At 38.6% G+C, this 71,824-nt stretch overlaps 4 protein-coding genes and 1 long non-coding RNA gene across 15 annotated transcripts in view; 2 read left to right on the top strand and 3 right to left on the bottom strand.

Annotated features, from left to right (window-relative positions):
• Window positions 1-2,852: 2,852 nt before the first annotated feature.
• Window positions 2,853-5,102, bottom strand: LOC103700839 (Serine/threonine-protein kinase WNK (With No Lysine)-like protein). Of its 5 annotated transcripts, none has more exons than XM_088716119.2 (7): window positions 4,839-5,089; window positions 4,672-4,725; window positions 4,405-4,590; window positions 4,181-4,289; window positions 3,991-4,032; window positions 3,851-3,907; window positions 2,853-3,487 (listed from the first exon to the last, which is right to left on the bottom strand). In XM_088716119.2, the coding sequence occupies exons 1-7, from the start codon at window positions 4,973-4,975 to the stop codon at window positions 3,017-3,019; spliced, it is 1,056 nt and encodes a 351-aa protein (XP_088572245.1). In that variant the 5' UTR covers window positions 4,976-5,089; the 3' UTR covers window positions 2,853-3,016. The 5 variants fall into 5 exon arrangements, with proteins under 5 accessions (XP_088572245.1, XP_088572246.1, XP_088572243.1 ...); XM_088716120.1 differs by having other exon boundaries at window positions 4,181-4,286; window positions 4,839-5,088; XM_088716117.1 differs by having other exon boundaries at window positions 4,672-5,102.
• A 7,090-nt stretch (window positions 5,103-12,192) lies between these two features.
• Window positions 12,193-31,969, bottom strand: LOC148714765 (uncharacterized). 7 transcript variants are annotated; one of them, XR_015975364.1, is made up of 8 exons: window positions 31,649-31,969; window positions 22,653-22,848; window positions 21,844-21,917; window positions 17,623-17,917; window positions 13,279-17,464; window positions 13,023-13,109; window positions 12,731-12,917; window positions 12,193-12,649 (listed from the first exon to the last, which is right to left on the bottom strand). It is a non-coding gene; the product is annotated as an uncharacterized LOC148714765 (long non-coding RNA). The 7 variants fall into 7 exon arrangements; XR_015975362.1 differs by having other exon boundaries at window positions 17,839-17,917; XR_015975361.1 differs by having other exon boundaries at window positions 13,274-17,917.
• Window positions 31,970-37,706: 5,737 nt separating this feature from the next.
• On the bottom strand, window positions 37,707-38,847 carry LOC148714764 (uncharacterized). The gene is made up of 2 exons (XM_088716116.1): window positions 37,997-38,847; window positions 37,707-37,889 (listed from the first exon to the last, which is right to left on the bottom strand). Exons 1-2 carry the CDS (start codon window positions 38,598-38,600, stop codon window positions 37,855-37,857), a joined length of 639 nt encoding a protein of 212 aa, XP_088572242.1. The 5' UTR covers window positions 38,601-38,847; the 3' UTR covers window positions 37,707-37,854.
• A 3,769-nt stretch (window positions 38,848-42,616) lies between these two features.
• On the top strand, window positions 42,617-53,733 carry LOC148714763 (protease Do-like 9). Its single transcript, XM_088716115.1, has 9 exons — window positions 42,617-43,421; window positions 47,245-47,444; window positions 47,640-47,820; window positions 49,200-49,391; window positions 50,997-51,229; window positions 52,300-52,401; window positions 52,561-52,611; window positions 52,825-52,929; window positions 53,272-53,733. Exons 1-9 carry the CDS (start codon window positions 42,836-42,838, stop codon window positions 53,368-53,370), a joined length of 1,749 nt encoding a protein of 582 aa, XP_088572241.1. The 5' UTR covers window positions 42,617-42,835; the 3' UTR covers window positions 53,371-53,733.
• Window positions 53,734-61,325: 7,592 nt separating this feature from the next.
• Window positions 61,326-71,824, top strand: part of LOC148714762 (rac-like GTP-binding protein 3) — a 12,986-nt gene continuing 2,487 nt past the window's right edge. The window contains exons 1-7 of the mRNA XM_088716114.1: window positions 61,326-61,789; window positions 61,936-62,023; window positions 62,157-62,266; window positions 62,362-62,425; window positions 65,720-65,784; window positions 65,893-65,958; window positions 66,194-66,297. Coding sequence (XP_088572240.1) covers window positions 61,685-61,789; window positions 61,936-62,023; window positions 62,157-62,266; window positions 62,362-62,425; window positions 65,720-65,784; window positions 65,893-65,958; window positions 66,194-66,297 — 602 coding nt within the window. The 5' untranslated portion in view covers window positions 61,326-61,684. The remainder of the gene's footprint in view (window positions 61,790-61,935; window positions 62,024-62,156; window positions 62,267-62,361; window positions 62,426-65,719; window positions 65,785-65,892; window positions 65,959-66,193; window positions 66,298-71,824) is intronic.

Here is a 71,824-nt window from a genome sequence, read left to right as displayed (position 1 = left end):
TTGGGTCAGATTTGAAGAAGGAATCTTCTCAGAAAAAGGAGGGGGGTGCGGTGGGGGATGGGGGGAGGATATGATGTGGGAAGAAGCAAGGAATTAAGATTTTAGCAAATTTTCACTGGCCCACGAGTGATTCATCTTTAGTTTTATGAGCAAATAAACAACAGGGATTGTCTTGGAAGCAAGCCATCTGCAGCATGCGTACTCTCTATTTATTTGAGCTCTCAGGCGATGATATGCTTTAATGTTTTAGTTTAGATATCATTTTTCTGTGACTCTGTTTATATCCAATTCTTTGCTTTTAATGTCAGGAATTTGATGATATTTACTGTCTGATGTTCTGCTAAAAGCTTTTCTTTCTCTTTGAGAAAAGATGTTCTTTTCCTCTCTCAAAAAAAAAAAGAAAAAAAGAAAAGATGTTTTTTTAAAAGCTGCGAATGGTCATCATAATAATGAGTTAGATAAAGCAGGAGAAAACTAGATGTTAAATAAAATGTTAGAAAGGATAAAGACCACGTAAACCAAAGTAGTCATATGGTAGCAGTCATATTTTGAGCTGAATGCAAGACATTAGTATTATTATGAGCTGTGGTAACTGATTAGTTCGCATCCTTACTTTGAACTGAAAAGCTAGTCCTCCAAATGCCATTATTTCTCAGAATATATGGAGCAGCACACCCCATATAGATGGTAAAGAAGATGACACTATTAAGGAGATTTATCTTTCCCAATAAAAATGACGATTCTTTAATGGGCAATCTTGTTCAGCTTTGCGGGTGCATATTTTTGCCACTTTATAAGTGCTTCCAGCCTTACAGATTCTTATCCCATCATTCCTCTGTATCCATGAATGTGAATCCTACCCCAATCTCGATCTGAATTGGTACCATGGTGTTGGATATTTTAAGAGGGAAATTTTAACATCCGGCCACTCATTTGACTGCAATTTTGCAGTCGGTCCCATACAGACAGTCACACCTGTTTCTACTACCCATAGTTAGGACTGTTTTACGCACACATATTGGGAATTAAAAGTAAAATGACCATCAAAATCAAGAGCTGGGAACAAAATCTCTGGTTAACAAGGTCTAAATGTCGAAGAGCGGTGCAGGGCTGCTTCGAGGTGGAAATTGAATTTCCATTACGAACCTATCCTGCAATATGAAGTGCGGTGGATCTCCATATGCATGTCCTTCACCACTCACAAACAGCACATTGCCCTAGTAATCATACCTTGGAGGTGCATTTTTAAGAAACTGGTTTTGGATAATTATAACTTAAGATGGGGATATCTTTCTCTTTAAAAAGAATAAAAGAAAAAGGAAAGAAGAAAGAAAAAAAAGGTTGATCACAGAGTGCCATTCAAATTGCAGTCTCCTACGTATTGCAGACTGGGCTTGTAGTTGGTGGAAAACTCAGTTTCCACTACCGCAGTGGACCCAAACCGCACCCAAAAATTAAAATGCAGTCAGTCCAAGGGCTAAACCTCAACTTTACCTTCTTATTTTTCTCTTTCTTTTTCCACTCGCATCAGCTAGTTCACCTATCTAATAACAAATTAATAATGCTACCTTAAGTCAAATTACGTTATCGTCTAATTCTCATGCTACCAGCTTTTCCTTCACAGGTGAACTACAAGATGTAGATCGGACTCAAACATTCATGGTGGAACTCTAGTGGTATCATGTCATGAGTCCAGTTTGGTCGACAAGGAAGCAAGATCTGAAACGGTCGGCGATCGTAGTGCAGCATAGAAATTCTATATATATCAGTAGTAGAATGGTTCTAATATTTGGTTGGCTATCACAGATTTTTGCTACATAATATATAGCTGATCTAACCTGTGGTTCTGGGCAGCAGAAGCTTCGGTTAGCTGATGTTTGCTCGAGAGGCAGATGGTTTTGTTTACTCTGATTTAGTCCCCATCATATTCTATTGGCTTCAGAGAAAGTAGGTGCGACCCAATAGATCTTGCATTAGATCACTGGACTTTTACATGAACACCCGTACATGCACACAGTCATGCATATTAGAAAACAGTCGCGAGCGATTCTATACGCTTCTCAATGACAAGATGATGTATCAAAGAAAGAAAAACAAAAACCTCCCAAGAGGATGGTTGGTGCATTAATTGGCCAGTGTGCCGCCATTCATCTAGATGAGTTCTCTGAACTGTCTATTTCTCTTAGTCGTCATCCAAGTCTTCTTTCTATTAAATTGGAGTTGGCCATGGAGTAGAACAGTAAATTGAAAAGACTTGCTGAAAGAATGGAACAAGTTTCGCGACTATCGACCTGATATCAATTGACCCTTAAATAATGTATCAAACTGTATGGCAAGATAAATTTAAATAAGGGTCTGCATGAGATATGAATGGCTAGTTCGAGATTATGCAACCAGAGATAAATCTTTGAAGACTCTAAAGTCTATTTGGAGTTTAAACATGGAAAGAATATAGCATGTTACGAGAAAAGGATGTGTTTGTGTGGGTTTATTATGAGCAAGGAAATTATGTTTAGCCTAGCGCATACTTTTGAGGAAATCAAATTTCGAAGTCCTCTTCTGGACTATACCAAATTGTAGCCAATTATTATCCAATTCAGACGATCTGATCGCTACTCTTGTCAGCGTAATGATATGAGGTACAGGAATCACCAAGCACTTTGGACGTTTTATCATTGAGAAAATACTGCAGAAATGATTCAAAGGTACTTCTCTTCTCGAGTGCCTTGGTCATAAATCCGTGATAAGGGTGCCAGAATCATACGACAAGGATCGTGCTTATGTGTTTTTGGCACGGTCGTTATCCCCTTAGCACAAGATTTCCCATGGCGCTGAGAAGAGGTGCAAAACCATTTGATGAGATTAGATTTCCGCCGTTGTATTAAACTGACTCGGCCTAGTGAACAGCAAAGCTTACAAAAGATGATTTGGAGTCGCATAGAACAAGGAAAGCTCTCAATAGTTCGCCTCGAACACTAGCTACCTACTCTCGGTATCTCTCTCTCTCTCTCTTTGCTCAAAACCCCTCACTGCGTTTAGTGGCGTCGATGAAGTAGGAAATGGAGCTGCTGCTCTCCCCACCCATTTCCGTGCCTCTCTCGCTCCCATACTCCTCGTCGGTCTCTTCCTTGGCCACCCTCTCCATGCCCATCACTGCCATGGGAGGCCTCTGAGCTGCTGACATGAGCCCTGGCGGCATCTCGTAGTACCCCGTCGAGGACCCGGGCGCTGCGGGCCCGACCGAGGGGAGCTTGGCGAGGAGCGCTTCCAGGCTGCTCATCGACGGCGTGATCCTTCCCTGCTGGCTGAAGTGGTCATACATCTCCACGGGGGGTGCGATTGCCGGCCCGTGCATCGGCGCGTTGCACCCGTCCATCCTCATCGGGAAGGCCGTCGATGAAGGGTGCGGTAGGAGGACGCCTGGGATGCTCTCCAGGTAGCTGAACTTCTTGCGGAGTAGAACCACATAGCTCAAGTCCTCCATCACCTTCATCACCATGGAAGAGATAGAGATAACAAAGGATTTGAGCCGTGACAATTGACGGCATGCACTGTACTACTCTAGCAACCGGAAGCTTAAGAAAATGTTAATTACTACTGCTCCAGCATTAATTTGGCGTTGTGGTTGGAGCGACGGCGCTCTACGCGTCCATGCACAGCATCAGCATACACGTGTGCATGCACACATGTGATGCTTGTCATGCATGGGGATGTGGATGTGTGTGGTGGGAGGTGGGGGATGAGAGCATCTATCAGCTTTCATTTCATGAAAGAGACCTCAAGACTGCAGAGCTTGCCTTCAGAAAAATGGGGGGAGGAGGGAGGGAGGGAGAGAGAGAGAGAGAGAGACCTTGTTAACAGCTCCTAATTGTACAACACCTTCTCTGACTGCAATCAGAGCAATTGTCTGCACAAATGAGAGGCAAATTAGTCCGGAACTTTTAGTATAAGGGAGATGGTGAGATTAAGGATGGTGCTGATGAGCTGGACCTTGATGCCAGACTGGAACTGAGCTTCCCAAGTCCTCGGATACTGAGACAAAGATCACAAGAGGATGAAATATTTTTTGGTGATCAATTAGCTAGCTAGGCCCCAAATAAGTTATGTCGAGACCGGAAAAAAGCATGCAGCTCATGTGGGCGGGTGAAAAGTGGTGCACAATATATAGAAGGCCACTTACAGAATCAGCAGGATTGTTCCATGAGGACAGCAAATTTATTTCATTATCTTGGTGCTCCTTGAACACCCACTTATGGCTGTAATCTGCGGCCACTTTGCCGATCAAGCTGCTAGCAGAATGAACCAAAAATACCGGATCAATATCAATTTTTTTTCAGATTACAAGGAAGCAGAGGAAGGGCCTGAAAAGATTAGATGGAACAAACTTATTTACTTCCTACTGACCCTTCTCCATAGTTGTAGATCTCATGCGACATCTTGAAGAAGAGCTCAGGTTGGAGGCCCTTCATCTTCTGTGGCTCACAGTCTCCATAGGCTGATGAGGCCCCTGGGCAACCCGTCGAATCGATCATCGCTTGCTCGCATGAGGAAGCAGCAAAATTGCAGAAACCATCTTCCCATACCAGTATCCTAAAACGCGTTATAAGCCACATGAGAGAAAGAGAGAAAGAGAGAGAGAGTTTCTATATAAATAAGAAATCTAATTCATACCAATTCCTCCTGTTTCCTCTGGTTCTGTCATAAGGCCCTCCTTGGAAATCCCATCTGCCAACAGTGAAAGAGAAACATTGAGAAGTATAGTACAACATAAAGCTATGAACTGAATTGCGGCCTGGAAGAGAGTGAATGCACTCCTTTTTCTCTGGGTTTCTGCTCACTTGGGTGGCGGGTAGTTCCTGGGCAAGATCCTCCAGAACACGGCATAGACCCACTGGGAGCTGTCTTGGATGCACAAGCTCCTCAGGGTGTGCTGCAGAAGATGGGTAACAGCCAAGGGGTTGAGTTGTTCCTCCATTAAAAGACCTTTCAGATGGGACTCCCCCTTTCTCTATTCCTTGTAGGAGAAAGAAAAAATCCCCACCTTCCTCTATCCTCCTATTTGCAAGGCCACCACCAAAGGGAGCCATACCCATAATATATATCCCCCCCACACACACCCTCTTCTGATCACAGGTTTAATCATGAGTTAATTTTACCAATGCGATCCGGACTACTTTTTCTTCTCGGTCTCCAACGGTCTCCATCTCTCTATCCCCACCCACCCCCACCTTTAAGACTGTTCGTCACTAGACTTCTTTACCCTCTCCCTCATCTGAGAAATATGCCGAGTCTGAGCACGGCCAAGCCAACTTGTCCTGAGACCACAAAATGAGAACCCCGCACACCACGTAGGCCGCACTTCATTTTACTGCCTTTTAAAATTCTGTCACGAACGAATTTGTACTCATCCGCCTTATACTTTAAAGGTAAGATATTAGCTACCTTGAGAAGCCAGAAGAAAGTAGAGTGATTAACAGAAGGAATTTTTATATCGCAAAGATGAGACAAACCGGAAACAAACAAGCTTATTCGAGTTCAAACAAGTTGTTCGCATGGCATGAATCTTTAGTACACGAATACAACACTGGCTTGCTTGCAGAAAAGCTATTTTGCATTATTATTACGTAGGTTTACGAGCATAACAAAGTTAAAAAGCAACCGATTTTTTGGCACATTATTAGTTAATTTGCCTAGTTTTTGCTATTATCAACAATCCATATGCCAGATTCACAATGTTAAAGATACAAGTTGACATTTCCAACAATCCATATTTTCTTTTAACTTATCTGAAAGAAATCTTGTATAAAGATGCTAGAACACAGGCAGCCGTTTGGTGACACATTTTGTTTGCTTCAGCATAACCATAGTGATCTAGCTCATTGAATTGTCTCGTTTTTTATTCATTTAAAGATAGGTTATTATTTGGCACGGAAGATGTCAACCTCATCATAAGGAAACGGCAGTCAATTGACATATTTAAGGGAGTATAGGGCATCATTTAAAGGTATAAATAAAGTCTATATCTAATCTAATGTCTCAATTTATGGTATAAGTACCTCATTTCCTGACGCCCTAACACTTTTCTCACATGCATAGGCAGTGAAGTCCCCCCCCACCCACCCACCCCCAAAACCCCAGCTCTCTTTCCCATTCGCTCAGTTAATCAAGGTGAAAAAAAAGAAGAAACAGGCGGAGACGCTAAATAGAACTTAATTCTCAACATGGAGGTTACTTGGTATGCTTCCTCAGAGGTGGGCTCCGTTTAATTTAGCTCACTGTTTTGCGTTGGCATCTCTTTCATTCTCTTTAATTAATTACTTGTAGTCATTTAGGTTACTTATCTTCTTTCTTTGTTGTTTGATTGCATTCTGTTGCTCCATGGAACCCCTTTCGTTTTGAAAAGAAGAAAGAAAAAGAAATACTCCAGAGGATTATTTCGGTCCGTTAATTTGTTTGCAATCCTCTCTCCAAATTCTGGTTAAGATCGTAAAAACAGTTTAAAAAAATCCTTCAGCGCAATCTATTAGTTGTGCTATGATGATCATATGATGTTGCTTAATGTCTTCAGAAATTTTTCTAAGCTTCAAAGTGGATTGATGAAACACTTAACTATGATCTTAGAACCTGCTGAAATAACAATGCCAGTGTAACATCAAAACTATAAACATATAGCAGATGCAGTATTTTTTCAAATAAAAGGGATACAATATAAAAATCCTAGAACATATATATCGTTTCATTAAGAACAGATTATTTAATCTAGTAGTTTGTGTCCATCTCCATCTATTTGACTAAGAATGATCTCAATTAAGTGGTCTCCGGTCAAAGCCAGTGGAGGTCCTGAAATGAAGCAAGATGGACATAAACCTGCCTCTAATCTCTACAGAAGTCATCAAAGAAAATCTCTACAAAAAGTAAGTCCTTCCGAAACCTGAACATTTTTCTTTCTTTTCCCCTTGTTTTCGTTTGAGGTTCATATATAATACTATTCTCTTTAAGGGGATTCTCACAATCACAAATCTCATATTCAAGAACTTATTTTCTCATCCATATTTGTCATATTCAAGGAGCTTTTTAATTTATCATCTCCTTCAAATTTTTAATTTATTACCTTTTCTCTCCAGTGATTTTCTTCTTTTTTTTAGTGTGGTAACTGCTGCGCAATCATCCAATAACCAACAGCAACCTGTGCATGCTTAGAAAATATTTGAGTTGTCATGCTGTAATCACTAAGAATAAAAATGAGAGTATGACCATGAGTTCAATCATCCGGAGATTACTCAAACTATATATAGGGCCAAAGATTTTATTAAATTTAAAGTTACGTACGAACCATTTAGTGATGTGTTTGTTCCATCATCACTGGTATATATACCTACCCTAGTGCCTCAAGTCTCATGCAAATTATAACTAACATGCGAATTTTATAGCTCATTTTTAAGGATAAACTTTTATTTCTCCAACAAAAAAGAAGAAATAAAAAAGGATCCACTTCTATTGTGCTTCTTATTGAGGCTATGCTGTACGTGCTACACCAGCATGTCTCCTGATCGCCAATATGTTCCCTGCTCATTCCCCGTCCCGCATGGCATTGATGCAGCACGTACGCATGCAGCTGTAACGACTGCATCAACCTGCTGCGAGAAACACCAAAGCCCTCCTGCCATGTTGGACAGCCAAGGAAGTGTGTAATATATGTAGTGATTTGGTATAGCATTATGGCCAAACTGTGCCTCACTTAAGCTATGGTTTATGTCTCATGTTTGGATTTGCAAAGATGATCTGTTGCCTGGTATTCCGTATACCTCGAAAATTTATATAACAACCACTCATACCATGGCAATAGCTCGGCTGGGGTCAAGCATCAACCTTCGGACAAAGGGGAGGAGTTCGATACCAGTTGGGTTCGGCCCTCGACGACTCTATATATATATAGTTACAGGTTCCTCTACCGACAACTTTCTGAATATATACTAAGATTGTCTTGGTAAGTTTGCTTCGTACTCATAGGAAGAAACTATTGGTCGTTGTCCCAAAACCTTGCTCACGATTTTGTAGTATCAGAAACACTCTGTGCATGGTTTATTTCTTATTTTAAGAAGATTGTGTTAGACTGGCAAAATGTTGGTGCAACGGGTGCATTATATTCAAATTATATTGCATCGTCATTCTTAGGGGAAATAATATATATATATATATAAGAATAAATATTATATTCTATGAAAATGATATTGAAAGGTCAGATCATTGTTAATGTACCCACTGTACAAGGCCATGGTAGCTTCTGTAACTCTCGTTGTATGCACTGTCTTCCGGGTGGGGTACCCTAAATCAGTGTATCAGAGCTATTGATAGCGTCATAGCGACCGTCCTTTCAAACTTCACTCGATGTGGAGCAACAAATCTTCCTGATCGATCGCATTATGTACATCGACAGCAATAAGATCATGCAGACGTAGCCGATGTGCATATGTTGCTCGCTTTAAAGCGTATAACTTTTAGGATGCGATCCATTGGATCATGGCATGTGAAACAGTGCGACCATGGACCAAACTCAATCCCTCCCCAATGTACTTCTGGCTCGATGGGTGGGTGAAGAGAGAGCGAAGAAAGATACCTCTGAGCCATTGGAAATGGAGCAGTGTACCCTGTCCCCTGAGATTGCATCATGACCAAGGAGTGGCTTCAGAGATATCATAACACAGCTTTCAAATCTCTTCCCTTGCTGACATGGAAAGCAAAACCAGCCGGTCCCTTGACTTCTTTGACCCACACCATCATCGCTCATAACCCCTCCAGTCTAAACCACATCATTCCATGGCCTTGACCCTTCATGGAACTTAATAAAGAGGCCTTGGTACAGTCCCAAAGAGCTAATCAATGAGTGCCCATGTAGCCAAAGCTACCATTCATCCAAAAGCACAGCCAGCTTTGGTCATGACAAGGACACGCACACACACCTATCCTAATAATTTTTCACTGTCCCCTTTTGTGGGTGTAGAGAGAGAGAGAGAAAGGGAGAGAGAATATGCATGCCTTCTTTCTATATACAAAGTTTCATATGTGCATGGCTACAACCTCTGTGAGAATGACATAAGCAACAGGGGAGCATGTTGGGTAGCATGGGGTATGGATCTGTGCCGGGGTGCTTGGGCTTGGAGCGAAGGGATCATATCGATTTTTGTTTTTGTTTTTTGCTATCCATTTCATATGAAATTTGGAGGACGGTGGGAAGAAATTAATGGTGAGGAAAGGCATGCCAGTGGGAGTCTGGTCAAAATCACGGCTGGGCACCCCCATCCTTCTTTTCTTTTTCTTTCGGGGAGCATCCTTTTCTTTTTCGTAGCGCCAACTGCAGTCTCTCTGATCATCCTATTCTCCCCACCTCAAACGTCAACAAAAAAACAAAAAAAACAAGATACGCAAGATAGAGATCACATTGCATGGGCTCATAAGTTCATGTTGGCTCCTGAAACAAATATATCCAGACGCTGGAAAACACCACCATACAATCCGCACTCTAAATATTCCTCCTTAATTTTTCCCATGTAAGAATTAATCTACAACTGCGCTTATTAATTTGCTGGACATGGAGAAAGTTTTATTGGCATGCTCCATATATCTCAAAGGAGCACTTATTCAGGTAGACAGAGGTAAAGTCTAGCTTTCTTGATGCGAGGGTGCCTTAACTTTAGTGCAACCTGTGTCCAAATGTCCCCTGTTTGCATAAAATATTTTTCGTTTGGTCATGGTATGGCAGATTGATGCCTACAAATTATTTATCCGAAAAATAATTATAGAAAGAAAATAAATTTTCCTATATTTGGTTGATGGAAAAAAAATTACCAGAAAAGATGGCATCAAAGAAAGATTATTATGTTTAGTTGGAGATAAATCTTACATAAAAATACTGTTAAAATTTTAACAATATTTTAAAATAAATAATTCAGATAATAATTTTTTTCGCAGTCCATTTATTGGTCATTGATGGCCCACTTACATAAACATTATCAATATTGATTATTTCAAATATTAAAATATATTTACATGAGTTAATAAATATTTTTAAATTAATTATATATATTAGAAAATATATTTCTTATTCTAAATAAATTTTAGAATATTTTAGTATATAAATAAATATATTAATTATTTAAAAAAATCCTATATCAAATTTATTAATAATTAATAAATATTTGTTAACTATTTATTAATGATTAATTTTTGTTAATAAATATATTAATATAATAATATAATCTATATAAATATAATTAGTATTAATTATATTAATTGTGTTAATGTAGTTAATAAAAATTTTATATAATATAAGTAAGGCTATTTTAATCAAGAAATAATATTTTCAGATTGCCACCACTTGGTAATCCAGCATGAGAATGGTGGTATTTATTTAAAAAAAATAGACATGCAACCCATCGTTTATTTTACCATCTCTTTCATCTATTTGTCGTGCCAAACATGATAATCTAATATGGAATTTATTTTTCCTGCCACATTATTCCAACCAAATGGGCCCTAATAAAATATCAGGGATTCAACATTTCCAACGAGGTGCCATTGTTTTGTTTTCCTTTCCTCGGTGAATTGCCTGCTTTCATGCTGTGCATCACAAGAATAAGTGCACAAAAGCAGCAATTCTTGCAATTGTTATTCCTGCAATGCAAGCAGGGGTCAATGCTGATGAAAACCAATTTGACCATGTTGGAAACCTGGGATGTCCCATGTTGAAAAATGGTGCACCAAAAAGAGTTGGGAAAATTATAAGATTACATGTGATGTGCAATATATTGATCCTTGTCATATACAAAGATGGGGCATTTTGTATTTTTCTACCATGTAGGTCTTGTCGATAGGTACTTTGAGTGGCTAAGCTCTATGCCATGAGCCACCCACTTGCTAATGTTGGCCAAGGATGGAGGATGGAAGTAAATGGAGTGTATGAGGATTGAAGCCATGTCTCTACTGCCAGAGACATGATCAGACTGATGTTATTAAAAAAAAAAAAGGTGGGTTTTTTGGGGGAAATACAGTATGAAAGGGGGGGCAAAAAGCAAGCATTGGATATTTATCTTTTTTTTTTATTTTATTTGTCACAGGGGAAGTTGGTCTGGTCAATGCTCCTTCAAAGCAGTGCTGCCAATTCCTACTTCTCCACTGAGAAAGACTCCAAAGTCATCACGTGAAGCCTTTTTCTAGTCACCATCTTGGCCCCTAAAAGCTTTATGTACTCCCCCAGCGAAAAGATGGTGGCATCCTTTCCCTGCCTTTCTGCAGTAAAACAGGGCTTGCTTTAGGAGCTTCATGGCTCTCCTCACACCACCCCCCACCCCCTAACTTTTCTCTTCTCTACCTTCCTTTCCCCAATGGACGTATAAACAAAAGTCTGATAATTTTCAGTTTCTTCCCTAGCTGCAAGAACCACTAAGAAATTGCTTATAAAGAGAAAAAGAGACAAACTTTCTTCGGACCACCATAGAAAAGAAAAGAAAGAAAATCTAAACTGTTATCCATTATATAGGTTTGACCACTCGAACTAAAAGTTTTTAATTAAGTTTAATCGTTCAGCTCTATTGGTTTTGATTCTTAGCTACTATATTGAGTGGATTAAATTTGTTTGATTCCGTCTCCAGCGAGTCGTCAGCCCTCACAACTTTGCGGCTTGTTGTTAATGCTGACAACGTACTGTCATGCCGACGTGGTCATATTATTCACCTCAAGTTGAAGAACGTATTGCACAGCTTCTTGCAACATTTATTTGGTAATTTGATGTCGAAGTCAGTTCTTCAACTTACCCTGCAATCATTTATTACACTGCTGCAAACTCTCCTTCGGTGCGAGCAGGCCCTGAATGGTTTTGTTGCCAAGCATTGCCGATAAGATTTGTCAAACGGGCAAATTTGTTTCTCATTTTCTACTTGTCTTTGTCAGAAGAACCTCGTGTTCTACACTAAACAATGCCGAAGAAGCAAATTTAGTACTTGGGTTGGAGAGTAAAGTAGGTTTTCTCACACCATCACCTTTATATACCAAGAAAGAAATTTAGACCATCTATCAGCTGTGATGGCACTCAGGATGCGATTGTACTGGCAAACATCTCCACCGTCGACTCTTTTTCGAGAGAGCTGCAAAAAGTACCATAATTATTTAGACTTACCAGTATTTGAATACCGCACCACCGATCTAATTCTCATCGTGCATGCTTGCACGCAACAAGATGTGCATTCACACATGACACATGCCAGATGCTAGCATAGAAGGATCAAAACAAAAGAAAAGGAAGCACAACAAAAATTGGTGAAACCCGTTTAAGATATTATCTTACAGACAAAGGCTAGACATGCTATTGAAGTACGAATTGTACATTTAAAGAGCGTCATGGTGATGTATGCTTTCAAAGGACTATGGCTACAGTGCAGGACCAAATTATAGCCTGCCAAGCATAATGTGAGCATATAGTCTACCCCAAGATATAGGCTCCTATGCATGCCCCTTAGGTCGATATGGATTCTTAGGAGTGGTTGCTGGCTCTAAGAACTTGTCAACAGTCATTGTAGACAGCTTCTCCTTTCGCATTTACTTGCCACTATGTCTTGCTCCTGTGGATCTTGATGGGGACTTGTTTGTAATCTTCCTGCCATCAATTAAATGCCATGGAGAAAAAGGTAAAGGAAAGCAAAACCAAGTAAATGCTGAATATTTGAACAGGGTTAACCTCCTTGGAAAAGACCGAGCACTGCCGAGCAGCAACTAGCGTGTCACATATTGGATCTCATAGTCATGGCTGCAGCTCCAACCAGGCCGCGCAGGCCCCGATCTAGCGTTGGATGTTGTTGGAACGATGCCTGTTGCCCAAAACCAACCAACCAACCAACCAACCAAAGTGGTACTTAAGTCTGATCCTGCCAACTTTGTTAGGTCAGTGGCTGTAGTGCTTTGTTAGCTTATCCATTAGAGGATGTATGGTTCGATGATTGGACGAAGCAGAGGTTTAGAATGGTAATTACCAGGGTTTTGGTAGCCATCATTGCACGAGAAATAATGGGAGAGCTTTTTATTATGATACCATCTTTTCCCTGGGCATTGAAAGGGACCTGCATCATTAGAAAGATGGATGGGTATCCTAGCTTTAGCTGCAGAACATGTGATCAGCACCATGGTACCCCTCCCTCCAATGTAATGCGACTGTATTCCCTTCGAATGGAAGGAAAAAACAACAGGTCAAATTAATGTAACAATAGGACTTCTACAGTTCTACCTTACCCATGGTAATTGGCAAGAGGTTTGATTAAGTTTCAGTCCAGCCGAGTTTAGAGTTCGCCATACAGCATCTTCATCATCCGACATGAATCCAAAAGTACTTGCAATGCTGATGATCCACCGTTGTTATAAGCAGATGACTGCACCATATATGCAGCTGAAACTTGCCCCTGGTTGGGCAGTGAAGTTTGCTATTAAGGAAGTAGAGATGATGCCTTGATCGACGGTCTTCGAGGTGTGCAATTCAGAGCATATCAATAAAACACACTACACTCGCAAAGCTTCCAAATAGGAGAATCCAAATTCATCTACTCACAAGCCTACTTACTATATATAACAACCCAGGACCTCATCCATAATGGTTAACCGGAAGGTATTATTTGGGTTTCTTGATCTTATATAAATACCTAAAATCTACCCAGCAAATAACCAATGTGTGACTAAACCTGCACGGGTCCTCACACTATATGCTCGAATTCTCTCGCAGTGCATGTACCCATGCATACTGCATGCACTTGGGGAGCTTGTCATATGCTCGAGGTGGCAAATTAGCAGTTGTGGCAATTTGCTGGAACTAGGTTTGCAAGGAATCAGAGTTCAAGCTGGCTGTATGATCTAATTAGGTTGGGAAAGGTGAGTGTCGCCCACCCAACAAAAGAGGACCAGCAAATCGATCAAAGGGTGTGGCCCCTCGCAGTACTGTTTCTTTACACAACTACCACCAAGTCCATCATCACGGACGTCGTCAATCTAGTTATCCAGTATTGTGCGAGGAACACTGTCGACTCATGACAACAATAGATCCTTTGGGATTTCACCACTTTACAGAAGGGATGGCACATGGGAGGAGGAGATTATTGTGGCATCAAGGATGGATTTCAGTGGTCTACTCCTCCCTCCTGCTCTTTGATTGATGGATTCCTCCACCAAACAACAAGCAGGTGGAGTACCTGCTTTGGTAGAATGAAAGGAAGCAACGAGATCCCTAAAAGGAAGTGAATAACGGCCATCACATCACCAAGTGGCAATGGTGGATCATCTCCTGCAGCTTGTCAGAGATGATGTAGAAAATTGGCAGCCTAATGGACGATGGAATCTGAGGAGTTAGTGATGGCTTTCAATTATTGGGCACACTAACAACTCTAAAAGCCTTGTCAAGTGGACCCAAAAGACTATTGGATATCCATCCAACGCAGACGAGGAAGGCGCTCGCAGAAGGCATGGTTGAAACTTGGAAAGACAATTAGTAGGATTAGACTTTTTCTTGCTTGGTTAGGAAGGCAACGTTAGGTGTATCCAAGGTTCGTAACGATGTCATGTTCCATTTCAAAACAAGCTCCAAGTCCGGCACTGTTGACATGAATTGCAGTAACTGGTGGCAGATCTTTTTTTTTTTGTTTGTTTTTTTGTGGATGGCGATGCCAATCCAGAACGGCAGGGAAGCTAATAAGAATGTTTGAGAGAGAATTCGAGGGAATGGAAATGTCTTAAAATATTTTCTTCTATATATATTATATAAGGGAAAACATGAAGTTTAAACTTTAGATCAAGTTACAACCTGATCTGAAGTCTAGAGCCAAAGGCAATTTGACTGAAGGAACCTGTCTGGAGCACAGGTTATTACAAGGCTCACCGTACGAGAAAATGTAGTTTAATTTTCTGTCGTCCAAAATCTTAGAAGAAAATGCCCATCATCTAAAAGGCCAAGTGATGCATCATGTGGCTGAGCACTTCAAAAATCTTGTTGGGAGCAAATAAGAGGGACTGTTCCGGAAAGCCTAATTGGAGCAAGTACGGGCTGTCAAACAAATCTTAGACGATTTTTCCTGAACCAGGCGGCCTGAAAGCCCCCGACCCTGATGGTCTCAACACATCCTCCTATCATCAATTTTCAGAGGACACTGGAAGAAGACAGATCATACTTGTAAAGAGCTTGAGTCATAGGCATTTTGCTCATAGAGTCTGTCGCACCCTCCCATTCCAGAAAGCAAAGGTTTTTGACTCCATAAGTGATTCCTGGCTTAATAGTTTGACAGAGAGAATCATCTAGGGAGCACCCAGATAAGTTGGCTGACTCTAAGAGTGTAGACTAATCTTAGGTTGTTTGGTGAAGGCTTAAAAGATCTTTTTATAACCCCCCCACCAAACAAAAAATTAAAAAACAAAGATTATTTTTTCATTGAGCTCAACTTAGAAAAAGAGTTTGAAAGATCTACATTGCGATGTTCTACTAGAAATGCGCTTAAAGCTAGAGTTTTGCAGTAAACAGTATCTAATTTGATGAATTTAGGAATCAAATATGGCTAAACTTGCATTATTGTTATTGAGGAATCTTGTTTTCCCTCAAATCACAAGGGCATCAAGCAAGCATTTTCTTCCTAGTTCAAATGATCGTTTTGGATTGTGTGCCGAAAAGAACCCCTCCGACATACTGCATGAGTGCACGTCGAACCGCATGATATCACTCTCCTGTCGCTGTTTTGAAATTAAAAGACATCTTTTTTTCATAGTTCTTTCCAAACTTCAGCTTCCTTCTCTATGTTGGTTACCACTTTGGAGTCCTACTAATTGCCATCATACTCACCGACCACATGAACTGGAAGAATAATTCCTTATCCAAAGGAATACAAGGTTCTCTGGACCACATGTATTGACAGGATAATACTTCCTTGTCAACTGCTATTTCTAAACTTTGTTGCATGAATTCTGTCCACCTGAGATGGTGGTGGAGGATTGTCTCGGCCACTTGATACCTGTCGCAGCTCCATCAGAGTTGACTCATAATACAAGCGGCTGAAAACCTGTCAAAATTTTGTTTCAGACCACTAACATTCACCTTTGAGTCTGTTCTCGAAGTTATAGCATCCAATGGAGTACTAATTTCTGTGGCAGACGAACAGTCCACCATTATTTATTATTATTATTATTATTATTATTATTATTGTTATTGTTATTGGGTGTAACGGCGTCTCACTACATAACGCCGCCCTGAATAATCACAGTGCACAGTCTACCATTTCTGGTTGGACAAGATACCAGGAGAAGCTAGCCTCTCCAACGCACAATCTCTGGACTCTTTCAAATCCTATCAACTCAAAACAATTTCGGTCTGATTCGGTCAAGATTACTTTTGTTATCACTCAATCAGGCACATATCTAGTGTTGAATGTTTAGTGTTACAACCCAGCAATTCACAGATCACTGCAATTAACTCCTATTTATTTGTTATAGCACATGGACACAATATTCTGCTGCCTTGAACTACACTTTTACCACCATGAACCTCACTGCGACAAAAGCAAGTAGCCAACATACTTGGAGCCATGCAACAATATTTAGCAATAGATCACATCAATGCAGAACCAGCCTCGCAGATTTTTTAGCTCGGATGCACACTGACTAGTTTCTGGCGCTCTTTTTTATAATTTTCGTGCCTTTTTTTCTGAGTTAGTTTTTACTCTCTCATGATCACCACCCCTAATGAAGCCCCATTTGCTTGGATGATCTTGTCAAATATGGTTATCCCACGATAAATTGTACAATTCCCCTCCTCTTTCATAATAGTCAAAATGGGAGAATAAGGGTCCTCAAACCAACTTCCATCTTGCAAGGAACTAACAAGGTTCGAACACCATTCTAATGATGCACATTGAGATCCAAAAAAAGGCCAGTCTCTTTTTTAGGCTCTTGTGTTCTATCAGGATCAACACAAGCTTCGTTTTTACATCACAAAACATGCTTCACTAAAGAATTATTGTTATAGAGGACCCTGACTGCATGTTCTACCTCAAATGACTTTATCTGTAACAGAGAACAACATGATTGGTATGAGCAACATGATTTTTTTTTCCTTTTGACCTTGATGATTTTTTTTTCCAAATTCAATTCATTCATTGCAGATTCTACATGATATCATGCATATGCACACTTGATGAATATAAGGGCCCGACATCATTATCAATTATTTGACACCCTTCAAACTTCAAAGGACAATGAGTTGTCGTGAAACAATGGCCTAACCGAAAATATTGTAGTAGAAAATGTCGACAATGATGATAGTGAGTTTCATCACACCTGAAAGATTTTGCACAGCCAAGAAGATATACCACATGGCCTGCTAGTTGTTATTGTTGAACACCTCAAATAGTGTGGTGGAAATTGTTGGGCACCACATGCCAAAAGTCAAGAACTGAAAACCATTTAATGCAAGCAATTATCAATTATTACTAAAACATGCATTAAAAATTGATGAAATTTCCTGACAAAATATGATTTCACTATTGTCTAAATGCCAAAAAAAAGAGAGAAAGTATCTAAATATATTTGTAACTCTAGGAATCTAGTCACCACCAGCACTAGAATGCCCCGCTAATTATCAGGGGTGCTCCATAAGTAATGATGTCAAGAACTGAGAACCATCTAATGCAAGCAATTATCAATTATTTCTAAAACATGCACTAAAAATTGATGAAATTTCTTGTCAAAATATGATTTCATTATTTTCCAAATGCCAAAAAAAAGAGAAAGTATTTAAATATATTGTAACTCTAGGAATCTACTCACCACCAGCACTAGAATGCCCTGCTAATTATCACGGGTGCTCCATAAGTAATGATCTCATTTAGACATAAAAGTAAGCATCCTGCATGACAGACTAGTCAGTTACTAATGAATGAACTTCTAGGGTTCAAGGAAAATTATACATAATGCGCATAAAACTAAAATTAATATACATACCTAAACCATTTATGGCTCCAATTATTTGATAGGAGATTGTTAAAAAACTCAAATTACCAAGATAATTCAAAAAAAAACTCAAAGTATCTTCAGGTTACATGCATTTGGATCTTAAGCAAAAACCTAATTATGGAAACATTTTCTGTTAATATAACCTATTCATTCTTGTACATTTACCACATGGGCAACTGTAACTAGTTGATTAAGTGGTTCAGTACTTTAATGAATAAAAGACATACGATAAAAATTCATACATCATGATACAGAATTCAATGAAATCAAGACAATTTAGAGTACAGAGAGATTTTGAGTAGAAATTGGGTGGATCAATGCCCTCAAACCAAATTATTCGCAATAACTATATGGACCAAAAAGAACATCTTGGGTATCTGAATGGGCAAATTGATTCCAGACCCTTTGTTTGACTAGCATGTAATGACTAGGGATATCGACAGACAGAAAAAATGGCCCATGAAATTTTTTGAATTTACAGTAAGAAGAATTATCTGGATATGTGGAATATATATGGTTTCTTAGATTTGTATTGAAATTTATATGAGGCGCAATTAATCAAAACCTTAATTATATGTGCAGCATATAATTGGTTCCCTTAATGTTAGTTTTCATCATTCATATAATGAAGAAAAGCATGACTATGATGGTAGCAGCAACATCAGCTATGTTGAAATTAGTAAAGTTGATTTCTTGGAATAGTCTAAATACATATTAATCTAGATTCATGCAAGGATCATTAATATATTCACGTACTTATCCATCTTTACATCTTCCTATAATGTATGTTCATTTTTCTATGCAGTCTTAATTACATGCAATTAATATGAATGCATGTACTAGAAGTCTCCATAAAGTCTATAAAATACTTTCCTATCTTTGTATTGAGTTGCTTCAATTAATTGTTCACTCTAATTCATCTTTGGAGTCCTTTATGTGTGGCTTGCTTTTTTCTTCACATTGGCGATCGTGGGCTAGTGTGACTTTAGTTGCACTATCATTTCCTACGAGCTATTCTTAAAGATAATAAGGCGCGGCGCATATATTTGCATTTCCCTGCAAGGATTGATAGCCACACTTCTATAACTAATCTCAGTAGTATGTTCAATGGGATAATAACCTATGAACCAAAGTTGTGGGCCTAAATTAGCACGCAAATGACTCATGAGAATAAGCATTGCATGGTAGAGTGAAGAGAGTAGGGATGGGATAGAGCAAGAAACTGGATGGTCTAAATTGAACTCTTGGGTGAAATCAAATCCGTAAATTGTATGACCTACGGTCTAAATTGTTGCACTAGAACATGGGCTGTTTAGCATCTCATCAAGGAACAATAGAGGGATTGGCAGCAAAGATTGGCAAATAGATGAATTGACAGAGGGAAGAACAACCTTCCCGTACCAAAGGATAACCTTCTAAAACTAATGTTATGCTGCAGTCTAACATCTTGCACAGAAAAGAATGTCAAAGATACTTCGGAGGCCAATGCGGAGGATAGAAAAAACTACCAGGACCTGAAAATATGCTTTTGGACCAACCATTATCGGTTCTCACAGCAACAAAAAGTCCGGACCTCCATAAGAGCAATGTGGGATTTATGTGGTTAGTGCTAGTTCCAATGCAAGCATTCAAGCAGTACATGTCCTTGAATCCGAAGGACATAAGCATGTTCCCTACAGCTGTACAAACATTAATTAAGAATGTCCTTTAAAAGAATACATTGAGTTGTCAATGACATAGAGATCATAAAACTAGGTGAGTACGGTATGATGTAGCAAACTAGGTGAGTACGGTAATGATGTAACTAGCTAGATCTCAGATTTTGATGACCATGTGTATAACCAAGAATCACTGTTAAAAGCCCATTTTGATAGAACTGGTTTGTTTTGCAACTAGAAGAGGAATGTCATCTGTGAATACTCCATGATGAACGACAGGCAAGAACTGCAGGGGAGCAGTCCATGTTACATGATCACATCATCACATGGGAGATCACCCTAGAAGATGGTTGGCTTACGGCAACACCATAGTGAAATGTTCATTTAATGGCATCTGTCAGCATAGTCATGTTTCATACTTTTAATACTTTTTCCTCACTATTAGCCATCATATCGCTCAAACCCAGGTGATTATGGGATAGTTCCACTCGGTTCGGGCTAGGGCTGGAAAATAATGACTCGATCTATCAACCCGATCTATCAATCTACCATAAGTAGGTTTTTGAGTTTGAACTAAACAGGTTCGGATCATAAACAGGTCAATCTATCTTGATCTATTTATTAAAGAGGTCGGGTTCGGGTTCTAGGATCATAACCTATTTAACCCATTTAATACTATTTATATCGTTGGGTTTAATATATTTAACGAACCCGTTTATCTATTTAAGGTATAAAATGGACCAAACTGGTGCTCATGCCAAAACCTAACCACCTCTAATCCGATCTGTGTATACTTTATTCTTAATTTTTGCTTCTAGATACTTCTTCCATCTTCGACTCTTAGGATTAGGGTTTCCCATGTGGCGTAGAGCAGTGGTCGTCCCCATTTGCTGCTTGTGGCAATGGTAGCTTCGGATCTCTCCCCGTCTCTAGGTTAGTAGCCTTCTACCGCTCTCCATTGCTGCTTCTTCTTCTACTACAAGGTTTTCCTTTAGGGCTTCGACAATGACAACAACAAAGGGCTTTGGCACCGAAGAAGCAATTCATGGAGTCAGCCTCAAGATCTAGCAAGGGCTTCGATGGTAACGAGGAGTCCAGCAAAAAGGAGGGCTCCTCCTCAAATAAAGGTCACTTTTTTTCCTTTTTTGTTTTAAAGTTTTTTAGTTCTTTCCTATTTCCTCTCGCCTAACCCTCTCCATCATCTTCAATCTTGGCCAGACTCTCTCCATCGTCAATGTTAGCTTCACCCTATCTATTGTCATCGGTCTCGGCCTCGCCCTCTTTGTTGCTTTCACCTCGATGTTGTTGACCTCGAAGGCACTCTCTCAATCAGTATGCCTCCCCCCCCCCCCCCCTCCTCTCCCCACCAGGTCCTCCCCCAATCCCACCACAAAGCCCTCCAACGACGCCACTTGCAGTCCATTCTCCTTAAGCTCTAAGCCCTAAGCCACATTTGAGGGTTTCTCTTCTCCCCTCGGAAGCTCAATTCCTCCCCTTGATGGGGTTCCCTCCATCTTAAAGGTCTAATTGCAGGTGGTGGTGGCCAACAATTTGGAAAAAATTCCTTTTAAAAATATACAACTTTTTCTTTTCTAAAAAAATCTTATGAAATTATTTTTCTTTTTCTTAACTACTACATTAAATGTTGCAATCGTCTCCATTTTGTATTGCCATTCTTTCTCTGTTGTTTGTTGTTCTATTGATCACTCACTGATTCCACTTAGAATACCAGTGCAGATGCTAAATAGGTTAAACCAACAAGTTGGCCTAAGCTATTTATTAAATAGGTTAAGTCAATCATGTTGCTTGCTTATTAAGCATAGCAGGTTCATATTTCAAATCCTGACCGGTCTAATAAGCAAGTCAGGTTCAGATATGAAATTTTGTGACCCAATCCACATCGGACTCGGCCCATATACAACCCAACCCGATTACCACCCCTGGTTCAGACCGATTCAGCTCTAATACCAAACCAAACCTCGGTACATGCCAGTACAGTCGGTCTCTTACTATTTGATATGTATGCCGACCTTACATAGATAGTTAGGCCAGTTGGTTTTGGTTATCACTGTTGATAAGTTTAAGAAAACAAATGGATGCTTTCATAAATCTAATGAACACTATACAAGACCAAATAGATGGGTAAGAATAGACCACGTACCAGCAAACGTGCTCCAAAGAAGGTCTGATGCCAAGCATATGGAGCGCAGGGAGAACAAAGCACAGGAAATAGGACTGGAACCAGAACAAGGGGAAAAGACGCAGCAGTAAGTATTGGAACATTAAATGGCGCAAAAAGGGACAGGAGAGCAAGTCTTACAGAAAGTAAATCAGCAAGTATAGAATCTACAATTTTCGTATGCATAACAACTATCAACAACTGGTGAAGTCACCAGAGCAGGAACAGAATTTTCAGTTTTTATTAAGTATGATGATATAAGAATTTTCAGACACTCAATTCAGACAAGTTCTTTTTGATTGAATACAAACACAAGTTAATGGAACGCTCATGTAACCCATGAAGGATATTCCCTAGTAGAGAATGCAAGGATCGACATCTGAACTAGAAGATGCAAGTGTTTGCAAGTGCAAGTTCTCCCAAGCTCATCAAACTAAATTAGGATGACTAAGGTAACAAGAGAAGAATTCTCTGACTAAGGTACCAAGAGAGAATTCTATATCCCAAATAAATTTTTTACAGGCATGAAATCACAATCTAGTAAAAATATGTCTGGAAATATAACATAGAATTGTTGCAACAAACTAGCAGTTGCAAGCATATACCATCCAACATTATTCATTTGAGTCATCAATATATTTCTTCAGGTGATAATATCAACTGTTATTCTGCTTACGGAAAAGGATTGCATTTGTTGAAAGGGATTACAGTCCAGAACATTGTTAAAAAAGAAAAAAGAACAAAACTTCAGCTGCAGATACAGAGCAGAGCCAAAAAGCATGATTCTATACCACTTTTGTCCAATGCAACTTCATTTCTTAGAATCCTTAAATTGTTCTCCAAAGAAGTAAGCACTGCCAGCCATCAGAGCAACCGTTGCACCCTGAAGTACAACACGAGCCCTCATTAGCTTCTGACTCAGCTGAGAATTTCCTTGTCTGAAGCTGATCAGGCCCACCGTGAGCACACCAGCAGTAAGAAGCGCACCTGAGAAATTTTAGTAATAGATATGAATGTAGAAAAATACAAAGAGAATTAAGAAGAAATGTTGTTATGGATGAATATTATCTGACAAATAGAAACAGGTAGTAATGTAATTTGTAATTACGCCCTGGGTAGTTACAATTATCCAAAATGTGCATCAAAATAATGATTAAATGTCTCAATTACCAGCAGCAATAGCTTAAGTCCATGTATTGTAGGGATATAATTTGCTTGTTTGGAAATAAAATTTGTGTGCAGGTTGTCTTATTAAGCTCTATATATTCTTTGTAGATAAGATTGCAAAATCATAAATCTATGCATCAGTGATACTTGGCAGCCTAGATAGACACCTTTGCTTATGATATTAAAAATTTTAGGACTTCATTTGATTTTATTACAGCATCATTAAGTATAACTATATAATTTAATTGATATAATATAGGCTTCAATAAGGTGGTCCAAAATTAAGGTCCCCATGTACTTATGTATTTTCCTAATATGAACAAAGTTAAATCTTTTAAAGGTACCGCGATCGGGCTTAGCAACCTGAAACATGCACAACAAAAGCTCCAATTGGGCTTAGCTCCTAGTTTATTAAGCACAGGCTTGCACATGTAGAGCATACACAGCAGGTAGCAGCACTAGGTGGATGGTCTATCTGCCCTTAGGTGGTACTACCAGCCATACTGGAGTCGTTGATTCAGCAAAAAACTACAAATCAGGCTAGTTCCTAGTTTATTGAACATAGGACTACATAACTACACACAGCGCATGCACAATAAAAGCAATCAATCAGCCTTAGCTCCTAGCTTATTGAGCATAGGCTTAAACATGTGTGTGCACATGGACGCATGCATGCGCTCATGCACCCACATGCACATGCATGTTCTTGCATAAGTGCACACGAAAACACACACATGCTCATGCCCACACATAGCATCCACAACAAAAGCTACCAATCAGGCTAAGCTCCTAGTATATTGAGCATAGCCTTACGTGCATGCATAAGCACACAGAGCGCGCATAATACACACACACACACACATACAAAGCATGCACAGCAAAATCTAGCAATTAGGCTGAGCTCCTAGTCTATTAAGCATAGGAATAGCAAGAAGTAAGGTTCATAGAATGCACAGCACACACAGAGCATGCATGAGAAAAGCTACCAATCGAGCTTTGCTCCTAGTTTATGAGCACAGGCTTAGCACAAAGAAAGGTCACTTGTACGTCCATAACAGTGCTTTCAGGCCAAGAAAGGCCACACAGGCACACAAAGAATGCACAAGAAAAGCTTCCAATCGGGCTTAGCTCCTAGTTTATTTATTATAGGCTTTGTAAAAAGAAAGGTCAATTTATATGGTCCCAGCAACATTTTTGGACCAACACCAAAAAGGATGTTGTGACCAAGTTTTGCAGTACTGGCATTGTGACTTGTGTCAGTCCAGCATCAGCTTTACCTACTAACACACAATACACAGTCTGATGATGGTACAGGCATTTCAAGGCTTTAGAGAGAGGCAGCCAGGGAAAAGGAGGGAGGGAGACATAGAGGTCTAGGCGGCCCCATGGGACTTAGTTGCTTCCACAGTGAAGAGAGAGTGGCCACACCGGGTCACTGGGCATCATCATCCCTTGTCATCGACAGAAGATAGGGACTCAAGAGGGCGAGACAGAGAAATTGAAGAGGGGAGAGAGAAGCACCAAGTGACAGTGTCTGTCATCATCGCTTGAAGATGAAGAGCGACCCCAGAGGAGGGTGAGGTAGAGGGTTAAGGATCGAGATCAAAACAGATGCCGCAGGGGGGGGGGGGAGGCGTGGTGTGTGAGTGTAGGTATTGTAATCAGAAAACGGTTCAGCCAGGTGAAACCAGTTAGTTTGGCCTGGTTTGGACCGGTTTGGGCAGTTCGGCCAGTATAAAGGCTGAACCATCCTACTTCCACGCTAGTTTGATTTGATACACCCTGAACCGAGTGGTTCAAGATGGTTCGGCATACCTTGGTTGTAAACATATAAACTGACCGTTCTTTTCACTAATCCTATGCTTAATAAAACACATAGAGCCTGCATTGCAAAAGCTAAACCAATCGAGTTTATGTCCTAGTCTAGTTGAGCATATGCTTAGCAACAAGAAACTTTAGTTTGCATGGCCACAATAGTGTTCTTGGATCCATGACAAACAAACTGGTTGGACTAGTTAATCATACCTTTGGCCAACTCAATTACGTAATTAAACCAATTATGCTAAAAACAGTCAAAAGACTTAAACTATTCAAACCAACCAGTATTTTACCAACATGGATGGTGATAAGGAAGCTTTAAAAATCCAAGCCTTTAGTCTACCAATTGTTTGAAGCATATTTTGCCCTAACCCTTATTTCCTCATAATGTATGTGGGCAATTTAGTTCCTATCAAGGTATACCATACCATACCGAACTTGGCAGTACGGAGCGTACCTATCGTACCAATTTGATACTGGTACGTGGTATGGAGGGCATACCAACACTTGGTACGTCGAACAGGCCTCTGTACTGGGTGTATAGATATCGTAACAGGGTGGCACCGGTATGGAGTCTAGTACCGAGACGGCAAACCTTGATCCTTATATTTTCAACATATAAACAAAATAAATAAATACAATTGGAAACCCTATTAGTACGGGCTCAATCTTCTTGTGAGCTTTGAAAAATTGAAGAGAAACAAAAGGCCGAGGTAAACAAACACTAATTTTCTCCCTTAAGCTACTCAACCTACCCACCAACCCCCCACCCCTTGGAAAAAAAAGACATGTAATTTCCACTAGTAATGGCATCACACCTTCAACTTGCACAACCATGGTACCTTTTATTGCAAATTTTCTGTCACCATTGATTGGTGCTCTCTCCATGCTTTTTTCGCCCTCATCCCTCAACCAAGCTCCGCTAGAGACTGAGAGAAGAATCTCCAACACCCTCCACCATTCATGTCTCGCATAATGTAGTTTAGTAGCGTCGCTCCTTCTATCATTATTTTAAAAAATGGTTTCCGATTGCGTATGCAGAGATGGCCCCTAGATCGCACTGCACAAGCCATATGCGGTTTGTTTATGCATCGGGCCACACAAGTGGATCCTGGGTGGCCGCATATGCACAACATGCCGCATATGAAGCTATATATGTAGCTGCATACCACATATGCTCCTACATACCTCAGGTATTATAGGTTGTCACTTTTCTTCATAAGGTATATACTTAAAATTTCAAAGCTTAAATTTCGTACCACACCAATATTTTGTCACTTATGTTTATAAAGTATGTACTTCAAAGTTTAAACTTTGTTACAGACTGCTAAAAATACTTTGTTGCAACTTACAATTTACTCTTTGTTGCAAGTTTAAGCATGGCCTATACTTCATAGGATGATATTCTCATTTTTTATTTGTCAGAACTTAGAATATGCACTTAAATGTCTAAAATAAGTATGATTGTGCTTACTTAACTCTTATTAATTTTTCTGATTTTTTTATTTATTTCTAACTTTTAACCATTTAACATATATATAATATTTATTTTAAAATATTTAAAAAATATGAACTGAATATGTGCCTCGCATACCATGGATATGCTATGCAACCTAACCACACGCATACTGCTTCAGCTTTTTAAAACATTGCTTTCTATTTTTATTTAATGGAACTTACCTCTTGTTTTTGGCTTTAATTAGTTAAACCAATATCATTGTACCATTAATTAGCTTCCAACCACATCCTTTAGTGTATCTATTAAGTAAGTTTTCATCTACTTTTAATTTGTTTTCACCTATGATGTTGGAGGTAATGATCATATGCTCATTGCATGATGACTAAAGTGAGATAGATTTTTTGGCATGCGAAGAGTACAAATTAGACATATTAAAGGAAAATTAAAAATCTTAGGAGCTTTCAGCATTTGAAAGGGAATAGGAGTGGTTGGTCCTGCTCTTATTTATTTCCCATCTCGCCAATCGCCCCCTACTCTATTTTTTTTCCCCATTTATTATGTGGATACCCCATCCCCTGGTTTCTTTTGGTTGTACAGACAAAGAAGGCTTCCCACCACTTTATCTTTTTTGGCCAACACCCCTTTCCACCTATTCCTTCTTTTCATCTCTCCTCTTCCCTTTCCTTCCTATTCGGAATTCCTAGATAATCCTAAGAAATACTCAAGAAGCCCTTGGGTTCATGGAAACGAGTGCTAAATTCGTGTTAACTTGGTTTTGAAGTGGAAGTAGGAGGAAGGAAATAACAAGTAGATTCCAGCACCAAACTTAAATGGACTAACACAAACAATTCAATTCTCCAGTATTCCTTCTTTCTATACTAAATATCCATTTATATAGATACAAGATGATCCTTCATATTCTAATGCACTAATGCCTACAACTTTCTAAAAAATAAATAATTAAGGCCCCGTTTGGAAGAGTTGTTGGCAGTAGAGCTTTTGCAAGTAGAGCTTTTGAAAGTAGAGTTTTCTAAAGTAGAGTTTTTATAAAAAGCTATTTGCTGTTTGGTAACTAAATTTCTAAAGTGTTGTGCCACTTTAACATGTGTTTGGTAAACAAACTAAGAAAGTACTTTTGGTATGACAAAATGACCATAAAGAACATTGCACAGTATTATACAACAGAGCATAATAAAATATAATATGTATTAATACATGTTGGGAAAAAATAGATCGCCCCAAAACACGTGAACACATTGCCAGCACGTGACTGGAGGCACCCGACCTGGAGGCGCCCGACCTGAAGGCGCCCGACCTCAGAGCCCCCGACCAGGCGCCCGACCTCAGAGCCCCCGACCTAAACCCCCCCGACCTCAGCATTTTTGGCCTCGGAAGCCCGACCTCGCCATCCACCCGCTGCGGTCACATCTTTCTGCAGTTCAACCGGAAACCATGCCCTGCTACCTTCTGCGGTCAGATCTCCGACTCACTCAACAATTAATGCGCCTGCTATCCACGGATCACAGGCCCTCCATGGTAACTAATTGACCCACTCGACTGCGTCCGATCACCCACGATGACTCATTGACTCCAGCCTGATTTTCCACGGCAATGTATTAATTTGCACGATCGTGCTCAATCATCACGGTAACTCGTTTGCCCCATCACATCACAGGTAATCCTGCACTCCCCTATAAAGGAGAAACCCCTCCCTCTTAGAGAGGGTTGGACTCTGAAACTCTAGGAGATATTTTCTCTCCCTCTACACACTAGCCCCCTCTGACTTAGGCATTGGAGGGCCGGCACCGGAAACTCCAGCCACCGGCTTTTTGCAGGTCTCCCGAAGGACGCCGCCCGCCGACGGACCACCACCCGCCAACTCTCATCGGAGCTCCTCCTTCTCAGCCACTGGTCGCCCCCGGGTCCAATTTCCAGCAACAATACATAAATATATGATAGAGTATAATATTACTGTAATGTAATATAATATTATTATAATATAGTAATATAATATTGTATACTATAGCATAATAATTTAATATAATATTAAATTATTTAACATAACCTATCAATGTATTATGATATAATGTAATATAATATTATATTTATAGTATAATACAATAATAAAGATATAAAAATATTATAATTATTAGCGTAAATTAATTTTTCATAATATAATAAATTTTCTAGCTAGGTGATAAAATTGATTAAACAATTATTAAAGGGATATTTTGTATAATTGTTATATTTTATCATAGATATTTTGGTAAAAAAATAACTTTCCTACTGGGCCTAAAAGTGTTTTTCCGGAAAAGCTCCATTTTGGAGCTTTTCCTAAAAAGCTATTTTTAGCTTTCTGAAAAAGCTAAAACAACTTTCCAAAATTTTTACCAAACACCCCTATTTCATCTAAAAGTGCTTTTTGGCCCTCCAAAAGCTCCCCAAAATGGGGCTTAAATACTTTCACAAACTCCAAGGACACATGCATAAATCATTATTAATAAAACCCAGAAACACGAAAAGACATGTCCAACATTAATAATACAGAATCAAAACATAACAACCACTAGCTATTAATAGCTAATAAATAATATTTTGATACTTAGACTAATATACGACCTACTCGAAAATGGGTTGGTCCAATGCTCTTGCATCAAACACTTCCACTGCATGGAACACATCCTCGAATTCAAAGCCTTGTTAAGAACTTGATGGTGTATGCCTATAAATGTCTCTTGTTGTCCTATACTCAATCTTTTATTCTTGCACTTCTCATTAAACATCTTCCTTCACAACTATTGATGTAGCTTCATACAATTTTATTCAACTCTTGCAAATAGGGATCTTCATAATCTTTGAAAAAGTGAGGTAAAGAGAAAGCAAGACTATTTTTTAAAGACTCTCCCTTCTCTGTCAAGAGTTTTTGAAGGCTTAAAGCCTAAATCCTCATGATCAATCTTAGATATATTTTCTTGACTTGAATGCCTCCATGTGATGGAACATCATGATTAATGAATTCATAGGCATACTTGGATCTTGCAATTGTGCAAGTTTCAAGAGCTGGAGAACATGATGCAAGAACCTTAGGAGAAATAGGAGTAAGATATGTTATCACATAAGTAGGCCTTTGAGAAGAAAATTTAACTTTGTCAATCTTGTTCATTGGTTCTTTGCCCTCTTCTTGATTTTGACTTCGCATAGAATGAAACACAGCTTGTGATGATTGATCATTTGAAGAAGCATTAGGGGCATGAGTGGTAATAGCAGAGCTTGAAGTTCCTTGAAACTTTCTTGCTTGTTTTTCAAACTAAATTGCTTGTTCTTTGAATCCATCTATTTTTCTTCTATTCTAGCAAAGTGTTCTTCATATAAATGATGCAACTTCTTGTAATGTTGATGAAGTTCGTCATGCTCATTGTTGGTGCGGATCGAGATTTCAAAAATTTGATGTCTTCTTGAAGAGGCGATAAAAGAAAGATGAGAGACCTAGCTAATGCTCTGATACCAAATAATGTCAAAAATGATAGGAGGTTAGTAAAAGAGGGGAAAGTGATCACGATAGAGGAAAAACAAGTAAGAGAAAGGAGATAACAAGTGGATTCTACCACTAAACTCAAATGAACTAATACAAACAATCCAATTCTTCACTATTTCCTTTTCCCTAGTACATATCCATTTATAAAAACACAAGATGACTCTTCATATCCTAATCCATTAATTCTTACAACTTTCTACAGGAAAAAATATTAAATAGTTTCACAAACTCTAAAGGACACATACATGAACAATAATTAATAAAACCTATAAAAACTAAAAAAACATATTCAACATTAATAAGATATACTTAAAGCAAAACAACCACTAGCTACTAATAATTAATAAGTAATAGTTTGACCAGACTTTTGAAATAGACTAATATACGGCCTAATCAAAAATGGGCTGGTCCAATGCTCCTGTATCAATAGTTCCTTTGTGGTCTATGGTGCATGGACCCAAAGGCCAAAATGCACTAAGCTTCAATGCTTTAGCTGTGAGGCATAGAAGACCACATTTGCATCTTCTCGAGCAGTGATCCTTTTCTATTACTCGTTTCTCTTTCTCACAACCACTCATCAGTCCATCCATTCATGATTCAGCATCTCATCACCTCACATCTGTGCCTTTGACTTTGATTCCTGCTTTGATGATTTTTCCTTTTTATGCCCCAGATCATAATTCTATATTTTTAAGTCTAGAACCTTTTGCTTGTTATCAGCTGAGCTTTTAATTTCAAATTTCTATTTATGATTATGTGATGAAACTTTCCATTTACATGAACAACTTCCATTAAAATAGTTGTTGCTTGCTACACTAATAGTAGATACTCTAGGTTGTTGAATTGATCTTTATTTTTGTCTCCATATCAATTTGGGTTTCTTTACTTGCTGAATTTTCAACCCAAAACCTAATTTCTGCACTCATATATTATCCAAAAATAACATTAGGAATCCTAGAAACCCTAGGGTGCCTCACATCCCTCTCCCCACCCTCTACCTCAATTCCATTATCAACCACCCCACCCCCTCCATCATCAAACACCTTACGCTTCCACCATCCCCTCTGAGCTTCCTGCTCGTCACCCATCTCTTGTTTTGAGATTCTGATTTTTATAAAGACTTACCAGGTGATGTATTGGCAGGACAGCTAAATCAAATTCTGGACCAAAAATATGGGACTTTAGGCATATAACAAAGTTATGAAAATCTAGCAAATGCTTGGGTATCTTATTCTTCTCAATGGAAGTAAAAAAGAAAAAAAGAAAAAAAAAAGATTCTACAAAACCAAATGGCACGGAGCTATAGCACGACTGTATTATTTTTATCGGTTCCGCTCCATATTCACTCCAAAGAATTCTCCCCAGCAGCAGAACATGAACAAGATGACCAACCCGATCACTTGCATGAAGTCATAGATGAATGATCACGCTACGCCTTCTTCCAAAAGGGTTTAAGTGACCGTAGCAGCAAAACGAATTTCTTTGCATAGACACACGTCCTTTTTACAGTTGGTAATTAAAGAACGGTGCTTGTGCACTAACAACGCAGCATATAGATCACAACATCTTGCTCATTACATGCAGCGTCGAGTTATATTCATATTATTAAAAATCTATTAAAATCAAAATCGTTTGAACCAAAAGAAGAAGGGATTTGGGATTTCAACCCAAGATTGAGGTTAATCTAAAGTAAGGATCCAAACAAAGTTCGAGAAAAAAGAGGCCAGCAATGAAAAATCTTAAAAAGAAATGCATTTAAATATTTGAAGCAGAAGAGGTTTTGGGTTAGGGTTTGTGGGGAAATTTACCGATGGGGACAAGAGGGTTCTTGATGGGCTTCTTCTGATCGAAGATGTCCTCAAGCTGCGATTCAGCGGCTCCCAGCTTCTCCATTTGCACGCCTAGAGGGAAAAAGTAAAACAAAATCTCAAATCCAATCTTGGGACCGGGAAAAATGGTGAAGATTTTTTTTCTTCTTTTTCCCCGAGAGTTAGCCGTCCATGCAAGGGGAAGCCGCGACGGTTAAAAGAATTGAGGTCTGGCATCCGGTCTACCCGAGGGTGCGCAGAAGGAGAAGACCGATATAGGTCGGAAACTCGGTCCGCGGGACCGTCGCACGGACAGCAGGTCGCACGTGCGGAGATAACCAATCCACCGTCCATTTTAACTCGCGTCATAGCCGCCTTTAACTTGTTAACGGCATAGCCGGAGAGGAATAAGAGGATGCATTTAACTTGTTGACGGCCTGTTTGACAGGTTGGGCTTTCGAAAATAAAAGTTTATGGAATAGTACTTTAAAAAATAAATTTTTTATAAAAAATTATTTACTATTTGGTAACTATATTTACTGTAAAATTTTAATATGAATTTGGTAAACAACTAAGAAAGTACTTTTGGTATAACAAAATAACCATAAAAGATATTGTATTATATTATATAGCAGCGAATAATAAAATATAATATATATTAATACATAAATATATAATTTAGTAAAATATTACTGTACTATAATATAATATTATCATAATATAGTAATATAATATTATCTACTATAATATAATAATATAACATAATTTGATATTATATAGCATAACATATCAATATATTATAATATAATGTAATAAAATATTATATTTATAGTATAATACAATAATAAACATATAAAATATTATAGTTATTATTATTATTATTATATATTAATAAATATAAAGGGATATTTTTTCTGTAATTATAATATTTTATCATGGGCATTTTGGCCCAAAAAGAAAAAAAAAATATAAATCAAAACAGCTTTCCGATGCATGCTCAAAGTGTTTTTTTGGAGCTTTTTCCAAGAAGCTGTTTTAGCTTTCTAACAAAGCTAAAGCAGCTTTGGAGGGCTAGAAAATACTTTCTGACCTACCAAATCTCTGCCAAACGGGGCCTACATTAGGGCATATTCAGTCTGCGGCCTAAATCAGAGCTAGAATTGAAATCAAAATTAAAATTTATTGAAATAAAAACCAACATGAATATATCTTTCAATATATTTGGTTGTGACCCGAATCAGAATTGAAATAAAATTTGAATATTAAAGAAGAATAGGGATTTGGTTTCGAAAACTATAGTATTTTCAGATGGGAATCATTCACTCTCATTCTTATTCCATAATCTAACTTCCTCCGATCAAATATGCTTTTAATTCAAACCATCTAGAGAATTAGCTTCAAAGCATGGAATGATGCGTTAGATAATATCTCCATTGACGCTAAACCTTGAATTCATGGAATCTTTGTATTAGACTATTAGATATATACTATCTCCATCTCCATTGTGGGTCTTGAATCCTATTTATGTGGTGACTGATGAAAATGAAAAGGGTTGTGCCAAGTCGTTTTATTTTCTTGATAAAATTAATTGGTAAATGTTTGGATCCCGTAGAATGGTTTTGGTGATGAATAAGACTTTTAAAGCTTCTTGTTACATTAGTCAAACTCAAAAACAACACGGAGAATTCTACCCGGTATTTGACTTTTAAATACCCAAACGATGGCTGAAGGGAAATGAAACCCGGATACCCCAGACCTTCCAATGGAAACATGGTGTGTAACTACATTACCAATAATGTGAGCTATGTTAACTGAAGGAGGCGAATCATCATGTCGTATACTTTTTTTGCTGGGCAAACTCTACCATGCAAAGTATACACACACACACATATATATATATATATATATATATAAGATGTACAAAATATAATTGAAATATTTCTTTATTGTTTTATGAAGATCTTTGGGTCCAACTTGGTGCTGCATTTGATGTTATCGTGCTTTTCAAATATAAATACAGAGAGAGACAGGCACCTCCTAACACATCCAATCACCTCCTCTCCTTTATAGTTCCTTGAATTGAAAAAAAGTTCAAATCTTGGTCATTTTTTTCCCCTTCGAATCGATCGCATGCCACATGCTCAAGATTAATATTGTACCAAACCAAGGTGATTTTTTTAATTGTGATTGAGTGGATTAATGCTTTATCTATTAGCAGGCACGAAGACACTCCCTTATCAAAAGACATTATGGCTCGGTAGGTGGTCATTGCTGCCCTTATTAAAAGACTTCTCGGCAAATCGAGCATTGAACGGTGGCTTCGTTACTTCTGCAGGCAACCAGGTTCATCCAACATTTGCTCATATTTTAAAGGCTGATGGATTTGGAGTGGTATTTCTTAGAACTTGATGTATATATATGTAAGGTTTCTATATTGTGATAAAAACCATCTTAAATAGGATCATAATAGAACCAATCTTGAAAGGAAGCATACCTGGATCCATGATAGACTGAACGATCAAAGCTTCCTTTGTTTTCTGGATGATCAAGTCCTTAGTTCGTATCTCCCTCTTGGCCCCTGTTCGAACACTCAGGAGATGGAGTCCAATTTTCTGTTCGCTTGCTAGGCAGAGGGTGAGACCCGTTATGTTATCCTACTATCAAGGATAATGCTTCCACTTCTCACGGAATCGTAACTGACCACGATGTGGTCATGTGGGTCAAAACCCAACATTCTCCCACTTGGCCCATATGACCATACTTTGGTTAGAAATGATATAAACATTAGGCGCGCATCATTCTAATCCATAGTCAGTTGGGTCATCATAATACCATAATTAAACAACTTACTAATGCGAGTCAAGGCGGTTCCACATCAATATAATGACATAGTTCCTTCCAAGTACTACAACACTAGCAAATTATTTAACCATAGTCCATAAATGAGAAGTATCTTTAATGGTCAAATATTATGTTTTTGTCAGAGACAATTCCTGTAATCATACATTCAAACCCATACATGTACATATATTTGAAGAACAGGAAAAACAGAAACATAATCAATTATATCTAAGTGTCAAAGAAATAAACATAATACAATCCTCAACAAATATCATGGATTACAACTAAGACCCATTCTTTCAACATGCTCTTTAAAAGTCTTCGGTTGTAAACCTTTCGTCAAAGGATCTGCAATCATGAGCTCTGTCCTCATATTTTCTATAGACACATTTTGTTTCTGAACTTCCTCCTTGACAACAAAATATTTAAGTTCGATGTGCTTAGCACCATTAGAATATTTGTCGTTTCTGGAGAAATGGACGGCTGCAGTATTGTCACAAAAGATTCTCAGCGGCCTAGCAATAGAGTCGACAATCCCAAGTCCCGAGATAAAGTTACGCAGCCACAAACTATGAACCGTGGCCTCAAAGCATGCCACAAATTCTGCTTCCATGGTGGACGAAGCAGTGCTTGTCTGTTTGGCACTTTTTCATGAGATTGCTCCTCCAGCTAATAGGAACAAATAGCCAAACGTTGACTTTCTACTATCCACACATCCAGCAAAGTCTGAATCCGAATAGCCAATCACCTCAAGGCTATCTGACTTTCTATATGTAAGCATGTAATTCTTTGTTCCTTGCAAGTATCTCATCACCTTCTTTGCAGCTTTCCAGTGATCTATCCCTGGATTACTTTGGTATCTTCCTAGCATTCCAACTGCAAAACTGATGTCCGGTCTGGTACAGGTCTGAGCGTACATCAAGCTACCAACTGCAGAAGCATAAGGTATATTTTCCATCTGCTTACGTTCCAATTCATTCTGTGGGCATTGCATGAGACTAAATTTATCCCCTTTCTGAATTGGAACAACACTGGCTGAACAATTCTCCATACCAAATCTCTCTAGAACTCTGTCTATATATGCCTTTTGAGACAACCCTAACAATTCACGTGATCGATCACGAAATATTTCAATGCCTATCACGTAGGTTGCCTCATTCATATCTTTCATTTCAAAGTTCTTTGAGAGAAAAACCTTAGTTTCATACAATAAGCCAAGATCACTACTGGCAAGCAATATATCATCAACATATAGGACCAAAAAGATAAACTTGCTCCCACTGACCTTCAGGTATATACACCGATCAATAGTGTTTTCCTTAAAACCGAAGGAAGTGATGGTATCATTGAACTTGCGATACCATTGTCGGGAAGCTTGTTTAAGACCATATATTGACTTCTTTAATTTGCAAACCATGTGTTCTTTTCCCTTTAATGGGAAACCTTCGGGCTAGTCCATATAGACTTCTTCATCTAAACTCCCATTTAGAAAAGCAGTTTTTACATCCATTTGGTGCAACTCTAAATCATAATGTGCAACCAAAGCCATAATAATTCTAAATGAGTCCTTTTTAGATACAGGAGAAAAGGTCTCTTTATAATCAATGCCTCCTTTCTGAGTGAAACCCTTGGCCACCAGTCTGGCTTTATGTCGTTCAACATTACCCTTTGAGTCGAGCTTGGTCTTAAAGACCCACTTACACCCAACTGTCTTACAACCTTCGGGCAAATCAACGACATCTCAGACTTCATTCTGATCCATTGATTTTAACTCATCTTTCATGGCATCAATCCATTTAGTCGAATCAATACTTTCTATGGCTTGTTTAAAAGAAATCGGATCTTTTCTTGTCCCTATATCAAAATCAAATTCTTGTAGATAAACCATATAATCATTTGGAATGGCAGATCTTCTTTCTCTTTGAGATCTCCTTAATGTCATCCCTTGTGGTTCTTCTACAACTTGTTCAGTGGTGATAACTTCATTATGGAGTGTTTGATCATTAATTTGTTGTTTATTGTTATTAAACTGTGTGACAACTGTAGGAACAACAATTTTCTTAGAAGTCATGGGTAAAGGGACTTACACCCTAACTTCTTGAATTTTCACATTTTGTGGTTTATCACTCCCACTAGTTTCACCATTCTCAATGAATTTGACATTACCGGTCTCTATAATTCTCGTACTATGGTTAGGACAGTAAATCCTATACCCTTTGGATTTTTCGGGATAACCTATAAAGTATCCACTAATCGTTCTAAAATCCAATTTCTTTTCATGTGGATTATAAATTCTGGCCTCCGCCGGACAACCCCAAACATGCAGGTGTCTTAAACTCGGTTTCCTTCCTGTCCATAACTCAAAAGGAGTTTTTGGAACTGCCTTACTAGGAACCCGGTTTAATATGTATACAGCGGTCTTAAGGGCTTCCATCCACAACGATATGGGTAACGGAAAATTACTTAACATACTCCTAACCATATCCATAAGTGTACGATTACGCCTTTCAGCTACTCCATTCTGCTGTGGCGTTTCCGGCATAGTGTATTGAGCACGTATGCCATGCTTTTCTAAGAGTTTAGCAAATGGGCCAGGGTGTTGTCCTGTTTCATCATACCTACCATAATATTCACCACCTCTATCAGACCTGACAATTTTCACCTTTCTATCTAATTGTCTTTCAACCTCAGTAATATATACCTCTAGGACATCCACTGCCTGAGATTTTTCATGCAACAAATAGACATAACCATAACGTGAAAAATCATCAATAAAGGTGATAAAATACTTCTCTCCACCAAATGATGGAGAGTCAAAAGGCCCACAAATGTCTGTATGGATAATTTCAAGAAGTTCTTCACTTCTTGTGGCAACTTTCTTTGTGTGTTTGGTTTGCTTTCCCTTAATGCAGTCTACACACATACCGAGATCAGTAAAGTCTAAGTTTAACAAAATGCCATCCTTTACTAATCTCTCTAATCTTTCTTTGGATATATGACCCAATCTTGTATGCCACAAGTTAGAAGATCTTTCATTTATCATGTTTCGTTTAATTCCAATATTACGATGCAAGGTCATAAGAGTTTCAGCAAAATGATTATCAAGATTTACTTTATATAAACCATCACACAAGACACCAGAACCAATGAAGAGATTGTCTTTGAAAAGACGCAAACTAGCATTCCCAATTTTAAAGAAATATCCTTCAACATCAAGTTTAGAAACAGAAATTAAATTTCTAGAAATAGAAGGAACATAAAGAGTCTGAAGCAAATCTAAATGACAACCAGTATTTAAAAGCAAACGATAGGTTCCAACAGCTGTTATAGGAACTCTAACCCCATTCCCCAAAACGATAAAACTCTCATTTGGATCTTGCATCTGGGTTGTAAGGAATCCCTGCATCGTATTTGAAACATGAACATTAGAACCTGAGTCAAACCACCAAGTATTAGAAGGAACTTCGGTAAGGTTTGATTCAAAACATACATAAGCCAAAGGCTTACCTTTCTTTTCAAACCATGCCTTGCGTTTATGGCAGTCCTTCTGATAGTGTCCCAATTTTTTGCAGAAATGGCATCTATCTTTGTTTTGTTTCTTCTTATGAACCTCGGTATCATGATGAGGCTCTTTACCCTTGGATGGTCCACTCTTCATGCCCTTTCTTGGCTTCTTCCATTTCTTCTTGGCTCCATGACTTACAAGATTGACAGAATAATATCCTTGTTGCTTAAGTCTTGTCTCCTCTTGAACAAGCATACTGGTCAATTCATTCACATTCCACTTATCCTTAATAGTGTTATAGTGAATTTGAAATGATCCAAATTGAGGAGGCAAGGAGTTCAAAATAAATTGAACTAAAAAGGATTCATTCACATCCATCCCAAGAGCCTTCAGCTTAGCAGCTATATTTGTCATTTCAAGGATATGCTCATGCATCCCACAAGTACCATCAAATTTCATGGTGGTAAGTTTAGCCATTAATGTCCCAGCCAGAGACTTATCAGCAGATCGGAAACGTTCTTCCACAGTTTTCAATAATGCTTGAGCACTGTCACATTCAGGAAGCGTTGACTTGATATTGTTCGCTATACTCATCCGCATAAACATAATGCTCAATCTGTTCGATCTTTCCCAAGTCTTATAAAAAGACCTTTCTTCCGAGCTGCTCAAATCAGTAATGTCAGCCGGTTTCTCAGATCGGAGTGCTAAATCAAGATCCAGAACACCTAGGTGAAACTGGACTTGTTCATTCCACTCTGAGAAATTAGTTCCATTAAAGATCGTAACAGATGAAGCTTGCGAATGAAGCGAAACAGGAATAGATACTGCAATAAGAAAATTAACAATAAGAAAATGCTTACAACATTAACACTTTGAGTTAGCAATAATGATGAATAACATAAACAGTATTACCATAATACACCTTTGGGTAGTAATCATAAAATACTAAATTACTATTATGGTGATTCCCAATTCACCTAGGAATAATTAATGATATAGGTCCAAAAATCAAATAGGTCTGTTGCCTTTGAGCATCTAATACCTATTAAATCAAGGATACTCATTAATTATCCTAACTCAGCAAATCAATCATTTGAAAGTGGTGCACCTTTGGGCCAATCCATAATATCTCATGATTGAAAAACTGTAAGTCATAATTTGCAAAGTCATTATCTTAATACCTGGGATTAGAGTATTTGATGACTTGATGTCTATTAAACATTCTAGTTGGGTTACTTTGGCAACTACCAAACTATTTCATAATATAGACATCAAATTAAAATAATGACATTGCACATAATTGACAATTCATAATATGACAAATTAAAATAAAACATGTATTTAATATTTTACTAATCTACACAATCAGTACATATGTCATATCATGCTATCAAGTATACTAAAATGTAAAATAAATGACAAAATTTTTTATCACATTACCCTACGAGGACCTCTGCATAAATAATATGTTTTATAGGGACTAAATTAACATATTTTGAGGACCTCTAAATAAGTGATATGCTTTACAGGGACTAAATCAAAATATTTTGTTTCTTATAGCCCTGGAAGGATGTCAGCATAAATAAAATGTTTTACAGGGTCTTAACAGAGACAATTTCATCTTTTAACAGCCCTCTAAGGATTTCAGTATAAATAAAATATTTAACAGGGACTTAAAGAAACATTTTCATCTTTTAACAGCCCTCTAAGACTTCAGTATAAATAGAATGTTTTACAGGTACTTAACAGAAACATTTTCATTCTTTTTTAACATCCTAGAAGGGCTGTATGCATAAATAAAATGTTCCATAGGGGCTTAACTGAAAATTCCTCTTTTATTGGTCAAACGAATTCGGGTTTCGGATCGAAACCCAAACACCCGAACCCGTTATGCCTGTTATGCCCCTTTTAAATATGCAGACGGGTTACCTATTCCGGGTTCGGGTCGAAACCCATGCCCGAAACCCGTTAGAGCATAAATTAACCCTTTTTTTTTTTTTTAAATGGGAAGAGGAGACGGGTCGGCCCGACCCGTCTTCTTCCTCTTTTAAATGGGAAGGACCATCCATGGACTGTCAAAAATGGGCCTTTTACCATGATCTAGTTTTACCCTTTACAGTGATCTGGTTCTAGGATGAACCAGGCTCTGATACCACATGCAGAAACATCTATAAATGGGATCATAATAGAACCAATCTTGAAAGGAAGCATACCTGGATCCATGATAGACTGAACGATCAAAGCTTCCTTTGTTTTCTGGATGATCAAGTCCTTAGTTCGTATCTCCCTCTTGGCCCCTGTTCGAACACTCAGGAGATGGAGTCCAATTTTCTGTTCGCTTGCTAGGCAGAGGGTGAGACCCGTTATGTTATCCTACCATCAAGGATAATGCTTCCACTTCTCACGGAATCGTAACTGACCACGATGTGGTCATGTGGGTCAAAACCCAACATATTGTTGTCCAGCTCTTACACTTTAGCCCCCAGCTCCTCTTTGTACTCCACCCCCCAACAAAAAGAGGAAAAAAATACGGCCACAACTATACAAGGAAAATTCGTAAATGTTATACACATGATTTTCTATACTAATCGGTATCGGTGTATACCGATCGACCATACCATACTGGTCCGAACCAACTTTATCGATACTATAATGGGATAGGATTGGTCCAAAATCTGATATGCTATCGGTTTATATCTTTCTACCCAGCAAAAAAAAAAGTTCAAGGGCTCGTTTGGTTTGCAGGAAAAGAAAGGAGGAAAGTGTAGTCAACGGCAAAGTAATGAGATGTCTCTTGTTTGGTTGAAGTTTTCAAATGAGAGAGACAAGAAAGTTGTATTCCCAAGGAAATATGATTTCCACATTTAAATGGGAAAGTATTTCCCATGAGGCAGAAATCACTGCATTTTTATTTTTTCTCAAAAAGGTCTTTCAGCATTAAAGAAGCATTAAGAGGCATTAAAGATCTAATTTTTATTAAGGGTATAATAAATATTATACATAACTTTTTCAGAAAAGTGGATGGTCAACTAAACATAAGCATTTTGGAAATTTGTCACTTTTCCATAATCAACCAAACATGTCAAAAGTATTTTTCTAGGCATTCTCTTTCTAGAATTCTGCTTCCTATGAATCATATTCATAGGAAGAAAAATACTTTCCGCGAACCAAACGAGATCTAAGAGTAATTCTGTAAGGCACTTATTATTTGCCTATAAAAAATTCATCTAGCTATGGCTAAGGGAGGTTCATGTCAACTGCCATAATTGATGTGATACAAACGAGAAGGTGTGATTGTTCTGTTGCCAACCTAGAATACGAAGGTGTAATATATAATTCACTAATTGGACTGGCATTTTGATGCTCCAATAATTTTTTAAAATATTCCTTTTCTATTTCATGTTATATTTTTTGTCCAAAATATCTTTAGACCTCTCCGTCTATTCTAGCAGGACCATCCAAATACTTTAGATAGAAACCTAAAATATCACGAAGGAATATAATCGAATATAACATAATTCATTAATTGATGGGGCATTTTGATGCTGCAAAAGATTATGGCTTCCAAGTTTAAAAGGCCCAATTTCCCCTCCAAGATTTTTTTCCCTGGGTAACAAGTGTTACTTCTTCAAAAGCACTGATAATGACATGTTTGGGGCATGTTTCTCTTGCTTTGGGTAGGAAAAGGAGAAGCATAGTAAAGTGTTTTTTTAGAAGAATAACACTTTTAAAGCTAATAACGCTTTTCAGAAAAGTTTGATAACACTATGCATAAAGTGTTCTTACAAGAAGAAAAATAAAAGGTAATTTTAGGAGAAACAATACAATTTTAGCTCTTTGTTTTTCATTTTTTTTTAATAAAGCCCAAAGTTTTATTTATTTATTTTTTGAATTTTTATATTTTTTTTAGAGATCGCATGTTTTTCCTGATGGAAGATGAAGGCATTGTTTTTATTTCTTATTTTTTTTAATTTTTGAATAAAATCTCAAAAAATGAGACAAAAAATATATTCGGTGCTGATGTTTTTATTTTCTATTTTTTAAGAGTCATTTTTGTTATTTATAAAAAATAAAAATAAGAAAATCTCATTCAATATTTTTAAAGATAAGAAACTTACTACTACTATCATTGCTGCCACTTTTGTCATTGTCATTTTCACTACCGCCATAGCTACCACCATCACCACTGTTCTATCATCATCATCACCCTCATTTTTCTATTTTTGTCATACCATTAATACTACTACAGTATCTGATACCATTTTTGCCAAATAACCATCATCATGATCACCGCTATCATCACATTGTCAAAACCTCCATCATCATTGGTATCGCTGCCACCATTTTATACCTGTCGCTATATTGCTATATTGTATCATTGCTGCTACGACTGATATCATTTTTTTATTGCCATCATCTTGACCATCATTATTGTATTTATTTTAAAAAATAATTGAATATACTAAATATATCGACCACCCAACTTTAAAATAAAGTAAAATTAAAAAATGTTTTATTTCTTAAAATAAAAAAATGAAAGATGCGAAAATAGGAATGGGGGAGTGAGAGTGGTTATAAGTTGGTGTTATAACGCTTTGAAGCTCTTTCCTTTCCCCGTCTAGTTCCGTCGGGCGCCCGCCCGTTTACCCTTCTACCAACCCAGGGGGAAATTAAAAGACCCCATACCCTTTCTGCCCCCAATCCCCGTCTCCCCTCGTATTCTCCCTCCTCCGAATCGCTTTTCTCCCATCCAAAGTTCCAAACCCTCCTCAAATCCATCTCTGGTTTGTCCCCTTCCGTTTAGGGCTTCTCCTTCCCCGGAGCAAACCCAAACTCCATCCATGGAGCAATCCAAGCGGAAGAGGGGCCGCAAGCGCAAGAAGCCCGTCGCCGAGACCATGGACCTCCAGATGCCCAACGCCGGTGCCCCCTCCACATCCGCCCTCGACGAGGCCGAGCCACCCGAGGAGCGGCCCATCCCCCAGCGCGGCAGGGGCCGGCCCCGCAAGGTCCAACGCCGGAACACTTCCAAAGAGGTCGTCGCCGAGAAGGGGTCTTCTTCCCCTATCTGGAGGGGCTCCCAGGTGGTCGCAAGCATCGGAGAGTACAACGACCCTCTCCGGCACAACCTCGCCATGGTGGCTGTGGAGCCGCCTGCGCCGAGGTGGGACCAGGTGGTGAAGGTCGTGCCCTCGATGGATGCTGTTGTGAAGGTTTTCTGCGTGCATACGGAGCCGAATTTTTCGCTCCCATGGCAGCGGAAACGGCAGTATAGCTCGAGCAGCAGTGGGTTCATCATCGGCGGGAGGCGGGTGCTGACCAATGCCCACTCGGTCGAGCACCACACCCAGGTCAAGCTCAAGAAGCGTGGGTCAGACACCAAGTACGTGGCGAGTGTGCTGGCCATCGGGACTGAGTGCGATATCGGTAAAGATTGAATGCTGGATTTTGATTCGTGACATTGTTTGGGTTTCAAAGTTATCATGAATTTTTGGTCTTGACGTGAAACAATAGATAAAATACGTGCACTGCAATGGCACTTGGAGCTTCTTTTATTATATTTTTTTCATTTTAGGTTGTAGTGTAACCATAGGGGCGCGAACACTTGCTTAGAGGTACGTACAAGGTACTACAGTTGATTAAAAGACCATTTTGGTTTATTACATATTAATCAGTTATTCAGGTGATCTTTAAAGTCCATGATTGCAACAGTTTCAGTTTCAGCAATTTGTATGCTGGGGATTTCTCCGTGGTTTCATGATAAAGGATTGTAGCCAACCAAAATAACTGGACTTTGTTGACGCAGAAGATCCACCTTGAGCCACCTAGGTACTTGGTATAGGAGACTAGCATTGAATCTGTGCATTAGTTGTGATATCTCTAGGTATGACTTCTGTGATGCACTTAACATATTGCCTAGTTGTCACGTGCATTGCTATGGGAAAGGTCTAAAGTTTTAATTTTGTAGTCTAAATTAGATTTCTTAAATGTTGAATATGAATTTCACTTGTATAACGAGGAGAGCTATACTTCTATGAAGTCACACAAAGGGTTCGCCTACTTCTAGAGATGACAGTGGTGATCATGACAATGGTTACAAAAGGGAATATTGGGCGCTCATGGTGCCAACTTGCTGTGGAATTTTGTTTTTTTGAGTTGGTTATACAAAAGAAGCAATAGCAGTGACATGTCTCAAGACATAATCAAAGAAGTCCTTGGATTGGCTGACACAGTTCTGGAGTTGTTGCTGAAATGGTTTGATATTGATCAGAACACAGCCGAAACTAAACCCCAGAACTTAGTTTTAGCTATTCTTTAGAAAATCAACCTAAAATTATCACAAATGTTTTGTAAGCATTGGTTTGGTTCATAATGGGTCATTTTTTAATTTTTTAAATACATTGGCTATATAGTCTTAATCTTTGGTTCTTTTTGTAACCCTTGCTTTAGTTGAAAAAGATGCTCACTCATAGATGACAAATATGACATCTAGGGCCCATCTGTCTGCTCAAATAAGGTCTTCATAGGAATGACCTAATAAATAGGTGGCCATGAGAAGGTAAAGGGTGTGAGGAATGAGAATTTCTATTGTTGGGCTGATTAAGGGATGGGCAAACCTAAAAAATCAGGGATGTTGTAAAGTACCTTTTAAAGCATATACATAATCCCTATTTATTTACGATATTATGCTCGGTGGCTTTTAGGATGCACGAGTTTCTTTTTTCCTCAATGTGATGCCTCTCCTCAAGTCAGGTCGGAGTATTTATATTCATGGAATAGCTTGTGCAGGCATCCAAACAGGCCTCTAAGAAGTATATAGTTTAAAAATGGATTTTTTAACCTTTTTTAGAAAATCGGAAATACTTTAAAATTTAGTATTAAGGCATTCAAGGGAAAGTAGCTTTTCCTAGATGAAGACAACTATTTTTTTGGTTTCTAAGAGAGGTTGAATGGCAAAGAGGAGGAAGAGGTATATGCTTTTCATAGATCCCCTAAAATAGTATATTTAGAAGATTTATGCTAGGATATGTTAGATGTTAGATCAAATCTTAGAAGCATATAATCTGGTATATCTAATTATAGTTTTATTTTCCAATTATATAGATCATATTTTGCTATCTGGTACTTGACATGATTTTAATAATATATATCGTTAATATTTATGAACAATATGTAATCACATTTCATCTTTATATTTTGTTAGGTGTTTAAATAATTAAAATGTTATTCAAACAATTGATTGTGACATAACTTTTCAATAATTTTATAGGTGCTCTAAAGGTTCTCTCGAATCGTTAGTCATAAGGTTTTAGCTTGTAAGTACTGAACTCATAAAACAGAATACTATGAATGGTACAATATACTCAAAAAATACACGATATGTTTCCTTGATTATTTTATTCTTCTAGGATTCCTGTTCTTTCATAATTTTTTGGCTGAAACTTCGACACTCAAGATGAAACCATTGAAACTGAAACATGGCAGGCTTGATCTATACCGACATCAAGGCCGAGTTTTTGGATCTTGTTATGTGAAGACTATTCTAATGGCATGCACAATTTTTTCGTAATGGTCATCATACCAAAAAGGTTATAAATTAGGAATTTGACTGATGCTGTGCCAACAGTTTGTTCTATAACTCTCACATACCTTCTATAACTATCAAGTGCCATATTGCATTTCCACATCCATATGCACACATTAGGTATGCATCAATGCAAAATGCTTTGAGCTTTGATAACTTTTACTGCAAAAAAAAGATTAAAGAGTATAAGAGAAATTAAGGGGTGAGAGAATAGGATAAAGGGGCGAGTGAATGAGTAGGCTGTGAAACTCTGTAGATGCAATGGTTTGTGGATGAAATTCAGTTAATGTTCCAAAGCTCATCGCAACTCAGTAATAAGTTTTTAACTCTTTCTAGCTTTTATGGACTATTAATGTGTTTTTTTTAATTAAAAATAACTCTAATACTAATCTTACTGATAAATAATCCTAAAATAAGGCCTAATAATGCCTAAGGTGGATTATCATATTCTCTTTGTTATAGGAGGTGTTGGAAAATGTCTAGAAAGATGTAAAACTGGACAATTGCTCCAGCTGCTTTGGGAGTCATGTTGGCATAGCTAATAGTTGGACTTTTGCAAATAATTAATTTATGAGTGAAAAAAAATCCCTAAGTTTCACTTTGGCTGACCTCAACCCTCAATCACCGAGCTCTCCACTATTGTTGTAGCATGTAAAAGTTGGTTAAGATATCAAGCTTTTCTTGCATTCATATTTGTTTGAACTGAATTGTCATTGCTTTTGGTTGCAACAACACATTCATAAGCTCTTAATTTTAACTATTTCTGCTTTCTCTTTTGTGACTATTTGTTGTGAAGATCTTGTTCATAAGCTTTTTATTAGTGATGCTTTTTCTCTTCATTATGCCTGGTCCTTTACCGAGGCCCCTGGATTTCAAACACAGAATTCACACATCAAGTTAGCCCGTTTACTGCCTTGTTCTGACTAAATAACTGAAATAATGTGACTAGACATGTCTAACATTGAATCCCTAACTAGATAACTGAATTAATGTGACCAGACATGCCCACAAGTATATCTGTTTAGCTTGTAGTAATGGTGCCAAAATCATAGAAAGTACTCAAACAACTCTGCCTTCTCAAGACTCACTTTTAATCTCAATATTGCTTGATTAATTTTCATAGCGTATGTTCAATAGGCATATGTAATATATAATTCTTGAACTTTATTTTGTAAACTATATTCAGTACAATTACGAGGCATGCATCCTATTACATATGTTTGCATGTTGAAGCAAGAAATGCTTCTCTTACCATGTGCGAATATTGCTTCAATTTAGCAGTACATGTAACTTATATGATATTATTTAGTAGGAAGAGCGAATCAAATAGGAGTTGGGTTGTCAACTGTCAGCATTCTTATCCTTGTTCCCCATGAAGTAATCTTAAAATCAAACTGTCTTAAACATGTAACTCATTCATTTTGAAATTTGCTCCTTTGTTGTGCTCTCAAAAAAAAATTTTTGTAATAACTGACTAATGAAATGGTTAAATGGACCATGCTGGCAGATGGCCAGCATTCTATAACCACTTCAGTACATGCATGTGACTATGTAATGGTCCATAAGAAGCTATCATATCATATCAGCTCTGTAATTTTTGTGTTCTATCATGTGGGTTCCAAGTTTGTCAGCTTATGCTAACTGCTTACTTATGTTCTGACCCAGCCTTGTTGACTGTTAGTGATGATGAATTTTGGGAGGGTGTTTCTCCAGTGGAGTTTGGGTCTCTACCTGCCCTTCAGGATGCTGTTACTGTTGTTGGTTACCCAATTGGAGGAGACACAATTTCTGTGACAAGTGGTGTCGTGTCACGTATGGAGATACTATCATATGTCCATGGTTCCACAGAGCTCTTAGGCCTGCAGGTTCGGGAACTAAAATCAATCCTCTCCTTATGTTTTGTCAATCAAGTTTCTTTACATTATGAGTAACATTTCTCGTAGTTCTGTTTTCTCTTAGTCTGCTCTACAATGTGAAATGCTCCTATATGATCATTATCTTTGATGTCTTAAGCTGGCCTTTTTGTTACCTATTTATCACATCTAGTTTGTTATTGACAGATAGATGCAGCAATAAACTCAGGCAATTCTGGTGGTCCTGCTTTTAATGATAAGGGCAAATGTGTTGGTATTGCATTTCAGTCCCTTAAACATGAAGATGTGGAAAATATAGGCTATGTGATACCAACACCTGTTATCTTGCACTTTATACATGATTATGAGAAGTCAGGAGAATATACAGGTATATGCTCCAACAAAGACCATAAATTTTCACCAATTCTGTTACGACTCTTATTTACTTCATACACTTTGTACTTATGCTAGATGTACTGTATATATTGGGTTGCATATTGATGTATCAGGTGCATGTGGACATATTGCATGTTCATAGAATGCTTGTGTTATATCTGATTTTATTATATATTGGCTGTTGTTCTCTTTAGTTATTTATTTATATTGCTGTACTATTTGAACCTTTGGAGACTTGCAACTTGGGCCTAGATTGTGTTGAATCCCTAGGAGTTGTCCACCTATGCTTGTAATGGCTCCAAAAACATGCAATGGGAGATTATATCATTGATTGCTGATAAGTACTGTCATATGTGGCTGTCTTCATGCCTTCATGTACTCCAAGCCCTGTGTCCTTATAGATCAGCGTTTATTTTCTTTTTATCTTGGAACAGAGATTATTACTGTGCTTGCTTCGTTGGCCTATCTGTGAGATGTAATTGATGAAAACCTAGATTTATAGTCATCCTTTTAAGGTATAAAAGTAAACCTTCCTAGACTTTCATACCCTTTATAGTGTATCTGCATGGATAATGCGATATACAAGCTCAGCTGGAATTCCTTAAAAATGATGCCCATGAAAAAGGTCAGACAGCTGCTATCTTCTATATGATCATGAGGTTGCATATTTGTCCGATGCCCCCTTTTAAAAACAATCTAGCATGCAATTCTGTTGCTGTGGTTGTTTGACTTGATTGCTCTCTCCAGCATGGTTGTTCTCTTTGATCCTCCTACTTGCATTTAGATCAATGATTCTGTTCCATTTTGCTATTCAAATACCTAATGATTCAATTGTTAATGAATTTATGAAGCGCAATTTGACCAATTGGTAGTTTCTTTTTGCTACTTTTATCCTCGTACTTGATCACTTCCTGATGTCTAGTCCACTGAGTTATGCGCAGCAAACATGCTTCTTTAGGTAGAATTAAATACAGCATTGCTTTATCTGGTCTATGAAGTTATATATATCCGAACTTTAAATACATATACATAATATGTTGACATATACTATACAGTATACACGTTATATATAAGTTGCCATGGCCTATTGCAGTTGTATCCTATGTTGTGGATCCTTTTAGTGGATTATTTTTATTTTGACTTTCCTAAACCAAGATTCCAGCTTTACTATATGTTCATATTTTGTGTCCATCTTCCTTCAATATTACTTAGAGTGTATTCACAACTTGACATGAAGATGAGAATGTGTCACTTTGTTCCAACACCTGCACCAGACATCCAGGCTGTTACTTTCCCCTTTCTCTTTCTTTTGATCACCTGGAGTTCTCGGCAGACATTCATTTTGCTTACATAATTTTATCCCTATGACAGGATTCCCTATACTTGGGATTGAGTGGCAGAAAATGGAAAATCCTGATTTGCGGAAAGCAATGGGAATGACACCTGACCAGAAGGGTGTGCGTGTAAGGAGAGTAGAGCCTACTGCACCGGAATCTGAGTTTATTAAACCATCTGATATTATCCTCAGCTTTGATGGTGTTGATATTGCTAATGATGGAACTGGTAATTGCAACTTCATGCTGAATTAAAATAGCATTTCAGTTCAAATAATATATTTGAATTTTCTATTTAATGTTTTTCCCCCCCACTTGATTTGCTCTCAACGGGGAAATCTGTGATCTTTGACATGCAATATTCTTCATGTGTGGTTTCAAGGATAATAACTCCTTGCTCGTTTCTCTGAATATCATTGTTGCTAGCTAACAAGGTGATGGCAATTCAGATGGCAATTCAACTTTGCACCCATATATTAGTGTGTATCAGGTACTGGTGATGGAGGCATGCTAATTTCACATAATAAAATTTTTTCTATCTGAAAAGAGTATAATAAAGGGATTTGATGCTGCACTTTCTTTTTTCTTCACTTGTTATCTCCCCCTCTTTCCGTGTATCCTCTTGTGAGCCCACAAATGTGGGTACATATGTATGTGTGCAGTTGTGCATACATGCTTGCCTGCATGTGTGTATTTAAAAAAAAAGTATTACTTAGAATCCTGATGACTGCATCTGTTGGAAAAGAACTGTTAGTTTATCATCCTGCACTGTTTAAATTATCAAATTACCCTGGGTAGTACGTTGACTGTTTCTGTCCGAGTCTTGACTTGCATTATATTTATATTCCATAATCCATAAACAAAGGAGCGATCAATCTCTTTTACACTTTTCTTGTGTCTATTTGAAATGTTATCTAAATTTATGAGGATTGTGATTGTTTAAAAATAGTCCATTACTCATTTGCTTTAGGTTCTGCGGTGGTTGACAGACTTTAGAGCTGGGGAAGTTGCTTTCTGGAGTGTGCGCGATGGAATGCAATACTTGAGTTGGTTGATTCAAAATTAATATAACTGTATCTTTTTTTCTCCTTTCAACTTGATCTGGAGAAAACTTTTAGCCCAATTTGTTATAAGTAATCTTGCATTTTCCACCAAGTTCCATGGTGAAGTATACAAAGCTTGCAAGCAATCTGTTAAAAATATGGTCTACCTTCCCTGTTCCAAAATCAAGTCACCTATTTCAATTTTCAATAACTTGATTTACATGTGACACTTTCTAGGAATACATTTTACATAGTTATTCATTTGTGCTTGCTCTTTTAAATATAGTTTTACCATGTACAATTGATAAATGTCTTCTTCATTGTGAACCGAATAATCTGGTGCCCTACCTTCCTCCATGCCAAGTGTAAGTGCAAGATTCCTTCTTTGCACACAGAGTTTTCATTATCTGCATTAGACATAAGCCTTAGTGTTTGAACTTTTTAATGACTAATTATAGACTATATTCAATTGACCTTGCTGCATTGTTACATTGACTTTGTTAGATGTAAGCCTCCATATTTGAACTTTTTTAAGGGCAATTTGCCCATCACTGGCACCTCTCTCCCAAACATGTAACAATATCCACCTTTTTTCTCAAAATAAATCATGGGGCATCTTGTATTCCTGATTAGCAGAACACTTGGTGATGATTCTGAGCTTTTATTTTTCGTTCTGGGCATGCAAATTAATTGCTAAACATAAAGGAGAATGACAGTACAGTGACTTATCTCAAAAACTATCTCATTCTTACCTATATGTTGTACTTACTGGTTTTTGTGGTGATCTTTAGTTCCTTTCAGGCATGGAGAACGCATTGGTTTTAGTTACCTTGTATCTCAGAAGTACACTGGGGAGAATGCTGTGGTTAAAGTTTTACGTGAAAAGAAAGTTTATGAGTTTAACATAAAACTTGCAACTCACAAGAGGCTCATTCCAGCTCACATTAAGGGGAAACCTCCTTCATATTACATAATTGCAGGCTTTGTCTTCAGTGCAATATCCGTTCCATATCTTCGTTCAGAGGTGCAAGAGAAATAGCTTCTTTCCATATTGTTACATTTTTCATGTATAAAAATGAGCAGAATAAATAGATATATTTTGTGTCTCAATGCAATGTTGCATACGATTTCTTGAATTATAATTTTTCCAAACATATCTGGTCATGTTCCTTTAGCAAGAACTGGTCCTTTCTTTTCCCTTTTGGTTGTAGATAGATATATATATTTTTCAATCTATGTATTGGTAAAGTTTCAATTACTTTATTCCCTTTTTCTCCAAGGTATATTTAACAGTTATTAAGATGTTAAAATAAAATTAGATAACATTGACTTGGAACCAAAATAGATAGTTTACTCTAGCAGTTTAGCAGTTGTATCTCTTAACCCTCTTCTAAAATTTCAGCAGCGATTTTCAGAAACATGTGTAGTTTCTACTTAAGAATACATCAGCTTGACCATTTGCATTGCTTGTCCATAATTATTTATGACATATAATGAGTTGCCCAAATAGCTATAATAACGTGTGTTACTGCTTCTGTTGACTTCTTTCAGCCCTAGGATTATTCAGATGTTAATTGTGTTGATAGTAATAAATCAGAGTTATTTGTTAAGGCGAAACGTCATAAAATTTTTGAGGTAGACTAAAATGTGAAACAATAAAGAAGAGAGAGATTAAAGAATATTTGAAATACTTCTACTAATAGATGTTCTTAAAATTTTAGTAATTTGTTGAATATTCCCAAAAAAAAATCATAGAAAGTCACCAGAAGTGCATGGATGTTCTTTTTCCATTATTTCAGCATTGAAAAAAATTATGAAAAGCTGGGGAATGATGGAGGATTTTTTTTTCAATAAACTGGAGATTATTGTTAGTAGGATTAAACTTATAAATGCTCATCTTACCTGATATAAGAGGGATCAAAAAATCATATATTGGTTTCCTGTAGCACTTCTATGCATTATCATGTATTGGTTTCTGTCCTAGACGCATGCATTGGTTATCTTTTAGCACTTCTTGACAGTGATATCTTCAATGAGTTAATGCTCCCAAAATGCAGCCTTTTGTTATACTTACTGAAATTATTTATTCTTCAGTATGGAAAGGAATATGAATATGATGCACCCGTTAAACTGTTGGAAAAACATTTACATGCAATGGCGCAATCACATGATGAGCAACTAGTGGTGGTTTCTCAGGTTTATAATTTCTTTCTATGTTATTTATTTTCCTCGGCAGAATCTAGTTCACTCTTGGGCAATTTATATTCACATATATACTTTTTTTTGCTTTGATAGCTTGGTTCCTAAATCCTGCAGTCCGGATAGTGACATAGTTGTTCCTTCTGAACTTTACAGGTGCTTGTGGCAGATATTAATATTGGCTATGAAGATATTGTCAACACTCAGGTGATAATTTCTGAGAGAAAAAAAAACCTGACATTAGTATATACTCTCTGATTTCTTGAGGTTGTGGAATAATGTCTGCATGAGTCCTTTTTTTTTAAATTAATATCGATGAGATCTTCTCTAGCTGATCCTTATTTTAGTTAATGGTTCTGCATATATTGGTAGTTCTTTTACAATTGTTAGGTCCTGACTACTTTGGCCCATACTTAACAGGTACTCGCTTTCAATGGTAAACCAGTCAAGAATCTGAAAAGCTTGGCAACCATGGTAGAGAACTGTGATGAGGAGTTTTTGCAGTTTGATTTAGAGTACCAACAGGTCTCTCTCTCTCTCTCTCTCTCTCTCTCTTCCCCCCTCCCTCCCTCCCTCCCTGCAATAACTTTGTCAATGCCAGTTATCATTTTGAGGAATTTGATGGATTCAGTTCACATGTTCTTGCCAAATAACTTGTGGTAGAGTCTTGTAGGATGGTGAAAAGCTTTCATGGCAATAGGGAAAAAGGAATGCTGTTGAGTTCTTTCTTACGTCCTACATGTTACTTTGGTTTTTGAACCTTTCTTCTTGTCAAAGAAAATGCGAACGAAACTCGTCTTATAAACCCTTACAAGATTCATACCTGTTGGGAGAAGACTACTAACAATTTCTCTGTTCTGCCAACAGATTGTAGTGCTCCAGACAAAGACTGCAAAGGCCGCTACAAAGGACATCCTCCTCACACATTGTATACCCTCGGCAGTGTCCGATGATTTGAAGGCATGAAGAGGAAGCACCATGGAGATGAAAGCATCCTGCGGGCTTTTCCATGTTTCGCTTGGAAGAAAGTCCCAAGTAAGCTTAGTATCAGTTGGTAAGATGCTGACAAGAAGTTGAACCGTATTTCACAGATATCGGAGGCTCGCCTGTCTATTCTAGGCATGAGTATAGTGTAACAATTATATTCTCGACAAGTTATAAGCTAGGATATTTTGTGATGTCATGCTACGTTATTCCATGCAGTTCAGACAGTGGTGAGTACTTTTATAAGAAGTGAATTATCTCAGTAGGGATTTTGGTTGTGATCCCAAGAGATAAAGATTAAGAGACTAGAGTTCCATGGAATGAAGTTATTGATTTTGTTTTAAACTTATTAGTTCCGGGCCCTGTCGGCCAGCGTTTATTTATCAGGTCACGTAGAAGATGTGCGTACTATGCATCAATTTCGGAATTGCATCCATGAATGATCCACGGGCCAGGATCTCCCTGATATCAAGTCCTCATAGGGAATTGCAGTCCCTGAGCCCGATGTCATGTACGCCTCATGGCTGCCTGGCACATGTGGCGATTTACTTGAGATCGAGAGGCTGTACACCGCGCTTGGTCCTGTGCTTGCTTGTGGTTTCTATCTCCAAATTTGCTCCTAGGGGCCAAGCTCCCGGCTACCTGCTGATGGCTGAAGCCATTTGTAATTTTCATCTAAGCTTTCATCTAAGCAGGTAGGAACAAAAACTCTCTTTAGAGGCTGTTTTCCATAGAATGAAATAGCTCAGTGCCCGTTGCCTGTTAAATAAGCTCAAAGTTCTGTCATCTAAGAGAAGCAGCGACTTACCGTTGTAAACGTGGTCGCAAGGACGGGACTGAAGGAGGATTCACTGGGAGGGAAAAGGTCCAGAACTGGGAAAGAAGAGTGAGTCACATAATAAAAGCAAATCAGAAACGAAGGAAAAAAAAGGGGCTGAACAAACGGCCGAGTTTATCGTAAAATAACAGGCAGGCTCTTTGGCTTGTCCGCTGAACAGAACAAAGCATAGGCAACAGATGATATCAGTAAAATATCCGTGATTGTGTCATTAGGTAAACATATCTGAGGTATAACATGCGAATAGTTTGAGTAAGAGCAAAATAATGCTAATTTAATTATTTATGAGGACGTTAAAAATCATCCGATGTATGACAGAAAATTGTTCAAGGTTTAGACGGTTTGCATTTCCCTTTCTGATGCAGTTTCATAAGGAATAATCATTTGGAAAGAGTGGGTGCATGGTCAAATGCTCCTTCCTGCTTTGGTACATCTACGGTAATGTTCGGCTTGGTTTCTTCGGTGCTTCCTGAAGTCCTACCCTCCTCGCCACGCTGGCCTCTTTCAAGCTGAAATTTCATCGTATTGGTTGTGAGAAATATCTCATGCAAAATGATTTTATGCTAGTGATATATATCTGTAGCCATAATTATTTAAGCATTTGATTAGAATTTATTCACACGAAACCTAAAAAAGGAGTCTTCTAACCTATGCCTCTATAAAAGCCATAAAACCGTTGTATATCATAGGTCTAAAATAGGCTAGGCTAGGCTAGGGATCCTTATCAAATGACCAAAATATCATTAATTTTCTTCTATCAAAAAACAACCTTGGGTGTAACTATATATAGCGGGTAGTTATCTATCACTGAAAGTTATCCAACAACTAAACCATATGAGACACATGGAAACGTGTCCAACATTCGGGCCTCTCGTGCCCTCTTATTACTCTACTTGTTTGGGCTTTTCCTTTGTTCCGAAGCAATAATCTGGTCATTTTTCCTTCCTTAGGAAAAGGGAACCGATGATCTAATGACGTTAACAAAAAAAAAAGAAAAAGGCGTGGTTGCTTGTTATCCTCGCAACATGAACCGTACCCAAGTTACTCGCAAGTTTCCAGTTGGAAAGTAATCCTTCTTGTTTATGAGCTATCTTGTACACGAAGTTACTGATTCGGTTCATGAATACAACCAGAATGCTTCTAGAAGATTTTAATATGGGTACCGATCTCTACCGCAGACTTGCTCTTGAAGCGAAGTTGGTCAATTTATTGCCGTCTATTCCCTTGGTTAAGCCTCCTACTTTGACCATGAGAATTGCGCTACGATTTAGCTGTGCACGAGATGCCGAACGTGAATCTTACCTTCTGATATGTATTCCTCCATGATGCAATAGATCTAGACTCAGGTACTTTCTTTTCGGTTGATGCCATCCACCAAGGGAATGGAGGCGAACACATGTTGCATTGCGACCTTCATTCGAAATAGGCATCTTATAATCTAATGTATAAAAAAATATAAAATATATAAATAAATCTACCTCATTTAATTAACTTAAGTTTTTAGGATAAGTAGTGATTTCAACATGGTATTAGAGCAGAAGTTACTCTTTAACTTCATTATTAGAAATTTCACATGTTGGACTCACTCATTGAAGAAAAGTCTGGTCCATGTATAAGAAGAAGTGTAAGAAAATATAAAATATATAAATAAATCTATCTCATCATATTAGCTTAAGTCTTGGGGATAAGTGGTGATTTCAACATAATGTCATTATAACTTCTTTAACTGGTTAATTGATTTATAGTATGAGATACAATATGTCTCAAATAAGACCAGCCTAAGGGCCAGGCAATTGGTGTGGTTCAAGCATTTGCATCCTAATGGACTCTCAAATTGTTCCGTTTGAACTGTGCCTAACTACATTGGATGTCTCCGAATCTATCCGCATTGCTGATCTCTTGGAGTAGTACAAAATGCAACTAAGAAAACAGAGTTGAATCCGTAGTGCGTGACCAAACAGCCAAGGCCACATGTTTGGAAGGAACTTGGCTCCGTTGAGTCGTGGTAGTGGCAGCGTGCAAGCCACGGACCGGACTCAACTAATCTACTATTGCTATTACTTGTTCAATTTCAAACATATATAATAATTATCACAAATCATGTGAACTACCGACACCTCTTACGCTTCCTACGTGGGGCTTCAGATTAGTCTCCAAAGACGACCGTCTGTGATGAGTACATTGGGACGTAATGATGCAGGGAACAAAGGAAATGGAGTTCATTGGTGGTGGTTTAAAGTCAATAATTCTCCACGTCAAGGATGGGCCATGTTTATATTTTATTTGTTTGCTCTTGCCTTTATTTGGTCAGGCCCACCACCCAACTGATGCATTTAGTGTGCACTAACTAAAACCCATGATTAACGCACTGAGATGTTTAATCCTTTGTTTTTTGTGATTTTATCTGGAAGCAGGCTTTGCTAGTATAAAGATATAAGTCTTTGCAATCTAAATGCTTTGCGAGGTGCACATGTGCTAATCCTTTTATCAATCTAGGGGTCATCTCATCACCATGTGGCGTCTTGATTAGGGTTGCGAACGTTGCTTTTGATCAGCTCAGGCTCGATCAGCTCATTTCTTGGTCGAGTTGAGCTCAAATGAGACAGACAAGCTTGACTTGGCTTAGACTAAAGCTCCTCAAAGTTTAACCGAGGCAAGCTCAAGCAAGTTTTGTTGAGCTCGGCTCGAGCTCGATCAACTTGTTTATAAAATGAGCGGACCTTTGATCTTGAGGGTGTTTGGGGTGCATTTCAATATGCAGAAATTTATTGTTTCTCTAATTAGCTAGCATAGCCAACTCACATCTTTTTTGATTATCAGTTGTTTGAATCAAGTAAGTTCACCAGATTCAGCAGACAGAGATGAGAAAAAAAGAAAGCCAACTTATCGAAATTGAACATATATAGTGATGCATGATATGGTTATAGATTAAGAATTTGATGGATAGATGACCTTAATTTGTAGAGCATTCATGTAAAAGAGGTTGGTGGTTTCTCCTCAATTGAGTTAGTAAAGATATTGTTGCTATCCAACAAGAAATGAACCCAAATACTAGGTGTCGCAAGAAGTAGCTTCAAGATAACTACTTGGCCATTCATATTTACAAATCACCAACCATAGCTCATCCATACATGAAAAGATGCACAAATGAGTAGATGATGAGACCCATATATGGTAAGCACTTAAAGAAATGGAAGGAACATGAAAGAAATGGATGGGTGATTTCCTCTCAACTCAGTTAACAAGGATATTCTTGCTAGCCAACCAAAACCAAAATTTTATAAATTTCTGTAATAAGTAGCTTCCAGACAAAGCTCAATTTCTCCATCACTTATATTATAATTACCCACCATAGTCCATCAATACATGAGCGATGGGTAAGTAGCTTATGAGACCCACCTAAACGGGTAGCGGACAGTTGACGAAATTGAAGGAACCATGAATTGGAGAACATCTGAAATAATGCCCCCATATCATCTTTGAATGAACAAGACCTCCCTCGAGCAATTGTAGTAAAAAGTGAGGTTTCTTCTTGATGGGGGGCAAAATGAATCGTTCAGCCCACAACTAAAAGGCCGCCCCGTTCTGGCCCAATAAACGCCAACACAGTCTGGCCGAATCCTCAGTCCGGCCTGGAACCAGTTCGGCTTTAGATATTCGCTAACTCCTCTGACCGAATTCGGGGTGTCCCCAATATTCGCCGACCCGCTCCGACTAGGCTCGGGTCGCCTACTTCAGTAGTACGCCTCGACCCTCGAGCTCAGGATGCTCCACCGAGTACACTTCAGAACTTGGGAAGCCGAGCTACTCTCAGCACCTGTCAAGCGAACTCGTCAAATGCATGATGTGACCTCTCAACGGGCTTGGCCTTGCCAATGATTGGATCCATGTGCGCGCATACGCCCATCTACGTGGCCGTACATTACAACACCACCGTGCCACATCTCCATAGTCGGCCTTCGACAGTCAAAGGACGACACCATGACTACTTCGGTCATACCCTGCCGTGACTATCAACATACTATCGTTCTCAAGAATGGACAGTACTACACGCCACCAACCAGCCTAAGCTGCGCGCCATTCGACTCAAAGCCACGCCCCTTTATGATGAGGGCTGACAGCGCCTCTGCCACCTAGGTCTCTCCACCGGGACTATAAATAGCTCGGTCATGTAATTTTTAAGGGACTTTTGGCTGGACTAAATTTACCCCACTCTAACTTGATCGTTGGAGGACCCTCACCGAAAACACCGGTGAGGCTTTGTGCAGGTCCACGGCCGTCGCGTAGAAGGTGGCTCCCGTCTTCTCCTTCCAACCACCGGCAGCTCCTTCGACTCCACCTGCATGGTCATCCTCGGGCCAAATTTGAACCACAACACTTCCAACCACCTCGGATAAATGAGAGTGGGGAAAGATCATAATGGAAAACTATTATGAAATACCCAACAACCTAATAATCTAATTAAGTTGCCAGAAAAAGTATGGTTTTGGTGCTCTACAAGGAGGAAACTTAATTTTTCTTCCTTCATATCCACCATACATGGTGGATTTTGTGATTTAGAAAGATGCCCTATACATTTCTAGTGGATCGCACAACTTAAAATGCTACTTCCAAAGCTCAAAATGCAATCCTTAATTCTCTATGAAAATAAATAGAAATTTTTTATTTTGCAAATTTATAGTTATACTACTAAGGACTCGTTTTTGGTTGTGGGAAGAATTTTTTCGAATATTTTCTCTAAAAAGCTGACCCTGAGTATATGATGCATAGGAAATTGATTTTTGCATGTTTAGTTGACCGTAGAAAAATACACATTTCAGAATAGTTTATGCTTGGTTGAGCATTTACTTTTCTAAAAGTTTTAAGAGTACTTTTGAAAAAAAAATATCCTAATTTCTAGATGGTGGAAATTTGATTTTTCTATATTTCATATAAATTCTTCTTTTTTATAAAATATAAAAATTTTATTCCTATTAAAAATTATTTTTTAATTTTTTAAAAAATAACTAAATGTAAAATATTTTTTCATATTTTTGCCTACTGTATTTTTTTTCCTCCTCTGGCATCCCCTGCCTACTGCCTAAGGTAACACCTCAAAGTTAATTAGAATTTTTTGACTTTGTTAGGTGCATCCATACTCGTCAAGTATGATCTACCCATTTTAGCAATAAAAAAAAAAGAAGAAGAAGAAGCAGCCGCCAATTGGAAGACAAAAATTATCCATTTTAATTCAAAAATTTCATCTTTGACTTTAACCGTCCCAGGTCAATTAACTGCTTGTAGAACATAAATAGTATGTGAGGTTACAATTCTGTAATTTATAGCAGGATCATGGACCGTCCATTAAGTATACCCCAATTGAACCCCTATTGATTAGGGGTGGCAAAATATGATTCGACCCGCCAACCCGACTCGTGTTCGACCCGCCATAAATAGGTTCGAATTTAGCCTAAACAGGTTCGGGTCATAAACAGATTGACCTGTTTAAGCTGTTTATTAATTGGGTCGGATACAGGTTTTAGTTATTGGACCCGTTTAACTCATTTAACCTATAAATATTAAATAATTTTTTAATCCGTATCCCTTACAAATCAAGGCCACAGTGTTTTCGGAAAATAGTTTTCCCCTTCCGGCCTTTCGATTTCCTAATCCATTTCCGGTATCCGGAATCCATCGCTCTCGTCGTCACCGCTCGAAGCCTCGAATCCAGTCTCTGTTCATCATCACCTGCAAATCCGGTATCCCGATCGGCACTCTCGTCGTCGTCGCTCGAATCTATCCGGATTTCTTCTCTTCCTCGTCGGTGAGATAGGATTTGGAGAATCCGGAAAATATAGGGTTTTTTTGGCATGAGATTGGATGGATGAAGGATGCCGGAGCTCCGTAGCGGAGTGCGGAAGGGGCCAGCGCAGTCGAACCCAATAGTCCAGGCCGAGAGGCCAACCGCCGCCAGGAGGAGGAGGGCTCAGCAGTGGCGGCTCGGTGCGGCGCTGCAACGGTGGTACAGCGGCGGTCGTGGCAGATCTCGAGGCGGTGGTTCGACCGCTGAAGCTTCGGCAGCGACGCGGCAAGGCGGAGGCTGCGGGCGGTGCGGGGTGGCAGCTCGGGCGCAACCGTGGCGAGGGAGGCCGATCGGGGAAGAAATGAGCAGGATTTTTTTTCTCCTTTACGACTTTACCCTCCCGCCTCTCTCTCTCTCTCCCCCCCCCCTTTCCCCTCCCATCCCCCTAGCTCCCACCCTTTCTTTTTCTCAAATAGGTTGGGTCAGGTGACCTGTTTATTAAACAGGTTGGGTTCGGGTTATAATTCTTGACCTGTTTAATAAACAGGTTGGATTCAGATTTATAATTTTCTGACCTGACTTGTATCTGGCCCGACCTGTTTATGCTTGACCCGACCCGATTGCCACCCCTACTATTGATATTTGCACCAGCCGTACATACCCCGCAAAAGATCTCAAGATGGCCAACAAGCTCACTTCCAGTCCAAGCCTCATCCCATCCACAACATCTCATGCATTGCTAATAAATCTCACCACTTGATCGCCTCCAGGTATAGAGATGGAAGGAGGTGGAGCACCCGCTTCTGTATGACAATGCTAGGCACGTCCTTCGGAAGGCGAACCAAGCGGTTGATTGGGTCGCCTTCTTCGCTGCTCAACATTCCGGAGAGTTTCTATAGAGTATGGACTTAACACTCCTCAGTTTTTTTTTTTTTTTTGTATTTTTTTGATAGTGATGTAGCTGGCTGTAGGAGAGCAGTTTGAGCAGCCGACCCATTAAAAAAAAAAATCTCACCAATTGCATTTATATGCTCCTCTCTCTCTCTTTATTTGTTTTTCCCATCCTCTTTTCGCTCGCACACTGAGGCCGATGCCACCAAGTGGTTGATTGGATCGTTTCCTTCGCTGCTCAACATTTCGGAGAGTTTTTATGGACTTAGCACTTTTCGATTTTTTTTTACTTTTTGTAGTCTTTTTGATGGTAATGTAGCTTGCTGAGCTTATATAAGGGTAGTTTGAGAAGCCGACCTATTAAAAAAAAAAAAAAATTCTCACCAATTGCATTTATACGCTCCTCTCTCTCTCTCTCTCTATTTGTTTTTCCCGTCCTCTTTTCGCTCGCACACTGAGGCCGATGCGAGCCACGGCCAAACAGAAGCGAGAAACTCTCCTCCCACCCCCCACCCTCTTTGGACTCATTGGTTAAAGGGGAAGCAGGGAGGTGCATAAGAGACAGAGAGAACCCCATCTCTATCTCTCTACCGCCAGCAAAATAAAGCTATGAGCAGTGAGAATCATGTGATCTAACATCCCCCCTCCTCCCCTTTTCAAAAGCGGCAACCCCCACCCCCACCCCTTCCTCTTTACTCCTCTCTCTCTTTATCTCATTCCTTTTCACTTTCTCCTCGCCTCCCCATCCTTCTCTTCCTCCTTTACTTCTTGGGTTTTAAGCAAAGATGTCTTCCAGCGCTTCCCGGTTCATCAAATGCGTGACCGTTGGCGACGGCGCCGTCGGGAAGACCTGCATGCTTATCTGCTACACCAGCAACAAATTCCCGACTGTAATCTTCTCTCTCCGGTTTTTTTTTTTCTTTTTTCTCTCTTCTTAGAAAGAAGAAATCTTTTCTTGGTTTTGATTCCTCTTAAAAAGTTTTTCTTTTTTGGGATTTCTCTCACTTGTTTGGATTCTGTTCTTGATCTTTTGTAGGACTACATTCCCACGGTGTTTGATAACTTCAGCGCCAATGTTGTCGTTGATGGAACCACCGTGAATTTAGGGCTCTGGGACACTGCCGGTAAAGATATTCTTTTGTTGTTCGGTTGTGTCGAGCAGAAATGCGGAACTGGGCACACCTGTTCTCGCATAGCAGTTCCTTTTTTTGCGCGAATGTCGGATTTATTTGACGAGATTTATTGAAACTTTGACAGGGCAAGAGGATTACAATAGATTGAGGCCTCTGAGCTACCGAGGGGCGGACGTCTTTGTGCTGGCTTTCTCTCTGGTGAGCCGAGCAAGCTATGAAAATGTTCTGAAGAAGGTGCGCATAAGATCCTGGATTTGCGCTGGTGGTTTTGTGTTTCCTTTTATCTCAAGTTTGGGCAAATTAATGACGTTATCGTTGATGATTTTTAGTGGATCCCTGAGCTTCAGCATTATGCGCCTGGAGTCCCTGTGGTGTTGGCCGGCACCAAATTGGGTAAAGTGAAATGGCAAAATAAGCACGCATGCGTGTGCTTTGCTGCGGTCAATTGATAGTTTTCTGTGTCTTTCCAGTTGTTATTCAGTGTTGATTCCCGTACTAATTTAATGTCTTTCAACTGAGCCGGCTACCAGAAAGAATATTTATTGTTCCGCATTAACTGATGCAGTCCATATTATCCTTTTCATATGATGGGTTCATCTGAACTCCTTTGGCCTGGAATTACATCTATATGTATTAGGAGGATACTAAATTGCTAATGAAAGAAAACAAATTGCCAGTACTGATTTCTCCAGCTGTCATAATTAAAAATCTTTATTTTAGTCTCAATCCCTGTTCTGTTTAATAAAAAATCAACAGTATATACTAGAACTCTTTCTGCTGTGTGGTGATTGCTCGGTACTATGCTGTTAGCATTCATTTAGAACTTTCTGAGAAGCTGAGCTCCCAATTCCATAAGGACATTATGTGTAGGTTAAAAAACAAAAGTAATATGGGGTGAAAGAACAGAAGATCCTTTCAGAATTAGGTTTTACAGTTTGCTTGTTTGAAATAAAAGACTGAGCCTTGCCATTTCGGCGGGATTATAGATTCAGGATTCTATGAATTGTCAGAATTATCGTTGTGGTTGATATTTTATATGCTTATTTGGATTTTTCTTACTTCCTCTTCTCCTTATTCTTCTATTAAAGCAATACCTAGGATTTGGAACCTGGCCCTCCTAAAGGGCAAGCCCATAGGGTTAGGACTGAAAATAGGTTGGATATTATCTAACCGTATCCATTTCCGGTTCGGATTGGATTGGCTTGGCAACTTTTGAATCAGGATACATGTTCATGAATTTTTACGGATATGGTCCAGATTTTGAAGCTTGAAGGACTGAATTAGTGTTCTTGGAATAAGTTGCCAACTGCTTAGGTATTGAGGCGGCATTCATTTTTGCTCTATACTGATGTTTTATTTTATTTCTTCAAAACTTGTTCACATCATGAAGACAACATTTTTCATATTCCGTTTATCAATTCTTTTTATAAAAATCAATACTTTTCACTATGATAAAACATGATATAGGTTTTTCCTTTGTGATATTTTCAGAACTTTATTGATTAAAATATTCAAAAATATCAATAAATATAACATATTGTTAAATCTAGCATAATTTTTTATAAGTTCTCTACAAAATAAATAATTTTGATTATTTATACTTATATTTTTATTTTAAAAAAATAGTTTTTATGTATTTTTAAAATATAGAGGCAATTGGATCAAGGATCCATACCCTTGGCCAGGTAGGTCTCCATGCGGGTTTAACATTCACTAGTCTTGGCTATGTAGCTTTTGTTTACGCCCTATTTTTCGTCGTTCTACAAGGCTAACTGGGTGTCTACGACGGAACCATATGTTTTGATCATTTTTCTTTTTTTGAAAAAAACATGGAGATTCTTTTTAGGCTTTAAAATTTGTTTCATGTTGTTGCTTTTTTTCCTCTTTTTTTTTGAAATTTTCTAGTTCTTGGGATTGGATGCATTTCTTGCATTTGATTAAATCTGTGTAAGTAGTTAGCCTTATTCTTGCATTTGGACATATTCTCTCATGCAAAAAAACTTGGTTTTGTTTCGTATGGCTTTCATTTTTCTTATTTTTAGAAATAAAAATAGAAATTTTATTTCTAAATTTTTTCAAGTATAAATATGCTGGTATAGTTAATTATTTTAAAAGTATAAATATGGTGATAGTGTCCGAGGCGGTGATAGCGGTGGCAGAAAAAAGGAGGCTATAATGGTAGTGGTGGTGGCAGGGGGGTTGCTAATGATGTCGCCAAGGCGACAATGGTGGTGAGAGCATTGACAATGTAGTGGTGGTGGCGATGATAGTGGTAGTGGTGTTGTTGAGGCTATGGTGGTAGTGACAAACGGTAAGGCGAAAGTGGTGGGGGTGGCAGCAACAATGGTGGTGGTGGGACGATAGTGGTGGCGGTGAAGCTAATGGTGCCGACGACAATGGTGGTGGTGGAAAAGATGGCGTGGCAGTGGTTGCGATGGTGGCGGTGACCATGGTGATTAAAGATAGAAGTTTCTTATTTTTGAAAGTAGTAAAAGTAAGAATTTCTTACTTTTATTTTTTTGTAAACAATGAAAATGACTTTAGAAATAGAAACAACAGCACCAAATATATTTTTTTGCCTTGATTTCTATGATTTTGTTTTTGAAAATAAAAAATAAGAAATAAAAGTAATTCCCAATAGGTCCTTAATTTTATAATTTTAGAAATCCTTTAGTCGGCACATGGATGAAATGCATCTGATTGAATCGAACTCGTGTGCAATATGTATCCAATTCAATTGGACATGTATAGAACCTGGGTTGAGTTTGAAAAATTGCCTTCTTAGCTCGAAAAGTGTCCAGTTTGAACTTCCTTTTTAGCTTGAAATGTGATGACGGCGTAAATCTTTTTATCTTGGTGGTCCATAGTAACTATCCTCTCGTGAAAAATCATAACCGTTGTTTTAGTTAATTGTTCTTTGCTAGTTTCAAATAACTTTTGCTGTCTCCTGATTTCCTCAGGAAAAAGTTGAGATGGTGAAGTGAGAAGGTAAGATTTGATAGTATGAAGTTGCACCATCTCCAACACATATTATAAATGTAAATCCAAACTGACAAAAATCTCCCCAACTAATACATGGAACTAGTGAACTGAAGTATTGAATCATTACACAAAAGCATTTTGTGAAAAGCACTGTAGGCAACTCACTTCAATTAGTTTCTTGGAGATTAATCTGTTGTTGAATCAGACCTCTCATGCCTTCGTTGGTGTAGCATATCCATGTCAAGACTTTAATGGATGATATCTTTAAAATCAGCCACTATTAGTTTAACCATCTGGACCTGAAGAAACGGCTCTATAAATCTTGTGATGCATAGGAGTTGAACAAATTAAGCATAAAGCGATTGAAAAGTAATTGATGTGGCATAGTTTCAGAAACAAACTCGAGAGAAGGCCTTGATAAGGGGAGTTTCATACTTGTTTGTAACTGTTGAGAAAAATGCACAGAATGAGAATTCTTTCATAGATGTTGCTGTGAAATGAGAACCAGGACTTGTTACAAGAAAATTGGATTGGATATGCTAGTTGAAAAGGAAATAACATAAAGAATAACCAGAACCAATGCCAGAAAAATGGGAGATGGCTTATCATATCTATTCTATCTATATGCATGCCTACCCTGCATTCACATTGGATTTCTTTTTATATTATTTAATTAATTACAAAATACATTAATATTGTCTGCAGATCTTCGTGAAGATAAACATTATCTGTCAGACCATCCTGGCATGATACCTGTTACTACTGCTCAGGTATCTTATCTACTTCCTTGTGAAGCATGTGACTTAATTTTACCTAATTTTCTGTATCATAAGAATGTGAATAATTAGTATTGTAATGGTCATGGTTATTGATGTCAGGGAGAGGAACTCCGTAAGCAAATAGGTGCTGCATATTATATAGAGTGCAGCTCAAAAACTCAACAGGTGATACTGCATTATTTTCTTATAGCCTTAATCATATTATTCTTTCTTAAAAAAAAGGACCGATGTTACAAATTTTAGTAATTATAGAAATGTAGCTTAGAATACAACTGCAAATCTGGTTCAGTAATCGCATCCCATCAAATATGTTCTTATTCAATTGGGTAGTGTTAGATTTGTTTTCTTCAGGTTATAATCAGCACATCTTGTCAAAACTTAAGAACTTCTCAATTTGCAGAATGTCAAAGCAGTGTTTGATGCTGCCATCAAGGTAGTTATTCAGCCTCCACAAAAGCAGAAGGAAAAGAAGAAGAAAAAGTCACAGCGTGGATGTTCACTATTGTCAGTAACTATGTTCCTTACTCGTGAAAATGAATCATCTCAATCTTAAACTTTATTCATATTTGTTGTCTCACAATGTTATTGCATATGGCATCTAAATCAGATATGCATGGCCTGTAATTATGCAGATATTGTCTGTTGCATCTTCATGAGCAATAATTTTATTATAATCTCAGTTAAATTGCTAGTTTTGCTTATTGGGAGTTTCTAACTTTTTCACTGTGTTTCATCAAACTGCATCATGACCTTGTCAACATTGTTCTACAAAATACTACCTCTTGGTTTTCCAATATCACAATTAGGGGTGGCAAAATATGACCCGACCCGCCAACCCGACCCGTGTTCGACCCGCCATAAACAGGTTCGGGTTTGGCCTAAACAGGTTCGGGTCGTAAACAGGTTGACCCGATTAACCTGTTTATTAATTGGGTCGGATACAGGTTTTAGATATCTGACCCGTTTAACCCATATAACCTGTTTAATATATGGGCCTTATTGGGCCTGATTTTATCCTAAATAAAATAGATGGAGGCTAAGATCCAACGGCTGGGAGGGGAGGGGAGATGAGATCACCGGATGAAAACAGTGAGAAACCCTCTACAACCCTCGGGTTCTTTCCCTCTTTCCCACCTCCATCTCTCCCTCTCTTCCCCCGGCTGCCGAGCCGCCGAAGCCCGAAGGTCTTCCTCCGGCCGTCGCCCCTCCGTCGAAGACCGCAGCCGACCATTGCCTCACTCTGTCGTCGCCCCTCCGTCGAAGACCGCAGCCGGCCATTGCCTCTCCGGTCGTCGCCCCTTTTCGTGGGATTTCACCTTGGTCCCCTCAGATTCGGCGAACAAGCGAGCAGAGGAGATCGGTGAGGAGGGACTCGATGATGCCGAGGAGAAGCAGAAGATCCGGAGACGCCAGGCCTTCGATGATGCCGAGGAGGTCGATGAGGAGGGACTCGACGACGACTCGGGTCGGAGGAGGGGGCCAAGCCGCCAAAGGTCGGAGGATTTCATCGAGATCTGGGAGTCGTCGGAGGAGCGGAGGAGGGAGTGGTGGCCGCGGAGGGAGACGCGGGGGTCGACCGTCGACGGCACAAGGCTTGCCGCGGTTGGGTCGTGGGACCTTCCGACTTCCGAGGCGGGGCTTCTGAGAGGTGGGCGGCGGCCGCTACCGGCGGACGGAGGGGCAGGCGGATGAAGTGGGAAAGGGTTTTTGGGCTGGGCCGTTGGAAGAGTGAGGATTGAGGAAGGAGGTCTTGGACTCTTGGAGGAGACGGGTGAGGGAAGAACGGAGAGGGGAGGGGAGGGTGTTTAAACGGGTCACGGGTCACGGCCTCACGGGTGTTTAAACGGGTCAAAATTCAAAAAAGAACTATTTAAACAGACCTGTTTATTAAACAGGTTAAATGGGTCGGGCCGGATTACCTGTTTAATAAACAGGTCGGATTTGGGTTGTAATTTCTGACCTGTTTAGATTCAGGTTTATGATTTTTTGACCCGACCTGAATCTGACCTGACCCGTTTATGCCCGACCCGACCCGATTGCCACCCCTAATCACAATGTTTTCCCTTATGCTGACCTTAAATGTAAATAACTATTCTCTCTTTCTCTCATGGATTCTTGACTGAAAGAGAGTTTCTGCTTAAATATTTATTGTAGAATTGCCTGATAATTGATCTTCAAGTCAAGCTGTTTAGGGTAATCTGTGTGTTCTAAAAGCTCCGCGGCTTTCGTTTTCCCTGTAGTCATGTCATTTTAGATCTCTGTAGTGATATTGCAAATCTTCACCTGCCTGGGCAATCTCATGTTTAGAGGATGATCCATCCCAACAATGAGTAACCATGAGCAAGCGTGGCCTTCAACATAATGGATGGGGACTGTAGGATTGCCCTTTTTTTCGTTAATGTCCAGCATAAAGGGAAAAATCCCTTGGTAGAGAATCGGCCTATATAAAATGGAGGGAAAAGTTGGGGGAAGGTGGCACAAGGTGCTTCTAGCACCAGGCTGGTGTTTTACAAAGTGACGTATGAGAAGACAAACAAGCCTAAGTAGTTATTTAGAAAAATATCGAACTCCCTCGAAGATGATCTGCGAGTGGAAAGGGATTAGCGGCACCTCGCCCCGATGGGAAGTTTCTCATAGACATACTTTGGTGGATTTAATATGAAATAGCTTAAAGCAAAGTGGCAACTTAGTAATGAGTTTAAGCTCTTGCAAGTTAATGATTCTTATTTTATCTTCCAATTCCACATGAGAGGATAGAATAAGGTCCTTATGCGTGGGACCTTAGGGCTGTGCTGTTTAAGTTCTTCCCGTTGAATGCTCGTGACCAATGTCTATTCTAAGGAGGGAACTACCAAACAAGCCATGATCTAGATAAGACTTCCAGGGTCGCCTACAGGATATTGGGCATGGAGGCTTGTTCTTCAAATTGCCATGATTGTTGCAAGCGCTCCATTATGATTTGATACATGCACAAAAAGTAGATTGAAGAGTTTCTCTGCTTGTGCTTGGGTGCTGAATGATATTACCAAAGCCTTTGGTCCTTGGAATCATCGAAATTATGAAATCACAGGGGCTTTTGGCAACCTTTTGATATGAGATGTTATTTTCTGTTGCTCTAAGTGTGGGTCCTTATGGCTTGATATATGCAAAGAAAGTAGATCGAAAAATTTGCTTGTGGTTGTGTTTAGATTGATATTATCAAGCCTTCTATCGTTGGTAGGGTTGTCAAACGAGTGAGTTGTTCATAATGTAGCTTGTGTCTGGCTCGAAATTCAGCTTGACTTTTGCTTGATCAGTTAATTGATGACCCTAGCTAGAGATAGACTTAGCTTGCTCGAGCTTGACTTGATCAAACTCAAAGTATGAATATATTAAAAATATTATATTATTACATATTGTATTATTATGTGTTATATTATTATATATTATATTATTTCATTTTTATATAATTACATTATACTTATTCTTTTAAATTAATACGGTTCATGTAAATAAAATGCATTTTAAATTTAAGGTCAAAATTATCTGAAACAATTAGCTAAAAGTATGTGAATGAATGACTTGAAAAATCTCATGCTCTTATCAAATCCCTCAAATGAGCTTTTCTGAACTGCTCGAATTTGGCTTGAAATTTCCTAAGCTGGCTTGAACTTGGCTAGATTACAAATGGAGTTGGGCTTGAGCTAGGCCTAGGTTGCTCAAGCTCGGTACATTTATACCCTAGATCAGGGACCATCATCATTATGAAGGAGAGAAATTCTTGGCAACTTTTGATATATGAAAAATGTTGCTATATGTTGCTTTAAGTGTAGGAGATTTGGGCATAAGGTTTGAGGATTGTTGTTTTTAGCCATTGATGTCGAGAAAATTATAAATATAACCAATCTCTCTTCACTCAGATTGTAAGAAGAGTGATGAATCCATGGCTACACTGGACCTTTATGCAGGCCAAGGTCTTAAGTACCAGTTTCAGTACCCCTACAGGTACCCAACCAGTACAGGCCATATTGAGTGCTCCTATGGTACATCTCTTGGTGTTGTCATTCGACTCAAGGGGTGTACTAAGTATTGGTTCCCTATTAGTTTGGTATTATACATGCTGAATGGATCGGGATGGTTCAGTATTTAAATCCTAGGACCTCAAATCATCATTAAAAGAAATCTTAGAAAGATGTTGCAGAGGGGGCCTCTTCAAGTGTACGTGCTTTTGCTCCCACCCCTAACTTAGTCAACTTGATTACAGCTAATGGTTCGAGTCTCCCAACTCAACCAAGAGGCTTGAAGGAGTTAAAACAGGTTTGTAAAGCCTCTTGTACTAGAAGTAATTATAACAAACAAACTCGACTTCACAAGTTTAGTTCCACTCCAACTCAAATAAGGTCTTTTTATGCACTGATTCAAATGTGATGACCATGGAGCAATCCACACAACCCATGCAAGAATGCGTGCAAATCACCTAATCAGGCCAAGGATGGAAGTGATGCTAACTTACCAAAATCTAAGGGAAATCTGTTGTGATTCAAATTATCAAGATGAGCTATGCTAGCAAGACAGACAACTTTCCGAATCCAATGGGAACAAAATGGAGCTTATTCTGATGCAATCAAGGAATCAAAGAGAGTATTTGTTGCTCTTGTGCCCCAAAATGGTCATCAAAATTTGATGGTTAAAATAAGAGTAAGCCCATCAGTCGAGGTGTTTTAGCCATTAGTGGTGAAGATTTTATATTAAATAAGGAACTATATCCCGATATTACATGTAGATTTGCGTGGAATGGGTACTTATATGGATTTTTTTTTGGTAACACGCAGAAGTGCTATTAAACCTCATATTCATTATCCAGCTGTATGATCAACTTTTTTTTGTTAAAAGAGCCAATTGCGAACAATAACGTAAGGTGGATTGAATCATTCACCTGAAATCTACATTAGTTTCTATTTCAATATTTTCTTTGGGTGAGTCTTAAGTTGATACTTCTGAATCTAAGGCTAATCCAATTAATTGTCATTAACCTAGTTAATGAGGCTATTGCCCTTGACAAGGAACAAGTGCCATGCAAGTTAGATTAACAAAGAGGTGATGCCACTTTAGTTGTCCCAATTAAGAAGTGGACATGTCATGAACATGGTGTTTACTATTTATTTAGGGTCACTGGGGTTCCCGTCTTTTTCAAATGACCCTACACAAACCATCTTGCTCCGAGACCATAATCCCTTGGAATAATTAAAACTCATATTTGGCAACTTCGGTAAACTCTTGCATGGAGCAGGATTCACCATGTTATTTGGTGGTTATGGTGTGTGTGATGAGCCTTTCACCATGTTTGAATTAATGTGCAGACTATCTTGCTAGCAAAATAGGTAGAAATTTGGTTTTCTAACATTTTGCTGAACAATTTGTCTACACACCTCCAAAATCTTGTTTATAGGATGCGTCGGAATGTAGTTGCTTAAGAATGCAAAACCTTGACCTCTACCAGTCCCACCATTGAGTCTGGATCTTTTGAACCATGCCCAACCATGTGTTGACCCTTATGACCCAATTTGACCTCTAGCCTAATCCGTTTTGCAATTTAATTATTGACCAGCCTAAACTATCCTATCAAACTCAGTCTTTGAACTCTTAATGATTCATTACCAAGATGAATTTAAGCAATTCTAAAGTTTGAGTTTATGATTCTCATTCAAGGTCATGTCAACCATAAAAGTGACCTTCCATAGGCAAAAGAACACTGTTCTAACTTCTAAGTGAAAAATAATATAACTTTGAATTGAAACTACCCTAACAGAGCCAAATACTTGTAAAGTTTGAGATTATGATTTTCAAACCTATACTGTCTTGACCTAAATAAAACTCTACCCTCATGACTTGAGTTAGGTTGAAGCTCGGACCGATACCCAACTCATTTAAAGTTCAGATCAAAAAGTTTCACCATACTCAACCCAAAATGAAAAAATCCCTGGCTCATACACAGCCCAAATAGGGTCTGGTCAGGTCAGGTTGCGGGTTGGGTCAATTTTTTGCCACCCCA

This window comes from Phoenix dactylifera, chromosome 2 (genome assembly GCF_051530095.1).
Source record: "Phoenix dactylifera cultivar Ajwa chromosome 2, Ajwa_hap1_PhDact_Kaust_v1.1, whole genome shotgun sequence".
NCBI lineage: Eukaryota > Viridiplantae > Streptophyta > Magnoliopsida > Arecales > Arecaceae > Phoenix > Phoenix dactylifera.
The sequence above is the reverse complement of the archived record's forward strand: the minus strand, read 5'-3'. Positions and strand labels throughout refer to the sequence as shown.

Excerpts from the sequence above, each read along its gene's own strand:
- LOC148714763 (XM_088716115.1), top strand. The coding sequence starts at position 42,836 with ATGGAGCAATCCAAGCGGAAGAGGGGCCGCAAGCGCAAGAAGCCCGTC. Across the intron at positions 47,821-49,199 it reads GAAGTCAGGAGAATATACAG|GATTCCCTATACTTGGGATT; the intron begins GTATATGCTCCA and ends TCCCTATGACAG. Across the intron at positions 52,930-53,271 it reads TTGATTTAGAGTACCAACAG|ATTGTAGTGCTCCAGACAAA; the intron begins GTCTCTCTCTCT and ends TTCTGCCAACAG.
- LOC103700839 (XM_088716117.1), bottom strand. The coding sequence starts at position 5,093 with ATGGGTATGGCTCCCTTTGGTGGTGGCCTTGCAAATAGGAGGATAGAG. Across the intron at positions 3,908-3,990 it reads AGTTCCAGTCTGGCATCAAG|ACAATTGCTCTGATTGCAGT; the intron begins GTCCAGCTCATC and ends TCATTTGTGCAG. Across the intron at positions 3,488-3,850 it reads AATTAGGAGCTGTTAACAAG|GTGATGGAGGACTTGAGCTA; the intron begins GTCTCTCTCTCT and ends ATGGTGATGAAG.
- LOC148714764 (XM_088716116.1), bottom strand. The coding sequence starts at position 38,600 with ATGTTTATGCGGATGAGTATAGCGAACAATATCAAGTCAACGCTTCCT. Across the intron at positions 37,890-37,996 it reads GGCATGGTTTGAAAAGAAAG|GGATTCCTTACAACCCAGAT; the intron begins GTAAGCCTTTGG and ends AATACGATGCAG.